We start from the raw sequence: 72,089 nt of genomic DNA on the forward strand, positions 1-72,089 counted from the left end.
GACAGGGAGTACAGTAGGGGGCTGAGGGCACAGCCATAGGTGGATAGGGAGTACAGTAGGGGTGGGTGTATAGTGAATGCAGTAGGATGCTGAGGGCACAGACGTAGTTGTACAGGGAGTAAAGTTGGGGGCTGAGGACACAGCCGTGTGTGTACAGATAGTACAGTTGGGGGCTGAGGGCACAGCCGTGTGTGTGCAGGGAGTACAGTAGGGGGCTGAGGACACAGCCATGCGTGTACAGAGAGTACAGTAGGGGGCTGAGGACACAGCCATGGGTGGACAGGGAGTACAGTAGGGGGCTGAGGACACAGCCGTGTGTGTGCAGGGAGTACAGTTGGGGGCTGAGGACACAGCTATGTGTGTACAGATAGTACAGTTGGGAGCTGAGGGCACAGCCGTGTGTGTACAGGGAGTACAGTATGGGGCTGAGGGCACTGCCATGGGAGTTCAGGGAGTACAGTAGGGGGCTGAGGGTCACAGCCGTGGGTGTATAGTGAATGCAGTAGGATGCTGAGGGCACAGACGTAGTTGTACAGGGAGTACAGTAGGGGGCTGAGGGACACAGCCGTGTGTGTACAGGGAGTGCAGTACGGGGCTGAGGACACAGCCGTGGGTGTAGAGGGAATGCAGTAGGGGGCTGAGGACACAGCCGTGGGTGTACAGGGAGTACAGTAGGGAGCTGAGGTCACTGCTGTGGGTGTACAGGGTGTACAGTAGGGAGCTGAGTGCACAGCCATGTGTGTACAGACAGTACAGTTGGGGGCTGAGGGCACAGCCGTGTGTGTGCAGGGAGTACTTTAGGGGCTGAGGACACAGCTGTGTGTGTACAGGGAGTACAGTAGGGGGCTGAGGACATAGCCATGTGTGTACAGAGAGTACAGTTGGGGGCTGAGGACACAGCTGTGTGTGTACAGGGAGTACAGTAGGGGGCTGAGGGCACAGCCATAGGTGGACAGGGAGTACAGTAGTGGGCTGAGGGCACAGCCATAGGTGGACCCGGAGTACAGTAGGGGGCTGAGGGCACAGCCATAGGTGGACCAAGAGTACAGTAGGGGGCTGAGGACACAGCTATGGGTGGACAGGGAGTACAGTAGGGGGCTGAGGGCACAGCCGTGTGTGTGCAGGGAGTACAGTTGAGGGGTGAGGACACAGCCGTGTGTGTACAGAGAGTACAGTGGGGGGCTGAGAGCACAGCCATGGGAGTTCAGGGAGTACAGTAGGGGGCTGAGGGTCACAGCCGTGGGTGTATAGGGAATGCAGTAGGAGGCTGAGGGCACAGACGTAGTTGTACAGGGAGTACAGTAGGGGGCTGAGGGACACAGCCGTGTGTGTACAGGGAGTGCAGTACGGGGCTGAGGACACAGCCGTGGGTGTAGAGGGAATGCAGTAGGGGGCTGAGGACACCGCGGTGGGTGTACAGGGAGTACAATAGGGGGCTGCGTGCACAGCCGTGAATATATGCAAGTGGAAAGTTGAAGTTTAGTTTGCCTTCATTTAAGAGAGTAAGAATATCGAAAAGACATTTTGAAGCAGTTTCACCGCCCTTTGGTATGACTGTACGTGGAGTATTATGCACAGTATTGGTGACCGAATCTCAGAAATAATATAATGATCCCAGAGAAAGTACAATGGGCATTCTCCAGATTAATGCCTCAGATGCCGAGATTTCGTGATGAGGAAACTCGGCCTGCGTTCTCTAGAGTTTCAAAGATCGAGAGGTGGGTCACAGTCAAACTTAGAAAATTCACAAAACATGTGACAATTTGGAAATTAACAGAACGCTTCCCTCGCCGTCTATTCCACATTCAAGGCAAATAATGGCAGAAAAAGGGACAGGCCATTTAATAATGCAATAAGGAAGAAATTCATCACTTGGAGGGGACTGACTAACACAGGGATATGGAAACCTACTGGCAGGGGAAGAGTAGGGAGACTCTACAGATATTCTACAAGTGTGGTATTTGGACCAGAATAACCAGGGAACAGGTAGGACCCATTATTGTCTTGGCAAGTTGCATCCAAATCAACTTAGGGGCAGGATACTGAGGGTGGAGGTAGAAGCCTGTTTGTGTGAGCGGAGGCCAGTGTCCAATGGTGTACCACGGGGATCAGTGCTGTGTCCCTTATTACCATTCTGAGATGCTGCTGTTGGACTGGGGTGGACAAAGTTAAAAACCACATAACGCCAGGATATAGTCCAACATGTTTATTTAGAGGCACGAGGTTTCGAAGCTTACAACCTCCTGATGAAGACGCAGTGCTTCGAAAGCTCATGCCTCCGAATAGAGCTGTTGGACTATAACCTGGCTTTCTGTGGTTTTTAACTTTGCCCACCTCAGTCCAACACCAGCACTTCCAATTCTCGCTAATCTTGCCTGCTAGCAGGTTTCTATGCCCCTGTGTTAGTCAGCCCTCACCGAGTGTTGAATTTCTGCCTTATTGCAGTCTTAAATGGCCTGTCCCATAACCTGCCATTATTTGCCTTGAATGTGGATTAGACAGCCAGGCAACCATTCTGCTAATTTCCAAATTGTCGTATGTTTCGTGAATTTTCTAAGTTTCACTGTGGCCTATCTCTTATTCTTTGAAATTCGAGAGAACACAGGCCGAGTTTCCTCATCACTCAATCTTGCACACTAATGTCCAGTGGTGTATCCCTTATTATTTGTGATTCGGAGGTGCCGATGTTGGACTAGGGGTGACAAAGTTAAAAATCACACAAAACCAGGTTATAGTCCAACAGACTTATTCGGAGGCATGAGCTTTCAAAGCGCACAACCACCTGATGAAGAAGCAGCGCTTCGAAAGCTAGTGCCTCCGAATAAATCTGTTGGACTATAACCTGGCGTTCTGTGATTTTTAACATTATCATTTGTGATATTCATAAATGATGAAGATGTGTATATGGAGGAGGGTGGTGACGAGTGTGACAAATAAGTTTATGTTGGACACAAAGATTGCAGGAAGATATAGATGGAATGGTCAGATGGGCAAATCAATGGTGGATGGAATGTAACCCTGATAAATATGAGGTAATGCAGTGTGGAATACGGAAAGATACACGGGAGTACTCAATAAATGACAGCACACGAGGAAGCTCAGAGGGTGTTTCTCCACACATCACTGAATGTGAATGGAGAGGGAAATACACACGCTGAGAATGCATAGCGGACCGTAAAATGGCCTTTATTCATCTTTGCATAGATTATAAGAGCTATGCGGAAATTTGGTTCGGCCAAGATGGAATACTGTGTGTAGTTCTGGGAACCACATTACAGCAAGAATGTGATTGTACTGAAGAGGGTGCAGAGGAGATTCACCAGAATGTTCCCTGGGATGGAGCATATCAGCTATGGAGAGAGGCTGGGTAAGCTCGGGTTGATTAGTTTGGAGGAGAGAAGGCTGAGGGGGACGTAATTCAGTAGGGTAAGATTACGAGCGGCATGGTCAGGGTGGATAGGCAGCACTGTTCCTTTTAGTCAGTGGGCCAAGAACGGGGGAGCACACTGTTAAATTGAAGGGATTGGGGTTTAGTGAGTACTGGAGGATTGCTTTTTTTTAACCCAGTGGGTCGTGGGGTCTAGAATCTCCTGAGAGGATGCTTGTCACGGGTATCCTCACAATCGTTAAAGAATACATAGTTGTGCACTTGAAATACTATGACAATCACGGCTATGGGTCTTCTGTCGGAAAGTGAAATTAATATTGACCGTGCTCTATTTCTGATGGTACAGAGACTGTGCTCCTGTGAGTGTCTGGCTGTGGAAGGTTAATCACTGAGCAGCTTAAGAGAGGAATTGATGTGTTTCTGAAGAGTATATTTACAAGGGTTATAAGAGTGAACTCTTAGCTTCTAAAAATATGTCAACCGCAAAATTAAGGGAAAAAAAGCTGTAGCTTTCTAACAGTCTGATGCCAGAGAATTGAAGACAGGGAAATAGCAGAACTGCGGAACAAATAATTCAGTTATGTCTTCACAGAAGAAAATAAAACAAAAAAGACATATTCCCAACAATACTAGGAAACTTTGGTCTGCTGAGAAAAAGTGAATAGAATGAAATTAGCATGAAAACAGTTTAGAGAAAGTATTGGGACTAATAGTAATCGGCATAGACAAAGTCAACAGATATTTATGAAATGGGAACCATATTTGTGAAAGTGAATTTAACAAAGTTATGTAGACGCAATCAATGCAATACGATTGGATTTTCAGAAAGAGTTTAGATCAGCCCCAAGCCTATTGCGCAAATTCGAATCCTACAGGACTGGGGCTAATATATGGTCATGGTTTTAGAATGGGAGAGCAGACAGGAAACAGTGAGTAAGAATAAAGCAATGTGTTTTTTTAGAGTCGAAGGCATGGATGATATAACAGGGATCGGGGCTAGGCTCCATCTATACACAATATGCATCATACATTTGATTGAGGAGATCAAATGCAATATTCCCAGGTCTGCTGATGGCACTAAACGATGTGGGATTGCGAGTGGGTGAGGAGGATGTAGAAATGCTCCAAAGTGATTGAGACAAGTGGAGTGAATGGGCAAATACGTGATAGATGCTGAGGAATATGGGTAGATGTGAGGTTGTGTACTTTGCGTGGAAAAATAGAACTATAGCTTATTATTTGAAAAGGGATTAGTTGAAAAATGTTGATGTGTAAAGGAACTTTAGCTGCATTTTTCTTCCTTCTGCGCAGACCTGCGAAAACCATGCTGGGCAGTGAGTTCCGAAGCCATAAGTCAATGTTGGGAATGGCATTGGCACGCTGACCAGTGTACATAGACACACCAAACGGGTGACTGTAACATTGAAAAGGATTTGGATCTCCCTGTACACCAGTTACTGAAAGCAATATTACAGGAACAGAAAGCAGTTAGGAAGGGAAATGATGTGTTGACATACATTTGAAGGGAATTTGAGCCCTGGAGTAAAGTTGTCTTACTGTAGCTGCACAGGGCCTTGGTGAGACCCCATCTCGAACATTGTGCAGTATTGTGTGCAGTTTTGGTCTGCTTACCTCATTAAGGACAAACCTGGCATTCAGGGACTGCAGTGGAGGAAGACCAGACTGATCTCTGGGATGACAGATTTGTTGTGGGAAGCAGAGTTTATGTAGCCTGGGCCTGTATTCCATGGGTTTTAGGAAAATGAGTGGAGATCACAGTGAGATATATAGAACTCTGACAGGGTGAGAGATATTGGAATCTGGGATGATAATTCCCCTGGCTGGGACATCTAAAACTAGGGGTCACAGTATTAGATACAGACAGGCCACTCAGCATTGAGATGAAAATAAATGCCTGTACTCAAAGACTGGTGAACCTAGGTAATTGTCCCCCAGATCAGTCTGCGGAAACAAAGACAATGAATATAAATGAGGATTTCCAGAGACTAAAGTAATGGAGAGAGAGCAGGAGAACGGTGTGAAAATTGGACAGCCATCATTATAAACTGTTCTCTGATAACGCGGTAGCTGTGTTTCTGTGCAATACTGTGTGATAAATAATATAAAGAAAAATAATAGGGCCTATGTGAAACACGGGATAAGGGTGACACCCCATCACCAAAATATCAGTAAAACACACACACTCACCCATTCTATGTAAATCTGTAAACCATATATTGTAATGAATTAATACAGTAAATGTAACACTTTAATACTACAGTCATTGACTACAGCCTTGTACCTTTCACCAAGATCCTCAACAGAAACCGCGTGAGCTGACTGACCACACGTTGCCGACGCAGAATTCCAGTTCTCCCCAAGATTCTGTCCCTGGTTGGAAATAAAGTTCCTGCTAAGTGTCAACTACAATTCCCAGTTTCAGGCTCAGTTTCAAGGCTTGCAGAGCGGATTGCATTCCTGTTTTAGCTGACCACATTGAGAGTGCATTTTGGGTACCGAGGATCCTGAGGCCGAGTTTTGCTCTTCAGCTGGTGCCTGAGATGGAATCACGTCACAGTGAACAGGAGCTTGGTTTATAAAAGAAAAGTTCGCAATTCACTAATCACATTACAGCCAAATAGTATTTAATAAACACGTGCTAAAGGAGAACTGCCTGTATATTGAATGGAGAAGCGATTTTTATGGACTGAAGAGACTACAGCAGTTCCTATTTTATATTTCCAGATGTTCAAACATATGATGGAAAATGAATACTTGGTGAGGAAAACCGCATTTCTCCATGAGTTAGATTAAGTGAGGCTCAATGTTTTGAACGGCCTACTCTTTTCCCGATGTTTCTCTGCAGTCTGTGGGAAAGCTCTGTAAATGTTGTCACAAACTCTCAGATGTTAGGAAGGAGGCCTCTGCAGTGTCGTCAAGACTGTGTTCCCAGTTCCCTTTTCAAATACCGATGCTGGTGCTGGATGTACTGTCCGTGTTAATCCTTAAAGACCCCGGCGCAGTTTGATATAACTGAGTATCTTGCTTGGCCGTTTCAGAGACAATTGAAGAATTTATCACATGTCTGTGTGTCTGGAGTCACTTTTCGGTCAGACTAGGAAAGCAGTGTCCATTCACTTCCTGAAAGTGCATTGAGGACGCAAATTGGTATTTATAATTGACAGTGACTTCAAGGTCACTATTACTGACTCCAGATTTTAGATCTCGTTGTTTTATTAATTGTTATTAATTTACAACAATGCCAGAGCGTGAGGCTTGTCAGGATTAGTAATCCAGTGACATTTCCACAACAGCACCATTTCCAGCTCTCGGAAACTACAATGAGCAGGTTATTTCTGTGCTGCTTGACAGTTCGTCAAAAAGAACTCCCACCAATTTGTGATGGGACTGAGGGCGTGGTAATTGGTCAGATTCTAATTATGCTCCTCTTAGGATAATGGATACGGTTGAGTCATTTTCCACATTGCCAGGGAGATGTCAGAATTGGAGCTGGAAGGAAACAGCTTCCCCACCGACACAGATTGTTGTACAGCAGAAGTCTTCAGCCCTATTGCAGGAATGGTGTCAGGGACCATTGCCTTTGTCGTATCTACTGTGTTCAGGTGTTTCTTCATATCACGTGCAGCGAATCGAATTGGTTGATGTCGGGCATCTGTGATGCTGTGGGCATCATGATGAGTGTAAGGTGGATCATCCACTCAACACTTCTGGCTGAGGATTGTTTGGATGATACATTCTTGACTTTTGCGCTGATGTGCAGAGCTTTTCCGTTATTTAGGATGGGGATAGTTCTGGAGTCCACTGCTCCAGTAAGTTGCTTCATAGTCCATTGACGTTTGTGACTGGTTGTGGCAGAAATGCAAATCTTAGATCTGATCTCCTAGTCTTGGGATAGTATCTCTCTCTCGATCAGACGTTTGTCCTGCTGTTTGGTATCCAACCAGTCAAGTGTTCAAAGTTTGTGCGAAGATTTGTAGCTCCTGTGAAGCGCTTCTTTGATGTTTTATAGTGGTCTGTCCCTGCCGCTTCTGGTTGTCAGTTTCAGCTGTCCGCTGTAGTGGTTGGTATATTGTGTCCAGGTCGATGTGTTTGTTGATGGAGTTTGTGGATGAATGCCATGCCTCTAGGAATTCCCTGGTTGTTCTCTGTCTGGCTTGCCCTATGATAGTAGTGTTGTCCCAGTTGAATTCATGTTGCTTGTTGTCTGCGTTTGTGGCTACTAAGGATAGCTGGTCGTGTCTTTTCGTGGCTAGTTGATGTTCATGTATGCGGGTTGTTAGCTGTCTTCCTGTTTGTCCTATCTAGTGTTTTGTGCAGTCCTTGCATGGTATTTTGTACACTACATTAGCTTTGCTCATGTTGGGTATCGGGTCCTTCGTTCTGGTGAGTTGTCTGAGCGTGGCTGTTGTTTGTGTGCCGTTGTGAGTCCTAGGGGTCGCAGTAGTGTGGCTGTCAGTTCTGAGATGCTCCTGATGTATGGTCGTGTAGCTAGTCCTTTTGGTTGTGGTATGTCCTCGTTCCGTGGTCTTGCAAGGACTGCACAAAACACTGTATAGGACAAACAGGAAGACAGCTAACAATCTGCATGCATGAACATCAACTAGCCACAAACGACACGACCAGCTATCCTTAGTAGCCACACACGCAGAAAACAAGCAACATGAATTCGACTGGGACAACACTATTATCATAGGGCAAGCCAGACAGAGAACAGCCAGGGAATTTCTAGAGGCATGGCATTCATCCACAAACTCCATCAACAAACACATCAACCTGGACCCAATATACCAACCACTACAGCGGACAGCTGAAACTGACAACCGGAAGCGGCAGGGACAGACCACTTTCAACACCGGAGGAAACATCAGAGAAGCGCTTCGCAGGAGGCTCCCAAGCACTGATGATGTCGCCTAGCCAGGGGACGAAACGTTTGCAACAAAAACTTCCAGCTCGGCGAACAGAACCACAGCAGTCAAGTGTGGTAGCTTTAATGAGTTATCATTACGTTTAGATGCGCATGTTTCTGACTCTGGCACCTTCACCGCACATTCATCACTGAACCATAGATCAGCTTGATGCTCATTGTAGACTGGTGGAATATTTTGGGTAAAAAGTTACAGATTGTGATTGAATACAATTCCGCTTTTACTGATGTTATCTACAGCATCACATCATAACCCAGTTTGAGCTGCAATATCTGCAATTCAATTCTACTGTCTGTCCCCCAGTTCACACCGAGACCCATTCACCCATCAGAACTGTACTCAATGACCTAACCTGGTTTCTGATGTGGGAACACTTCCATTTCCATTTTCTCATTCTGCTGAGTTCTCTGCCTGGTGTCATGCCTCCAATATGTTACATTACACAAACAGTTTAACATATTCTCTGAATATTTTCTGTTCCCGCATTGCCATCTTCTGTGATTGAAGTGAATGTGTTTCCCTCGGTTTCTCTCCCTGACCATGATTCAGATTTCCATCGTGTCAGTGATGCCAGCCTTATGTACTTTCCGAGCTAATGAATTTGTGTACCATGCGTTTTCGTTCACTTCATGTTGTAAGACGCTCCATGCTGGACAAGACGTTTGAGCAGCTTTGACACACGTCTTTGGAACTTGTTCAGAATTAGAAATTGCTGAAGAAACTGAGCAGGTCTGGCAGCATCTTGTGGAGTGAAAGTAGAGTTGATCTTTCAGGTCCATTCACCCTTCTACAAAGCTCCCGGTTTCTCCACCAATTTTTGTATTTTTATTTCCAGAATCCGTAGTTATTTGTCGATTTGAAAAATTGTGCTATGGCTATTCATTTATGGAGAAATTCAACAGGTCTGGCAGCATCTGCAGAGACAGAGAAACAGAGTTAGTGTTTCAAGCCCAGTGTGACACTTCTTCAGAATGGAAAAGGATTGGAAACTGGGCGTTTTAATCTCTTGACAGACGTGGGGGGTGGATGACAGGGAAAAGAGGGTGTGGCAAAGATAAACGGGATTTTAGCAGTGGTGAAGTGAAGATAATGTAAAATGCGTTTAAATAAGGTGTGAGTGGGGGAAAGGGTTCTCTCTATTGTGTGCAAGATAAAGACACAACCACACAAGGGGTTAGGGAGGCCAGGAGGGAGAATGTTGACCATGTTATATTTCACAGATCAGGCCACAGATACGTTTTCAATATTGAGATCGTCACCCACTTCAGGCAAAAGATTTCAGGTGTTTGCCTTCATATTGGCACTAGTAAGAGTTTCATGCTGCCTTAGTATTATAAGATGGAGAAAAACAAATCACAGTATGAAGTTTGGGGCTGAGCGCTGTTTATCTGCCATTTTAATATGTTTCAAACTTGCAGTGTTTATTTTTAAATGCTTGTTCTTGAACGTAGTACCAGATGGAGTGTAGGAGGTTGAATGGTGACATTATAGAAGTTTATAAAATCATGAGAAGCATGGATAGGGTCAATAGCCAAGCGCTTTTCCACAGGATAGGGGTGTTCAAATATAGAGGACATAGTTTTCAAGTGAAAGGGGGAAGATTTAAATGGGACAAATGGGCAACCTTTTCACGGAGAGGGTGATGTGCGTATGGAATGAGATGCCAGGTGTAGAACATAGGACATAGAACATTACATCGCGGTACAGGCCCTTCGGCCCTCGATGTTGCGCCGACCAATCTGAAGCCCATTTAAACCTACACTTTTCCATGTACGTCCATATGCTTGTCCAATGGTGACCTAAATGTACTTTAAATTGGCGAATCTACTACCGTTGCAGGCAACGCATTCCATTCCCTTACTATTCTCTGGGTAAAGAAACTACCTCTGACATCTGTCTTATACCTATCTCCCCTCACTTTAAAGTTGCGTCCCCTCGTGTTTGCCGTCCCCTTTCTTGGAAAAAGGCTCTCTTTGTCCAGCCTATCTAACCCTCTGATTATCTTGTGTGTCTCTATTAAGTCACCTCTCAAACCTCTTCTCTCTAATGAGAACAGCCTTAAGACCCTCAGCCTTTCCTCGTAAGACATTCCTTCCACACCAGGCAACATCCTAGTAAATCTCCTCTGTACCCTTTCCAAAGCTTCTGCATCCTTTTTATAATGCGGTGACCAGAACTGTACACAATTCTTCAAGTGTGGCCGTACCAGAGCTTTTTACAGTTGCAGCATAACATCCTGGTTCCGGAACTCAATCCCTCTATTAATAACGGCCGAAGACACTGTATGCCTTCTTAACTACCCTGTCAATCTGGGTGGCAACTTTCAGCAATCTGTGTACATGGACACCGAGATCTCTCTACTCATCTGCACTCCCAAGAATCTTACCATTAGCCCAGTAATTTGCATTCAGATTACTCCTTCCAAGTGTCGCACCTCACACTTGTACACATTAAACTCCATTTGCCACATCTCAGCTAAGCTCTGCATCCTATCTATGTCTCTCTGCAACCGACTACATGCTTCGTCACTATCCACAACTCCATCGACCTTAGTGTTGTCCGCAAATTTACTAACCCACCCTTCTAAGCCTTCATACAAGTCATTTATAAAAATGACGAACAGCAGTGGACCCAACACCGACCCTTGCGGTACGCCGCTACTAACTGGACACCAAGTTCTATCAACGACAACTCTGTTTTCTTTCAGCAAGCCAATTACTGATCCAAACTGCTATGTCTCCCACAATCCCATTCCTCTGCATTTTGTATAATAACCTACTGTGGGGAAACCTTATCGAATGCCTTGCTGAACAACACTCAGCCCCAAACTTCATACTGTGATTTGTTTTTCTCCATCTTATAATACTAAGGCAGCATGAAACTCTTAATGGTGCCAATATGAAGGCAAACACCTTAAATCCATATACATCACAGCAACCGGTTTACTCTCATCTACCTGTTTGATCACTTTGTCAAAAAATCTCAATTAGATTCGTTAGGCATGACCTACCCTTCACAAACCTGTGCTGACTGTCCCTGATCAGATTCTTCTTTTCTAGAAGGTTATAACTCCTATCTCTTATAACCTTTTCCAATACTTTACCAACAACTGAAATGAGACTCACTGGTCTGTAATTACCAGGGTTGTCTCTACTGCCCTTTTTGAATAAGGGAACCATATTTGCTATCCTCCAGTCCTCAGGCACTATTCCTGTTGACAAGGATGATTTGAAGATGAATGCGACAGGCTCGGCAATCTCTTCCCTTGCTTCCCAGAGTATCCTAGGATAGACCCCATCCGGCCTAGGGGACTTGTCTAGTTTCACACTCTGCAGTATTTCTAATACCTCTTCCTTGTGAACCTCAATCAATTCTAGTCGAGATGCAAGTATCTCAGTATCGTCCTCGCCAACATTTTTAGTTTCTAAGTGAACACTGTCGAACAATATTTATTTAGTGCTTCCCCTATCTCCTCTGGCTCCACACACAACTTCCCACTATTATCCTTTATTGGCCCTAATTTAACTCTCGTCATTCTTTTATTCCTGACATACCTATGGAAAGCCTAAGGGTTAACCCTGATCCTATCCGCCAACAACTCCTCATGTCTCCTCCTGGCTCTTCTGAGCTCGCTTCTTAGGTCTTTCCTGACTTCCTTGTAACTCTCAAGCGCCCTAACTGAGTTTTCACATTTTGTCCTAACATACGCCTTCTTCTTCTTGACCAGGGATTCCACTTCCTTAGTAAACCATGGCTCACGCTTTCTACATCTTCCTCCCTTCCTGACAGAGTGCATACTTATCTAGGACACGCAGGAGCTTTTCCTTGAATAAGCTCCACATTTTTATTGTGCTCATTTCCTGCAGTTTCTTTCCCCATTCTACGCTTCCTAAATCTTTCCTAATTGCATCGCAATTTCCCTTCCCCCAGCTGTAACTCTTGCTCAGTGGAGGACACCTATCCCTTTCCATCACTAAAGTAAACCTGACAGAATTGTGATTGCTGTCTTCAAAGTGTTGACCTACATCCACATCTAACACCTGGACAGGCTCGTTACCCAGTAGTAAATCTAAAGTGGCTTCGCCCCTTTTAGGCCTGTCTACATACTGTGTCAGGAAGCCCTCCTGCACACACTGGACAAAAACTGACCCATCTATAGTACTCGTAATGCAGCGATCCCAGTCAATATTTGGAGAGTTGAAGTCCCCCATGACAACTACCTTGCCTCTCTCACTTCTATCGACAATCATCTATGCTATCCTTTCCTCTACAAATCTGAGACTATTCTGAGGCCTATAGAAAACTCCCAGCATGGCGACTTCTCCTTTCCTGTTTCTAACCTCAGCCCATACTACCTCAGTTAACGAGTCCCCAAACATCCTTTCTACAACTGTAATATTGTCCCTGATCAACAATGACACACCTCCCCCTCTTTTACCATCTCCTCTGTTCTTACTGAAACATCTGAATCGCAGAACCTGCAGCAGCCATCTCTGTTCCTGCTCTATCCATGTCTCCGTAATGGCCACACATCGAGGTCCCGGGTACCAACCCACGCTGCCAGTTGACCCACTTTATTTCGGATGCTCCTCACGTTGAAGTACACACACTTAAATCAGATTCTCGCTTGCCAGTGTCAGATACTTGATTTTGGAACTCCCTACTCTCATCCACTTCTGTACCTGTCCTACAATTTTGGTTCTCATCCCCCTGCTGTATTAGTTTAAACCCACATTAATAGCTGTAGCGAATTTCCCACCCAGGATATTGGTACCCCTCTGGTTTAGATGAAGACCATCCTGCATGTAGACGTCCCACCTATCCCAGAAAGAACTCCAATTATCCAAAAACCCGAAACCCTCCCTCCTGCACCATCCCTGTAGCCACGTGTTCAACTCCTTTCTCTCCCTATTCCTCTCCTCACTAGCACGTGGCATGGGCAGCAAACCAGATAAAACAACTCTATTTGTCCTCGCTCTAAGCTTCCATCCGAGCTCCCTGAATTTCTGCCTCAAGTCCCCATCTCTCTTCCAACCTATGTCGTTGGTGCCAATGTGGACCACGACTTGGGTTTGCTCTCAATCACGCAAATATAAACTATTCTATTTACCCTTCCCAGAAGTCCTTTGCTCGTTCCTCCCTTGCAGGTCTGAAGGTAAGAAGTTTAAATATACTTACCAGTCTTCCCACAATCACCTCGCATAAACGTCACCTCCTCCAGGCTCCTGCCTCTCGCTGCTCCGAAATGAACAGTTGGCCTGAAGATAAGAAGTTTAAATATACTTACTAGCCTTCCTGACAATCACCTCACATCCGCCCGTCTCCCACCTCTCGCTGCTCCGAAGTGAGCATCTTTGCAATCGTAGCAATAACTGGATTTTTGTGTGGAACTGGGGCAGGTGGATGTTTGGAGGCAGATCCACCTCAGACATAGGGATTTTCCTTTCTTCTTTAACCCACAGAAATACCACACGGTTGATCTCTTCCTCACCTTGCATCAATCTTTGATTCGATGGTGTTCTGTACAATTGGGAATATTACCATTTCTGACCATGCAGCAGTATACTTATTGGTTAAGATTAAGGGCAACATAGCAGGTTCGAGACACTGGCGAATGGATCCCTTTATTCTTAAGGAGAGTAAGTTCATTGACTATCTCTGTAATGAATTCAGAGCTTTCTTAGCCATTAATTCAGAAATAACCCGTAACCCATCCATCCTATGGAAAATTGCGAAGGCTTATGCCAAAGGAATAATTATTCCTTAGGATGCGGAGAAGATTAGATTACTTACAGTGTGGAAACAGGCCCTTCGGCTCAACAAGTCCACACCGACCCGCCGAAGCGTATACCATCCAGACCCATACTCCTACATTTACCCCTTCACCTAACACTACGGGCAACTTAGCATGGCCAATTCACCTAGCCTGCACATTTTTGGATTGTGGGAGGAAACCGGAGCACCCGGAGGAAACCCACGCAGACACGGGGAGAATGTACAAACCCCACACAGAGAGTCGCCTGAGGCGGAAGTTGAACCCGGGTCTCTGGCGCTGTGAGGCAGCAGTGCTAACTGCTGTGCCACCGTGCCGCCCACTAGTTCCAGGCACGGTTGAATGCAGCCGAGAGGGCTAGGCTGCAGAGGATCACAACGCTTTGGTCGGCAGGGAATTCTATGCTCACACAGACAGCCGAGGAGGAACTTACTTACAAAAGGTGTTTGAGCATGGTGATAAGCCAGGCAAGTATTTAGCCTATCTTGTGAGGACAAAGAGCGCTCCCAAGCCATTACCTGAATTAAGGTAGGTACTGGGATCCTTGCCTGCGATCCCATAAAGATAAAAGCAGCATTTCGGAGATTTTACTCCGAACTATATCAGACTGAACATTTTGAGAATAGATGGATTAAGATGGAATCTTTGTTCAAGAACTTGAATGTTCCAGGGGTAACCCCCAAATAAGCGTCTTGCCTTAACGCACCATTGTCAGTGCTGGAGGGTGTAAAGCAGCTTCAGGGCGGAAAGGCACCCAGTCCTGACGGATTTCCAAGTGATTTTTATGAGGAATTTATAAACCTATTGTCAGGGCCGATGCTTACCATGTTCGTCACTCACACAGTCACGAATGCCTCCCACCATCCTTAAGAGAGGCTCGTGTCTCTCTTATTCCTAAGCAAATGTGATAATGTGATTTTTATCTCACTTTTAAATGTTGATTTCAAAATCCTGGCTGAGATCCTTACATGACGGCTGGAAACTGTGAATGATTCTATAGTCAAACTGGACCACAGCAGCTTATAAAGGGCTGCAGATATTCCAGCAATATAAGGAGATTACTCAATATGATCCAAGCATGTCAACAACAAATTATACAGTTATTAGTCATCCCTTTAGATGCAGAGAAGGTATTTGATTGGGTTGAGTGGCGGTATCTCTTCTATACGTTAGAATGGCTTGGTCGAGGCAAAGTTTTTATCAAGTGGGTGAGTGTCTTTGAAAGCGATCCTCTTGCCACGTTTCTCACCAATGGTGTGCGATCCTATAACATTAATACTCCGAGAGGCAGACGATAAGGTAGACCCCTTTCGCCAGTGTTGTTTAAGTTGGTGATCGAGCCACTGGTGAAGGCCATCTGTAGGGACCACAACATATCTGCCCCAGAAGTGGGATAGAAGTCACGCAAGATTACATTGTCTGCAGATGATGGTCTTATATTTTTCTTAATTCCCACAGTTTTGGTACCTCACCTCATGCAATGCATCAGTTCGAATGGTGCCTTTTCCGGCTCTACCATTGACTTTACAAAGTCAGAAACCATGCCTATGGGCGACCTTAGGGAAATACCTGATGCTGTGGCAGAATCCTGGTTTCCTTTTCAATGGTCCCGAGGTTTATGGGGATATTCCCTATTTAGGTATATTCATTAATCCTATCTTTGAACTTATATTTAACGTGGAATTTGTCCATTTATTTGACAAAATTATACACGGCATTCGAAGATAGGAGGCACTTCCAAGATCCTGGCTGGGTCAGATAGCTTATTAACATGAATTCCCTCCCTTGTTTGCTCTACCCTGTGTGAATGCTTTCTTTGATGTTCCCCAGACAGACATTTAGAAGACTAAATGTATGATGTAGCTCTTTGATTTGTCACCATAAGCGACCCCTTATCAAGTTAACCAAATTACAACGACCCCACAGTTTGTGGTGTGGGGAGTAGTTCTCCCAGATATTAAAAGGTATCAATTAAGCTCTTCTTTACCCGATGTTAGTGAGACCTCGGCCTCAATATGGTTCGATATTGAAGCTTCTCAGGCAAAGTGCTCCCTTATAAGTCTGCTATTCATAGACAAAATGAGGACAGTTACGGAGTATTGCCATTTCCCAATGAGTATCAATAGTTTTAAAGCATGGAGGACAATGCGTCCGATCGAGGGCAATATAGCCATGCCTCATTTTCTAACCCCAAAACTTCGTGCAGCGTGTTTCCGACCGGGGATATTGGATTCCACGTTTACACTATGGGCAACTCGTGAGTATATCTTGCTTTGATGATTTATCAGAGGGAGAAACAAGGATGTCCTTTGATCAAATAAGTCATAACTATAGACTACCGAGTAGAGATCTCTTCTGTTATCTTTTTATCAGATCAGAGATGTTATTCAAAAAAGAACCACGCTTTTAACAGACTCGTACAGATCCGATACAGAGAAGAGGGTGCTTAATGCTAAGAACACACTCTCTGTCAGTACCGTTTATCATTTGTTGGAGAGTGGCCCCTCAGACGAGACTCTGTGCCTTTCTGAGGTCTGTAAAGAGAGTCGGGCATTCAGATCTCTTCGGAAACAGGGGAGAACATTTGTGAAAATGCAAGAAGGATTTCAATCTGTAAGAAGACTCTTGCCATGTAGTTGAAGATTCTTCATAGAGTCCACCTGACCCCAGATCCTCTCTCAAAATTCAAAATGGTTGTATGTTTTGAATACAGAATGACTATGGGCACTCTTACTCATTGCTTGTTGACCTTCCACCAGCGCTAGCAGTGTGTTATGGAGAGGATCTCGGGGACCGAATTGGAGATGGATCTGGTTTCCCTTTTACTGGGCCTGCCCGGTGTTTCCTTACTCAGTTGTGCATAGGAAAAAAACACTTCAATACACTCACTCTCTGTTTTCAGAAATAAATTCTGTTGTGTTGGGTGCCCGAAGAACCCCGGGTCTGTTGGATTTTCGCAAGCTAGTCATGGAGGATAGCCTTCTGGACGTTTTTAAAGGTATGGTGCAACAGAAGATTGAGGATTTTAATAAGACATGGCAGCCCTTTTTGAATTGCCAAGCTACAGGCTAATCTGCCACTCTAATAAGGACTTTTATATAGCTATGACGAACTTGAATAATGAATCTAATGTCCAGACAGGAAGAATTACGAGCAAATGAACGTGTATTAGTTAATGGTCATGTAGGTTGAGAGCCAAAGTTTTGTCACACAGAGTTGTATTATTCATTTGTTTTTATCTTTATTTTACTTCTGTCCGTTTATTTAACTTTTTGTTTTGTATGTACATGCACATGAGTGTAATTTTGTTGTATTTTCATTGTTTTTTGAGTTGGGTACTTATTGGTTCATTATAGCATTAAGAAGATTTTCTCTCAATAAAAATATTTTTGAAAAAATTAACATGTTATCCTGGATACAATAGAGTCCCAAAGGACCACTTTTTCATTCCTGAGACCACAAATTGCGGTTTATCCTCAGGGTCATCACATCTCGGGTGACAGGGTAAGGTTGAGAGGGCGTCCCCTTCATGGTAACCTCTGTCAGAGTGGGGAATTGAACCTGCGTTGTTGGCGTTCCTCTGCATCACAAGCCACCCATCCAGCCAACAGAGTGGGAGACTGCATAACTGATATAGACAGAAATAGCCAAACTCAAACTAAAATATAAACTTTGATAAGAAGGAAAAAGGTAGAATTCAGATGATGGCCAAGATAACGGCTGAGGATAAAAAAGCCGCTGGAAATTGTATTTTATAACGAGACAGATGATTAGATGCTATCTTTGGTTGAATGTAATAAGGTGACACAAGCAGAATAACCAGAATTACCAATTGTGATTAGATATTGATAACCATAAATTAAGAGTATATTTTTGATTGGTCTGTGTGAAGAATGCTAAGCACTGCATGAAAGTAAAATGCTGATGGAGCATATTTTTTGGAGGGTCCATCCCCATGGGAAATGCCTCCCGAACATATGCTTGAAGAAACTCGTGGTAAAAAGCGCCTGAGTGTCGTTTGGTCAGTGACAGTAAACCAGGGGGCTGAATGATTGAAAGTTCCTGCAACGTGAAGCTCAGGAGGCAGTCAGATCGCCCCCGATCGTATTAAATGGTACAGCACATTTGAAGGGCTGAATGGCCTCATTATGGATTTTAATTGAAAGTGATTAAAAAAACACTGTATTCCTTCCCCTAATGTTTTACACAAAGAGGCACTGCTATTTTCCGGAAACTGGGAATTATTTGGAATATTATCTGGAACATGCCATAATCAGCATTCTCCAGAGCATTCTACAATCTGTGGGGGTATTACAGAGAGAGAGAGAGAGAGAGAGAGAGAGAGAGAGAGAGAGAGAGAGAGAGAGAGAGAGGGGGAGGGAGGTGCTGCTTGCAGGAGTGAGAGCGGTGGAGCATGAGCCTTGTTCGGGATCGGTGCTGTAACAGATATACAGTGAGTGTAAGGGAGCAGAGATAATATGGTGACACTTATCCTGACAGAGTGGGGAAGGTTATTGATGCTTGTCGTGTGTTACTAGACATTCTTCAGACTGCAGATACTGCACTGAGCTAGGTGGTGAGCTCACACCATGCTCGGTGGGTCTGGTGGTGTGGCCCACTCTGGGAAGAGACATACTAACACATCCACCAGGACATCCGTGACCCTGTTGAAAAAGCGTGGTGTAATTGGCCTTAATCTGCCATGCTCTGGGTAAACAGTACAGCCAGTTCCAAACTGAGGAAAACTCAGTCGTGTGCCCATTGTCCTTTTACAGATGCCACCAGTGCTGGGGATCATGTGATATCCAGGGGCATATGGGCGATGGTGGGTACCTTCAGCTTATATGGATGGGAGAATCGAGCTGGATTGAATGAGAGGGATACCATGGGGTAGGGTGGGTAGTTAATGAATTGAGTTCTATAAGATTGCACCAGGAAACTAGCTCGGCTTAGTGCAGACAATCCCTCTGTCACACTCAATGAAAATCACACAAAGATGAATTATTGTTGGATTCAGCCCAATGAGTTGAAGACTCTGCTGACTCCATTCACAGTTATAGAGACGCAGAGCAAATCCTCATTCAAAACTCTCCATCATCTGAACTCACACCGATATCCTGTTCATCATCATCCTGGTAAGACTGGCTTATATTGCTGGATGCTATTGAAATGTCTATAGTTCAGCATTCTGAAACCTATGAACACATCCTTCCATGACATTGTTTCTCAATCTCACCCTCTTTGTCTAAACCCAAAACCACTTTCATTTACAGTCAGGCATAGAGACAAGCCATCCAGCCAAAACTGGTCCTTTGCAACCAAAATGTCGGTCCACATTCACCCATTTCCCTGCACATGGTCCATATCCATCTCTACCTTTCCTATTCATACATTTTTCGAATGAAATGCAGCGAGATTTTGTGACATCAAGAAAGGCCTCAGGAAAGATCTCGCTGAATCTACCATTCATCTCACCCCGGCAATCAGATTACACAGAAACAATTTGACTGGACCATATAAGCAAGACATAGAAGCAAACTCTGGTGGGAGATGTGCATGGAAGTAAATACTGCAAGGAAAAAGAATGATTACGTAATAAACAATAAATTAGAGAGACAAGCGTTTGCAGGCAAAACTCAACTGGTCTGGCACCATCTGAAGGAAGAAAGTAGAAAGTGTGGCCCTCGAAGAGCACAGCAGGTCAGACAGCATCCGAGAAGCAGGAAAGTCTATGTTTCGGTCATAAGCCCTTCATCAGGAAAAATAAGTTCAGAATTCACTTTTTCCTAATCCTCTGTAGGAAGAGAGTGAGTCAACATTTTTAATCTGGGGACTCTTAATCAGAATAGTTTTTGTTTCCGATCTCCAGTATATGCAGCTCTTTGTTTTATTTTAAATCAGCAATTAACTTGCCTGCTGCAGTATTAATGGACAACTTGATCTGGGAAGAAGTGGAAGTGGTGAGGGCAAAAGAGCAGACAATGTGTCAGTCACAGCCTAAGGCCCTGTCTACCAGAATGTGTATCCTGGGGTGAAGGTAAAGGTGGGCTTGGCAGAAGCACTGCACTGAAAGTTGAACAGATGTGACAGATCCGGAGAAAGTGGGAGGATTCAGTCTCTCTCGCAGTTGGTCATCGAGTGGCACAGTGGCTAGCAATACTGCCTTACAGCATCAATGACTTGGGTTCAATTCCACCCTTTGGTGACTCTCTCTGTGGTGTTTGCACCTTCTCCCTGTGTTTGTGTAGGTTTCCTCTGGGTGCTTGGTTTTCCTCTCACAGTTCAAAAATGTCCAGGTTAGGTTCAGTGACCTCACTAAGTTGATCTGCAGTATCCAGGGATGTGCAAGTTCGGTGGATTGTCTATGGGAAATGTAGAGTTATCCGGGTAACGTATGGTGTATTGGTCAGGATGTTATCTGAAGGGTCGGTGTTGACTCGATCGGCCAAATGGTTTGGTTCCACACTGCAGGGTTTCTATAATTTCTATGTAGCTGTCTGTGTTTGAAAACACTTCCCAGGATCCTACCTATAAGTGCTGACACAATTTTCCTCAATAAAATGTTACACCTTCTGTTGGTCTAACGTGAACTCCATCAGCCACACCTCAGCCGTTAGCTCAATCTGATAAGAGACCCGTTTTACTCTGAGTTAACCATCTTCACTGTCTACTACCTCACCAATTTTGGTGTTATCTGCAAACTCACTAACCATTCCTATTATATTCAAATCCAAATCATTTATATATAATGACAAAATCCTTTGATGCTTGTGATACACTGCTGGTCACAGGCCTCCAGTCCAAAATAATATAACCGTCCACAAACTTTTCTTCGTCTATTACCTTCGAGCCAATTACCTCCAACTCTCCCTGTATTCCATGTGATCTCACCATGCTAACCAGTTCACCATGTAAAAACTTTTTGAATGTTTTACTAAAGTCCATATTCCATTCCACAGTTCTATTTCCGTGCCTCCATTAACCTTATTCATCACGTCTTCAAAACGCGAAATCAAATTAGTCAGACACGATTTCCCACACGCAAAGTTATGTTGACTATCGCTAATCGGAATTTACGTTTCCAAACACAAGTAAATCCTGTCCCTCAGAATCCCCTCCAACAAGTTACCCACCAATTATGTCAGTCCCAACTGTCTACAGTTTCCTGGCTTTTCCTTACCAACTTTTCTTAAACAATGCCACAAACTTCCCTGTGACTGTCCATGATAAAATTATCTCAGCCACAGACCAAACAATTAATTCTCTAGCTTCCCAACAGATTCTGGGGTACACCTGTTGCGTTCATGGATCATCGAATAGTGCAGCACAGTATAGGCTCTTTAGCTGTTGATGTTATGTCGGCACTTTATCCTACTCTAAAGTCAGACTAACCTTCATGCCCTTCATTGTTCTAAAATCCATGTGCCTAACCAAGACTAACGTAAAAGGTCCGAGGGAGTTATCCACCTTAATGCATTTAAAATATACAGCTCCTCATCTTCGGTAATGTGGATAATTTTAAAGCTATCACCATTCATTTCCCCAAGTTCTCTATCTTCCAGATCCTACTCCACAGTAAATACTGATGCAAAATATTTATTTAGTATCTCACCGATTCACAGCAGTTCGTCGTATAGGTCATTTTGTTGATCATTAAGGGTTCCTGTTCTCTCCCGAGTTACTCTTTTGATCTTAAAGTATTTGTACAATCTCTTTGGATTGTCCCTTACCCTATTTTCGAAAGATATCTTATGTCCCCATTTTGCCCTCATTGTTTCCCTTTTGAGTATTAGCTTACATCCCTGGTACTCCACTATGGATTCACTCGATCTCTACTGCCTGTATCTATCATATGCTTGCTCCTTTTTCTTGAACAGAGCCTCAATTCCGCTCGCCATTCAACATTCCCTACACCTACCAGCCTTACCCTGCTCATAGACAGGAACACGCTGTCTCTAGATTCTGTAACGCATTTGTGAAGGCCTCCCACTTTCCTGCCAATAGCTTCTCCAAAGCAGCTTTTCAAAGTGCCAACATAAAACGTTCAAAGTTGGCCTGACTCAACTTAGAACTTTAAAATTTATATCAGGCCTATTCTTCTCCATAAGTATTTTACAAATAATAGTTATTGCATAACAGGCTCAATAAGCAGAATGGCCTCCTCTTGTCCCTCTGTAAGAGACTTGAGAGTTTGTATGGCCTCTCCGTCCCTTTGTAACAGGCACATGGGGATAGAATTACTTCCTCCTGTTCATGCGCATCAATATCGATGCTCTGAATGAAGTCTCAAGGTTATGGAAGAATTTGACAACAGTGCACATAAAACCAGGAGCAGCATTACACAAAGTCAATGGACAAATATACATACACTGGTTTAATGGCTCTGGAAATTAATGCAATCACTTAATGCAGTTGGTCTGTTACTTTTTCACGGTCTCCCTTTATAAACACAGTAATATACACAGTCCTGCAGTGTTCTTGTACTACTCCCACCTACACGGAAGAAAGAATAAGAAGATTGAAAGATTTATGGTCCATCCCTAAACAATGCCCATCCATTCCACCCACACCCAGTAAATGTCTCCTTTTATTGGGATATGAAAAGTGATATCAGGAAGGGGTTAACTGGACCTGTTTGTTCAGTGACTGTGATTAATGTTAGTCTCCATGGGTTGCAATTAACCCAGTAGAAGGTTTCCATCTTTTAATGATAAGTGGGCTCCGTTCAATGTGTTATCCCACAGGATGGTGGGAGCATCACCAACAGTGTTAACTGAGATCAGCAGCTCCAGAGACAGGGGGGAGAGATCGGAGTCTGAGCACAAGAGTCTGGAATGTTTCAACAATGAATCAGAATCTGCGAACATTAAACTGGAATGTCTCAAGAATGGACAGGAGTTTAAACTGGGATGTTTAGTTTCTTTCTACATATTATCATGGCGGATCAAATATGCACTTTACATTTTGCAATATTTTTATTATCCAATCCTGGTTTTCGTTGGTGAACCTGGTAAGCCTCACTGTTCAGTCATTAATTCTAAAAATCATGTTTGACAGTCATACTGTTTTTTCATTCACTCTACCCTCCTTGCCACTGTATTTGTTCCTGCTAAGACTCTAAATCCAGATATTCACTTGACAAACCACTACTAAATTGTTAATTCACTCTCTCCCTCCTTGCTTCTGGCAGTGTTACTCATGGGATGCTATGTTGACTTGCTCAGTTACAGCTGTGAACCATGATTCGTTGTATCACTGAACTTGCTATCTAAATGTTGAAAGCATTGAGGTCACTATCTTCTGTTCTGGTTACAAACTACATTTCCTCCGCTGACTCCATCTCATCCCCGGCCAATATCTGAAGCTGAAATAGACAAATGACAACAGTGGTGATCCCTTTGGCCATGAGCCAATTCCTGACACTATACCCTGACCACTCCTAATTGTAACTACTGATAAATCCTGCATATACTCACTGGCTCATCCCATTGGCTATTTAAACCATGAGCTGTGAAATACAGTCTTAAAGCTTAATACACTCACAGCTGCAAACCTGCAGAAAACAAATCTGAGTCAATATTCCACAGCTCATATCTAATATCACACAGAACTCCCCATCCATCCATCATTCCTGTGCGTACAGACCTGTAATGCTATTGGATCCGGAATTGCCTTTACTTTAATATTCTCAAGCACGTCATTAAGAGCTTTCCATGAACGACCTCTCTCTGTCCATCATACCAAGTCCTAACAGTTGTTCACATTTAAACTGATTTCCTCCATGTTTGCTCTCTCTTAGACAATGATTTTCACATCTAGCACTGCCCCAGAACCACACACACATGCACACATAAAACGCTAGTCACAGGAGACTCTTTAGTGAGAGGGACGGACAGGCGGTTCTGTGCACATGGGCGAGACCCTCGGATGGTTTATTGCATCCCGGGTGCCAGGGTCCGGACCGTGTCTTCAGAATCCTTAAGGGGGAGGGTGTGCAGCCAGAAGTCGTGGTGCACGTTGGCACCAACGACATAGGTAGGAAGAGGGGTGGGGAGGTCATTCAGGAGCTCAGGGAGTTAGGCTGGAAGCTAAAAGCTAGGACGGACAGAGTTGTCATCTCTGGGTTGTTACCGGTGCCACGTGACATTAAGGCAAGGAATAGGAAGAGAGCGCAGTTGAACACGTGGCTGCAAGGATGGTGTCAGAGGGAGGGCTTCAGGTATTTGGACAATTGGACTGCATTCTGGGGAAGGTGGGACCTGTACAAGCAGGACGGGTTGCACCTGAAACAGAAGGGCACCAATATCCTGGGGGGTAGGTTTGCTAGCACTCTTCGGGGGGGCGGTTTAAACTAATTTGGCAGGGGGATGGGATCCGGACCTGTAGTCCAGCAAGTAGGCTAGCTGTTTGTCAGGATGTCCAAGAATGTAGGGAGGCTGTGGAGAAGGTAGCACTGACAAAGAATACTTGTGGACACAGAGGTTGTTTCAAGTGTGTATACTTCAACGCAAGGAGTATGAGAAATAAGATGGGTGAACTTAAGGCGTGGATCGGTACCTGGGACTACGATGTTGTGGCCATCACGGAAACGTGGATAGAAGAGGGACAGGAATGGTTGTTGGAGGTTCCTGGTTACAGATGTTTCAGTAAGATTAGGGAGGGTGGTAAAAAAGGAGGAGGGGTAGCGTTGCTAATTAGAAATGGTATAACAGCTGCAGAAAGGCAGTTCGAGGGGGATCTGCCTTTGGAGGTAGAATGGGCTGGAGTCAGAAATAGGAAAGGTGCAGTCACCTTGTTGGGTGTTTACTATAGGCCCCCCAACAGCAGCAGAGGTGTGGAGAAACAGATTGGGTAACAGATTTTGGAAAGGTGCAGAAGCCACAGGGTAGTAGACATGGGCGATTTCCCAAATATTGATTGGAAGCTCGTTAGATCAAGTAGATTAGATGGAGCGGTGTTTGTGCAGTGTGTCCAGGAAGCTTTTCTAAATCAGTATGTAGATTGTCCGACCAGATGGGAGGCCATATTGGATTTGGTACTTGGTACGAACCGGGAAAAGTGATGGGCTTGTTAGTGGGTGAACATTTTGATGATGGTGACCACAATTCTGTGACTTTCACCTCGGTTATGGAGAGAGATAGGTGCGTGCAACAGGGTAGGTTTACAATTGGGGGAAGGGCAAATACGATATTGTAAGACAGGATCTGAGGAGCATAAGTTGGGAGCATAGGCTGTCAGGGAAGGATGTCGTGGAAATGTGGAACTTTTTCAAGGAACAGACACGACGTGTTCTTGATATGTATGTAGCTGTCAGGCAGGAAAGAGATGGTCGTGTGAGGGAATCTTGGTTGATGAGGGAGGTTGAATGTCTTGTAAGGAGGAAGGCTTGCATAAGGTTGAGGAAACAGGGTTCAGACAGGGCGTTGAAAGGATACAGGCTGGCCAGGAGCGAGCTGAAGAAAGGGATTAGGAGAGTTAAGAGAGGGCATGAAATGTCTTTGACGGATAGGATCAAGGATAACCCCAAGGCATTTTCTGTGTATGTGAGAAACATGAGAATGACGAGAACGAGGGTAGGTCCGATCAAGGACAGTAGTGGGAGATTGTGTAATGAGTCGGAAAAGATAGGAGAGGTCTTGAATGAGTACTTTTCTTCAGTATTTACGAACGAGAGGACCGTATTGTTGAAGAGGAGAGTGTGAAATGGACTTGTAAGCTCGAAAAATACTTGTTAGGAAGGAAGATGTGTTGGACATTTTGAATAACTTGATGACAGCCATGTCCCCCGGCCCTGACGGTATATATCCTAGGATTATGTGGGAAGCAAGAAATGAAATTGCAGTACTGTTGCCAATGATCTTTTCGTATTCACTGTCAACGGGGGTGGTACCATGGGACTGGAGAGTGGCGAATGTTGTGCCCCTGTTCAAAAAAGGGAATAGGGATAACCCCGGGAATTGCAGGCCAGTTAGTCTTACTTCGGTGGTAGGCAATTTAATGGAAAGGGTACTGAGGGATAGGATTTATGAGTATCTGGAAAAACACTGCTTGATTAGGGACAGCCAGCACGGATTTGTGAAGGGTAGGTCTTGCCTTACAAGTCTTGTTGAATTCTTTGAGGCGGTGACCAAGCATGCGGATGAGGGTAGAGCTGTGGATGTAGTATACATGGATTTTAGTAAGGCATTTGATAAGGTTCCCCATGGTAGGCTTCTGCGGAAAGTCAGGAGGCATGGGATAGAGGGAAATTTAGCCAGTTGGATAGAAAACTGGCTAACCGGTGGAAGTCAGAGAGTGGTGGTAGATGGTAAATATTCAGCCTGGATCCAAGTTACAAGTGGAGTTCCGCAGGGATCAGTTCTGGGTCCTCTGCTGTTTGTAATTTTTATTAATGACTTGGAAGAGGGAGTCGAAGGGTGGGTAAGTAAATTTGCAGATGATACGAAGATTGTTGGAGTTGTGGATAGTGAGGAGGGCTGTTGTCGGCTGCAAAGGGATTTAAATATGATGCAGAGCTGGGCTGAGGAGTGGCAGATGGAGTTCAACTCTGCCAAGTGTCCATTTTGGAAAGACAAATAAGAATGCGGAATACAGGGATAACGGTAGGGTTCTTAGTAAGGTGGAGGAGCAGAGGGATCTTGGGGTCTATGTTCATAGATCTTTGAAAGTTGCTACTCAGGTGGATAGAGCTTGTAAGAAGGCCTTTGGTGTATTAGCGTTCATTAGCAGAGGGATTGAATTCAAGAGTCGTGAAGTGATGTTGCAGCTGTACAGGACTTTGGTTAGGCCACATTTGGAGTACTGTGTGCAGTTCTGGTCGCCTCACTTTAGGAAAAATGTGGAAGCTTTGGAGAGGGTGCAGAGAAGATTTACCAGGATGTTGCCTGGAATGGAGAATAAGTCGTACGAGGATAGGTGGAGAGTGCTCGGCCTTTTCTCGTTGGAACGTCGAAGTATGTGGGGTGACTTGATAGAGGTTTATAAGTTGATTAGAGGAATAGATAGGGTAGACAGTCAGAAACTTTTTCCCCGGGTACAACAGAGTGTTACAGGGGGACATAAATTTAAGATGAAGGTTGGAAGGTATAGGGGAGATGTCAGGGGTTGGTTCTTTACCCAGAGAGTTGTGGGAGCATGGAATGCGTTGCCTGTGGGAGTGGCAGAGTCAGAATAATTGGCAACCTTTAAGTGGCAATTCGATAGGTACATGGATGGGTGCTTAAGCTAGGACAAATGTTCTGCACAACATCGTGGACCGAAGGGCCTGTTCTGTGCTGTATTGTTCTATGTTCTATGTTCTATGTTCTAAAACCCCTTGCCTTGAACTGATGCATGAAGATACAGAGACATTAATTTGTGGGAGCCCATTTATTGTCACTCGCAGTATGGGGGGGCTAATTGTTCCGTGTTAGTCAGTTAGGTAGTGCAAATGTAGCAGCAAGATACCGGAAAGGTTTGCAATACTACCGTGCTGGGCAGCTGGTCCAGATTACTGAACAATACACTAGCATAGTCTGCACAGCTCCCCATGCTAGGCAGATAGTCCACCTTACCGAGCAATACACTAGCATAGCCTGCACAAATCCCCATGCTGGGCAGATAGTCCACCTTGTTGAGCAATACACTAGCATCGTCTGCACAGCTCCCCATGCTGGGCAGATAGTCCAGTTTATTGATCAATGCACTGGCACAGTTTGCACAGCTCTCCATGCTGGGCAGATAGTCCAGTTTACTGAGCAAAACATTGGCATACACTACACATCTCCCCAATGCTGGGTAGATAGTCCAGTTTAGTGAGGCATACACTGATATAGTCTGTACAGCTCTCCATGCTGGCCCGATAGTCCAGCGAACTGAGCAAAACACTGGGATAGTCTGCACAGCTCTCCATGCTTGGCAGATAGTCCGGTTTACTGAGCAATGAACTGGCATAGTCTGCACAGCTCTCCATTCTGGCCGGATAGTCCAGTTTTCTGAGCAATACTCTGGCATAAGCTGCGCTGCTCTCCATGCTGTGTTGTTTACTTGTCCCAGTTTATACTTTCTGCGTTTGTTCTGTGAGGCAAATTCAGAATTTAGGGGAACAAATTTTTTTCAGCTGATCTGGCAATGCCTTTATTCAATGTTCTCATTCTTAATACTTGAGCCGCCAAGGTCGCACTGCTCCAGATAGACTCAATCCCTTGTTTTTTTCTCATATTTCAACAACATGCTCTGTTTCTGTCTTAGTTGTCCGTTTCTATCTTTCATGTGAATGTCTCTGTATCTTTCACTGGCCTTGGCTTTTGGTTGTGTATTGTATCGAATACTGGCATTATGAAGTTCAGAAATAATGTAATGGTGTGTGTCTGGCTATTGTTCATTTCACGCAGTGTCCCATGTGTTACTCCATGGACAGGGGAGTGTGTGCTGGGCTATTATTCACTTCCTGGTGTGTCCCTTGAGGTGTTTCATGAACAGGTTATGTGGGTGCAGGGCAGCTGTTCACTTCTTGGTGTGTCCCACGTCGTGCTACCTGTTGGACAGCAGTGTGTTTGCTGGGCTGTTGTTCACTCTGCTGGTGTGTCCCATGTGGTGTTCCATGGACAGGGGGTTGTGTTTCGGGCTGTTGCTCACTTCCCGGTGTGCTCCAAGTTGTGCTCCATGTTGGACAGGGATTTTCAGCATCTTTGCCTCATGTCTTTAAAACTTGGTCTGTGCTGTCTACTGAACGCCTGTGCCAGTCCCTCTCAGCTGATCACGTGGTCAGAAACACGAGGAGGCCCCTGAAGTATAATTATAAAGGAGGAGATATCTCACTTTTAGTGGATGGACGTCTGATTGTCTCCTGTTATTGAAAAGTTAGTGGAGGGGATGGGGATGGTTTGCTGGAGCTTGTGCTGTGAGCTACTTCAGACATTCAGGGAGACAAGAGGATTTGGTGACTCAACTCTGGATGAAGCATGGGGACTGTAGTTACAACATCTGAGTCTGCGACATGAACAATAAATGGAGCAGAGGCTGCAGGCATGGATGCTCTGAAACCACGGACTGGGTGTCTGTGGGGAAAGGGATTTGCCAAATCTGTCTGCGTCTTAACGTGAGCACAGGCTCTCACTCTCATCCTTAAACATACACACAAACACACACACACACACACACACACACATACGCACACACACACACACACACACACTCTTTCTCTCAGTCATATGGAAACAAACATACACATCCTCTCTCTCACACTCGCACGCCACCCCACCCTCCCCCCCACCCCATACATACACACTCCGCATCTCTCGCACAGACACAGCTATAAATCTGGGGCGCTAACTCGCGTTTGCAGATTTATATTTGTGGATAGATTGTATTTTGTTCAAAACAACATTCAATTTGTACGCAGCCAATAATTGTGGCATTTTATAAAGTCCTGCTTTGGAAATAAAACTAGTATGACACCAGGGTAAAACAAGTCTGACTCCACACAAGACCTTCCATGATTTGTTCAGGGAATTTCACATCTTAGCAAACATAATAGAATTATTTGCGGAATGACAAAGATGATAGTGGAGAAAGGGCTGTAGGTGTCATATACATGGACTTCAGTAAGGCGTTTAATGAGATAGACTGATGGAGAAGGTGAAGTCACAGGGGTCCATGGTGTACTAGCTAGATGGATTAGAGAAATGGCTGGGCAACAGGAGACAGAGAATAGCAATGGAAGGGAGTTTCTCAAAATTGACAACCGTTCTGTGTGGTGTTTCACAGGGATCGTGCTGGGACCACTGTTTGTTGTGATGTACTTGCATGATCTGAAGGAAGGTATAGATGGTCTGATTAGCAAGTTTGCAGATGACACTAAGATTGGTAGACTATTGTCTAAGATTCCTGATGAAGGGCTTTTGCCCGAAACGTCGATTTTGCCTGTCCTCGGATGCTGCCTGAATTGCTGTGCTCTTCCAGCACCACTAATCCAGAATATTGTCTAAGATTGGTGAACTAGCAGAAAGTTGAGGGGACTGTTAGAGAACACAGCTGAATGTAGATAGATTGGAGAGTTGGGTGGAGAAAGGGCAGATGTGAGGTGATGCATTTTGGAAGATCCAATTCGACAAGGAATTATACAGTAACTGGAAAAAAGCCCTGGGGAATATTGATGTACAGAGAGATCTGGGTGTTCAGGTCCATTGCTCGCTGAAAGTGGCAGGTCGATAGAAAGATCAAGAAGGCATACAGCATACTTTCCTTCCTGCATTCTATCAATTTAAGAAGTGGAGAACCACAGAGCAGTTAACTCGTCACCCACAGGAAGGGATCTGTTGGAATCTATTCCGTACAAGAGTAGGCAGACCATATTACAGTTGTATTGGACTTTGATTCGGCCACATTCAGAATACTGTGGACAGTTCTAGTTGCCACATTACGAAAAGGATCTGGATGTTTTGGCAAGAGGACAGAGGATTTTCACCAGAATGTTGCCTAGTATGGAGAGAATGACATATAAAGGGAGGTTTGATAGATTAGGATTATTTTCATTAGAAAGACGGAAGTTGAGGGAGGACTTGATTGAGGTTTGCAAAATCATTAGAGGTGTAAACAGGGTAGCAAGAAGCTTATTCCCAGAATGGGGGAGTCAGTTACTAGGGGTCAAGAATTCATGATGAAAGGGGCAAAGTATATTGGGGATATGCTCGAAAAGTTCTTTGCGCAGAGGGTTATGGGTGCTGGGATGCGTTCCCAGCGGAGGTGGTAGAGGCGGGAACGGAAGCATCATTTAATATGTATCAAGTCAGATACGTGAATGGGCAGGGAGCAGAGAGATACAAAACCTTAGAAAATAGGCGACAGGTGTAGGTAGAGGATCTGGATTGACACAGGCTTGCAGGGCAGAAGGGCCTGTTCCTGTGCTGTGATTTTCTTTGTTATTTGTAAATGCTAGCGGATAGCGTCTATTGTTACTTGAAACGAAAATAAAACCAACATCAAATGTGGCACAGCGAATGTGTTTATTGTGGAGAACAGAAAAATGACAAGGTGACGAAACAGTGATATTGCGTCTGTCTTCAAAGAGATAGATCCAGAAAATCTCCCAGAAATACAAAGTCACCATGGGACCATTGTAACTAAAGTCTAAAATCATTCATATACAGTTATGAGGTAGTATATGGAAACAGAACTGGGGTGAGGATTGATAAATCTGACAGACCAGATATAATTCAAACTGAAGTTTCAGAGAAAACAGCAAACACATATTGATTGCAATAAGGACCACTGTATTTTTCTGTATTCACTTCAGAAGGTTCAAAGATTAATGAAGGGAAGAAATAGGAGAGTGGAGGACTACAGGCCAGTTAGTTATCATCCACAGTAGGGAATCTGTTGCAACCTATTGTACACTGAGTAAGCAATAGCGAATTTCAAGAGAGTTGTTCTGCATTTATGAAAAGGAAGTTATAATTTGCATTTTTTTCTTGAAGATATCTCTTGTAGATATAAACAATGGCGAATCAGTGAATGTGGTACAGTCAGATATTCAGGAGAAGGTGTAATCAGCACACACAGTAAGTTATCAGAAAACAAGAAAGCAAAGTGTATTGGGAGGAACATATGCAAACAGGGGAAGCTAACCATTAGAGAAACTATTGGAAAACATAGGTGACTGTAGAAGGCTGTTTGTGTGACTGCAGACCGGTGTACGCTGGTGTGCCACAGGTGTCAGTGCTGTGCCCCTTTAAACGCCTTCATTTAAAGGGAATCCGAATACAGACGATGAAGAATCAACTAGACTCAAAGTGTCAGCTTGCTTTCTCTTTACGATGGTGTCTGACTAACTGCGATCTCTAGCATGTGTTGGTTTCAGTACAGATTCTGCTTCTGCAGTAATTTGCTCCTCCTAGAAGTAATGATATTCTGCACTAGTAACACAGAGAGTTGTGGAGACTGTACCTGGACTGGATCTGTACAATTTTGATGTCTTGATCTCAGTAAAATATACTGATCACATATACTGAATGGGCATTCTTCTGATTAATCTCTCAGATGGCACAATGGTCTGCTGAGGAGACTTGGTCTGAGATCAAGGCGGGAATCTCTGTTTGAAACTGGAGAACTTTGATTGATTGTGATATGAGAACTTCACGTCTGTTTACTTGGGTAAAGAAAGAGGCAGGTACAGAATTCAAGAAGATGCACAGGGAAGTTCTTGAACAGATTGATGTAAGATGTGAACAGGGACTGATGATTTTGGTTCGTATAAAACTGTACCAACCCCCATGTCTAGATCAGTTACATCTCAGGCTGCTGTTAGCGAAAAGGGATGAAAGGCACTGATGCAAATGTTTAAATAGAATCTGGTCACAGGTGAGGTGCCTGAGGACTGGAGAATACCCTTTATAGGAAGGGTTGTAGAGATAGAGCAGAGAACTATAGACCAGTGTGTTTCATGTCAGTGTTAGAGAAAATTTTGCAAAAAATAGGTGGTGGTAGAAGGCTGTTTGTGTGACTGGAGACCGGTGTCCCCTGATGTACCATAATGACCAGCACTGTGTCCCTTATTATTTGCGGTAGTTATAAATGATGTGGGCATGAATGTGGAGGGGGAGTGGCAGCGTGATAAGTAAGTCTGTGTTTGTCACAAACATTGGCTGGATGTTTGGCAGTGAGGAGGAAGTTCTTATGTTATAGGAAGATACAGATCGAATGGTCAGATGGGCAGATCAATGGCAGATGGGATGTAACCCTGATAAATATGAGCTGATGCATTTTGAAGGAAGGAACCAGACAGGAGAGTACACAATGAATGGCAGCACACCAGGAAGCTCAGAGGGTGCTTCTCCATACATCCGTGAATGTAACGGGGGGAAGATCAAAGGTTATGTAAGAAATCATTGGAAACAGTATGCATAGCCTTTAGTCATCGAGCCATAGATTGCAAGAACTATGTAGCACTTTGGTTAGGCCAAGATGGAATACTCTTTGGGGCTCTGGGAGTCCCATTACAGTAAAGATGTGATTGCACTGAAAATGGAGCAGAGGAGGTTCACCTGGATGTTCCCTGTAATGGAGCATATCAGCTATGGAGAGAGGCTGGGTAAGCTCGGGTTGGTTACTTTGGAGCAGAGAGGACTGAGGGGAAAGTGATTTAGAAGGGTAAGACTACGAAGGGCATGGACAGGGTGGATTGACAGCAGCGGTTCCTTTAAGTCAGAGGGTCAAGAACAAAGAAACACACTTTTAAAGTGAAGGGTTTGAGGTTTAGAGAGGATTTCAGGATGGTTTTTCACCCAGAGGATGTTGGTGTCTGGAGTACACTTTTTTGAGGGAAGTTATTGTGGGTCATCTCACAGCCGTTAAAAGGTACGTGGACAAGCACTTGAAGTGTCATAACACTCACGTCTTAGGGCCTGATGTATGAAAGTGGGACTAATGAAGATTGTATTGTATTTCTGACTCTACAGAGTATGCTTCTGTGATTGTATGGCTATGGAAGGTCAATCACTGATCAGCCTAAGACAGGAACTGATGGGTTTATGAAGGGAACATTAACAAGAATGAAATGTAAAAGCTTCTCAACATACAGTATACCAAGGAGAAATGTTAGAAAAGATCATTGTATCTTCCTTACAGGCTGAAACCAGTGAACAGAGAACAGGAAAACGGCAGGACTATGAAGCATCCACTTCTGTTCTGCCTTCACAGAAGAAAACTTTTCAAAAAGTACATTTCAAGCACTTCTCAGTCTACTGGGAAAAAGTAAATAGAATCAAATCTGTGCATAAACAGTTTTGGAGAAATTATATTGACTGAAATCTGATAAATCTCCATGACCTCTTAATCTTCTCGTTGATTACTAAGGGAGGTGGCCAAGGTAATAATGAATACTCTGTTTATCCTCTTCCAAATGCGTGACTATTCTGGAACTGAATTCATCGATTTAACAGGAGCAAATGTAACCCCAGTATTTCTAAAGGAGGCAGGGAATCACAGTCTGCTTAGCACCAAAAAAGCAATTCGGACAATACAAGAGTCTAGTAGAAAGGACGCATTGCCAGGGTACTTTGAAAATTACATTAATGTAAAAGTAATGAACATAGATAAAGTCATTACCGATTTATAAAAGGGCAATCATATTTTAGAAAATGATTGGGAAATAAATTATGTCGTAGCAATGGATGCAGTGAATTTTAATTATCAGAAACATTTTTGATGAAGTCCCAAGTCTAGTGTTGTGACAATGCTACTCCTTTAACACGTTTATTCCGTCCTTGTTTTATTTTTCATGGATGTCCTAAAGCAGCGAATCCAAAACGTCTGGGTTTGACTACCTGGGAATACTTTCAAGTCTAAAATAAAATCACATACAAAGGAGCAAGGTATCGTAAGTCTGGTCATGTACAATGAGACAAGAATAATTATTCACATCAGAGTTAAGGAGTGATCACAGTATGGTTGAATTTAGAATACAGATGGAGAGTGTGAAGGTAAAATCCAATAACAGGTTCCCGTGCTTCAGCAAAGGAGACTACAATAGAATGGGAGATGAGTTGGCTAAAATCGCCTCGAAACAAATACTTCATGATGGGAGAGTTAACAAGCAGTCGAAATTTTTCAGAGGAGATTTTGAATTTCTGTGGCAAAAGCATATTCCAGTGAAAAGGAAAGACTGAAAAAATGAGTAATCTGTCAATTGTGTCTAAGAAAATAAGGGACGCTATCAAATTAAAAGAGAAGGCATGCGAAGAGGCCAAGAACAGGAGAAACCTAGAAGATTGGGAAAAACTGTAAAGGTCAATATAAAGCCACAAAATGAACTATAAGGAAAAGTACGATAGAACACAAGAGAAAAAAAAAACAAGTGCAGAATATAAAGATAGATAGATGATGGTATATACCTTAGAATATAAAATGAAAAAGCATGACTCAAGAAAATGTTGGTCCTTCAGAGGATGGGAAGGGACATTTAGTTATAGGATATGACGAAATGGCCGAGCATTGAACAGGTGTTTTGTATCTGTCAGCATAGTGGAGGACACTAATAGCATGCTAGTAATTGCCAAAGAGACGGAGGTAGGTGAGAACCTTGGAAACAATCATTATTATGGAAGAGATAAAGTTGGGCAAGCTAACGGAGCTAAGGGTAAGCAAGTCTTCTGGCTCTGATGGAATGCATCCCAAGGTTCTAGAAGAGGTAGCGGGAGAAATAGAAAATGCAATTGTGGCAATTTGATAAAATTTGCTGAACTCCAGGGCAGTCCCAGCAGGTTGGAAAACAGCAAATGTGACGCCACTGTTTAAAAAGGGAGGTAAACAAAATATGGGGAATTATAGACCAGTTAGCTTTTTCTGTGCAGTGGGGAAATTGCTTGAGTGTATCATCAAGGAAGAAATAACAAGGCATTTCGATAGAATCGTCCTATTGCGCAGACGCAGCATGGGTTCATGAAGAACAGGTCATGTTTAACAAGTCGTTTGGAAATCTATGGAGACAATACGAGCAAGGTGGACAACGAGGCCCCGGTGGCTATGGTATACCTGGATTTCCAAAAGGTCTTCAACAAGTTGCCGCACAAGAAGCTGCTGAATAAGAAAAAGGTGCATGGTGTTACGGGTAAAGTATCAGCATAGATAGAGGATTGTTTGACTAACAGGAAGCAGATTGTGAGTGTAAGTGAATGATATTCTGGCTGACAATCAATACCTAGTGGTGTGCCTCACGGATCGGTGTTGGGGCCACAATTATTCACAATTTATACAGATGATTTGGAGTTGGGGAGAACGTGTAGCGTGTCAAGGTTTGCAGATGTCACGAAGATGCGTTCCATAGCAAAGCATGCAGAGGACTGTGAGACTTCGTGGATGAACATAGATACTTTGAGTGAGTGGGTAAACGTCTGGCAGATGGAATAAAATGTTGATAAATGTGATGTCATTCTTTTTGTTGGGAGTGCCAGTTAAAAGGATTATTACTTGAATGGTAAAACATTGCAGCATGCTGTTATACAGAGGGACCTGCGTGTCCATGTGCATGAATCACAGAAGATTGGAGTGCAGGTACAGCAATTACTGAGGAAAGCAAATAGAATATCGCCCTTCATTGCTAAAGGGATTGAGGTTATAAGCAGGGAGGTTATGATGCAGCTTTCCAGGGTGCTGGTGAGGCTACACCTGGAGTACTGCTTGCAGGTTTATTCGGGTGATTCCAGAAGTGAGGGGGTTGGCTTATGAGGTGTGACTGAGCAGACTGGAACTATATTCATTGGAATTTAGAAGAATGAGGGGTTAATCTCATGGAAACATATAACATTATGCAGGGAGTATATAAGATAGAAGTAGAGAGAATATTTTCACTGGCAGGTGAAGCTAGGGCAAGAGGAAATGGCATCAATATTAGAGGGAGTAGATTTAGGATTGAATTGAGAAGGAACCTCTTCACCCAGAGGTTTGTAATCTTTGGAATTCCCTGCCCAGTTAAGTAATTGGTACTACTTCAGTAAACGTTTTTAAAACGAAGGTAGATACTGTTTGAACAATAAAGTAAATAAGGGATACGGTGAGAGCGGGGGAAAGTAGATCAGATTCCACGAGTAGATCAGTCATGATCTTATTGAATGGCAGAGGACCAGACTGCCTACTCCTGCTCCTAGTTCTTCTGTTCGTCTGTTCTTATGAAAGGGGTGTGGCCAATTATCCCAGTTCAGCTCCTCTGCTTTGGTTAGTTTGGTCTTATTTTCCACAGTCTGGCTGTTTACTTAAAGCAGGCAGCCAGTTCTGAAGCCACCAGACCCAAAGAAGCGGGTCCACGTTGTTCCTCCCTCTTTCTGACATCTCTCCTGTTAGAAACTGGGTTTGATTTTTTATTTTCCTTTCGGTTTTGTCAGGGGGTGTTCTTGGGGATTATATCAAGTACTTGGAACACAATCATTAAGTTGGGATAATCTGTTGGGTTTTCGGATAGGTTAAGTTATTCTGCATTGTATCCTCTTGTATTTACGTCTCACTCTGTAATCTTGCAAAGATATTCTGTTTTGTTTAAAGCTAAGTGATTTGACCAGCTGCATCACTCCTGGGATATCCGCCTTACACTTGCTTAAGTCACCGAGCAAAAGTTGGAACTGTGCTACTCCCTTGAAATGATTTGAGGGGGTCTGTCCTGGCCCATAACAGTGTGTAACAGCTAGCTCTAATATACTGGCATGGGTTGAGAATAGGAGAGCTGACAGGAAAAAGTGAATCAACACAAAACCGTTCTATTTTGCAGTAGAAAGCAATGACTAGCGGGATAATCCAGGAATTGATGTGTGGGCCCAATCTATTCAGAAAGCAGATCAAACATTTGTTCATGGGTATTAAATGTAATCTTTCCAAATCTTCTGATGGCACCAAACTGAGATTGTGAGGGGGTGAGGAGGATATAAAAAAGTTTCAAGGTGTTTGAGACAACTGGACGAATTGGTAAAATACGTGGCAGATGAAGGACAATGTGGATAGACGTAACATTGAGCAATTTGGTTGGAAAAATAGACGAGCAGGCTAGCATTTCAAAAGGAATTAATCTAAAAATGTTGCTGCATGAAGATACTTATGTGTATACTTTTGTTGGTTTCTTCACCACCAAACTCCAAGGTCCATGCAGGGCAGTGAGTTCTGAAGCCACAAGTCAATACTGGGATTGATATTGGCACTCTGACCAGTATACATAGACCCACCAAGTGGGGAGCTCTATCATTGAAAAGGATCTCAATCTCCTTGTACACCAGTCACAGAAAGCAATACTGCTGCAACAGAAAGCAGGTAGAAAGATAAATGATGATTTGACCTTCATTTCTGGGGGATTTGAGCCCAGGTGTGTCTTACTGCAGCTGCACAGGGTCTTGGTGAGACCCCATCTCGAACATTGTGCTGTATTGTGTGGAGTTTTGGTCTCCTTACCTAGTAAAGACAAACCTGACATTGAGGGAGAGCAGTGAAGGATGACCGGACTGATATCTGGGATTACAGCCTTGTTGTGGGAGCAGAGTTTGGGGCGACTGGGTCTGTATTCCATGGAGTTCAGGAAAATGGGTGGAGATCGCAGTGAAATATATAAAACACTGACAGGGTGAAACAGATTGTCAGCTGGGATGATAATTCCACTGGCTGGGACGTCTAAAACAAGGGTCACAGTATTCGGTACAGGCAAGCCATTCTGCATTGAGATGTGAATAAATGTCTGCACTCGCCGACTGGTGAACCTGGGGAATTCTGTCCCACATAAGACTGTGGAAACTAAGGCACTGAATATAAATAAGGATTTCTAGACACTAAACGGGTGAATTTGCAGCAGGAGTTTGGTGTGGAGATGCAGGGTCAGCCATTGTTACATTGAATGGGACTGCAAAATTGACAAACCAAAGTTCCTACTTCATATTTTTTCTGATATATGAACATTTCGAAGTATATACAGTGTTAGGACAAAGTTAATTGAAGAGTTGTTTGGCCAAAACCTAGAGTGGAAAAGGCTCAATGTGTTGAAAGGCCTACTTATTTCGCGCTGTTAATGTTGTCATAAGCTCTCAGATGTAAGGAAGGAGGTCTCTGCAGTGTCGACAGGACTGTGCTTCATAGAACATAGAACATAGAACAGTACAGCACAGAACAGGCCCTTCAGTGCACAATGTTGTGCCGGCCACTGATCCTCATGTATGCACCCTCAAATTTCTGTGACTCATATGCATGTCCAGTAGTCTCTTAAATGTCCCCAATGACCTTGCGTCCACAACTGCTGTTGGCAACACATTCCATGCTCTCACAACTCACTGTGTAAAGAACCCGCCTCTGACATCCCCTCTATACTTTCCTCCAACCAGCTTAAAACTATGACCCCTCGTGTTAGTTATTTCTGTCCTAGGAAATAGTCTCTGGCTATCGACTCTATCTATGCCTCTCATTTTCTTGTATACGTCAATTAGGTCCCCTCTCCTCCATCTTTTCTCCAATGAAAAAAGTCCGAGATCAGTCAACCTCTCTTCATAAGATAAGCCGTTCAGTCCAGGCAGCTTCCTGGTAAATCTCCTCTGAACCCTCTCCAAAGCATCCACATCTTTCCTATAATAGGGCGACCAGAACTGGACGCAGTATTCCAAGTGCGGTCTTACTAAAGTTTTGTAGAGCTGCAACAAGATCTCATGACTCTTAAACTCAATCCCCCTGTTAATGAAAGTCTAAACACCATATGCTTTCTTAACAACCCTGTCCACTTGGGTGGCCATTATATCTATGTACCTGCACACCAAGATCCCTCTGATCCTCCACACTGCCAAAAATCCTATCCTTAATCCTATACTCAGCTTTCAAATTCGACCTCCCAAAATGCATCACCTCGCATTTATCCAGGTTGAACTCCATCTGTCACCTCTCAGCCCATCTCTGCATCCTGTCAATGTCCCGTTGCAGCCTACAATAGCCCTCCTTACTGTCAACGACACCTCCAAACTTTGTGTCGTCTCACACTTGCTGACCCATCCTTCAAACCCCTTATCCAAGTCATTAATAAACATTACAAACAGTAGAGGCCCAAGAACAGAGCCCTGTGGAACACCACTCACCACAGACTTCCAGGCAGAATATTTTCCTTCTACTAACCACTCGCTGTCTTCTGTTGGCCAGCCAATTCTGTGTCCAGACAGCTAAGTTCCCCTGTATCCCATTCCTCCTGACCTTCTGAATGAGCCTACCACGGGGAACCTTATCAAATGCCTTGCTGAAGTCCATATACACCACATCCACAGCTCGACCTTTATCAACTTTTCTAGTCACATCCGCAAATAACTCGATAAGGTTTCTATTCCCTTTTCTGATACAGAGTCTGGTGCCGGGTGTTATTTCATTTTTTTCTCCTTTATGACCGCGGAGAAGTTTGATATAACGGCCTTGCATGGCCGCTTCAGAGACCATTGAAGAGTTTACCACATGTCTGTGTGTCTGGAGTCACTTTTTGGTTCGACCAGGAAAGCACGGGCGATTCACTTCCTGAATGTACATGGGGGAAGGAAATTTACTATGACAATGGACATGCGCATCAAGGTTAATATTACTGGCACCAGATTTTAGATGTCGATATTTTATTAATTGTTTCTAACTTCCAGCAGCTGCCAGAGCATTATTCTGGTCTGGATTAGTAATCAGTGACATTTCCACAGCAACAGCGTCTCCACATGGGGGCCTATCGGAAACAGCACTGTGCACGTTATTTCTGTGCTTGTCGACAGTTCCGTCAAAGGAATTCCCACCAATTTGATTATCGTGATGGGACTGAGCGGGTGGTAATTGATCAGATTGTAATTATTCTCCTCTTAGGGGACGGGACACTTTTGTGTAATTTTCGGCATTGCCAGTGAGATGTCAGAGTTGGAGCTAGAATGAAACAGCTTCCCCAGGGACACGGTTTGTTGTGCAGCACAAGTCTTTAGTTCTATTGCAGGAATGGTGTCAGGGTTCATTCCCTTTGTCGTATCTACTGTGTTCAGCTGTTTCTTCATGTTACGTGCAGCGAATCGAATTGTTTGAAGTCTGGCATCTGTGCTTCTGTGCGGATCATCCAAGCAACACTTCTGGCGGAGGATGGTGTATACACTGCATCCTTGTCTTTTACACTGATGTGTAGGAAGTTTCCATTTTTTGCGGAATGGTAAAGCAATAGCCAAGTGGTGTTACTGCTGATGTGTTAGTCTAACAACCCCAATAATGTTCTGCTGACCTGAATTCGAATCCTGTTACGGTACATGATGGAATTCAAATCCAATAAATGTTTGGGATTAAGAGTCTAATGATGATCATGAATCAATTGCTGATTGTGGGAGAAATCGATTTGGTTCACTGATGTCCTTTAGGGAAGGGAACTGCCACCCATACCTGCTCTGGCCCACATGTGACTCCAGACACATAGCAATGTCATCGACTCTTAACAGTCCTCTGGGCAATACATGCTGACCTAGTCAGCGACGCCATAATCCCAATGAACATTGTTTTCAAATAATATTTGTGGAGTTCTTTTCTCTCGTCAGTTGTTCCATGGTTCAACTCCATTTCTGGATGTGCCAGGACTGCAGAGTTTCGATATGATCTGTTTGCTTTGTAATCATGTTGCCCTCTCTGTCAGATATTAGTCCTGCTGTTTGGAATGTAAATACAGTAGTCGGTGTGATAGCTTTAAATGGTTTGTCATCAGTTTGAGGTACACATGGTTCTGACCCTGGTATATTCACTCACAATCGTCAATGAAACATCGATCCGATAATGGGAACAAGAGACTGAAAGATTAGACTGGGCAAAACGTTACAGGTTTTAACTGAATATAATTCTCCTTCTGTCCAGCTGTGATCTATAGTACCACATGAATTTCCAGGTCTGAGCTGCAATTTCTGCAATGTAATTCAGCTGTCTGTCCACAGTTCACACAGAGACCCATTCACCCATCACCCCGTGAACTACCCTGTTAACTGATGTGGTAATACTTCCCTTTTAATATTCTCATTCCTCTGAGTGTCTGTCCAGGGTGTCACAGCACTTACTTGTCATGTTTCTGAACACACCTAAATATTTTCCGTGGGGCAGCACCGTGGCTCAGTGGTTAGCGATGCGCCCTCACAGCGCTGGGGACCCAGGTCCGAATCCATCCTCTGGCAACTGTTTTACACATTTTCCCTGTGTCTGTGTGAGTTTTTTCTGCATGCTCCGGTTCCCACCCACAATCCAAAAATGTGCATGTTATTGACCTTGCTGAACTGCCTATAGTGTTCAGGAATGTGCAGGTTAGGTCCATTAGTCAGGGGTAAATATAGGATAGGGCAATGGGTCTGGTTGGTTTATTCTTCACAGGATCGGTGTGGACTTGTTGGGCCGAAGGGGCTGCTTCCACACTGTAACGATTCCAATTCTGATATTCATTTGAATCCTTTCCGTCCAATCGTGTCACTTTCGGTTTTAACATTGTAACTGTTTCTCTCTGTTTCTCTCCATGGCCTTGATTAAGAACATTGTAGTGTGAATGATGCCAATCTTATGTAATTTCAGAATCAAAGAATTTGGACATCTTGCGTTATTGTTCACTTCCCAGTTTATGGTGCTCCATGTTAGACAGGGCTTTTGAGCAACTTTGATACACGTCTTTCAAGCTGTACAAAACCAGAAATTGCTGGAGAAACTCAGCAGGTCTGACAGCATCTGTGGAGACAATGAAACAGAGGTAGTATTTCAAGTCCAGCTTGACCCTTGTCAGAACTGAAAAGGATGTTTAATCCCTTGACAGAAGTGGACAAGGGATGATGGGAAACAGAGCATGTGGAGGTGCAATATCACAGAGGAGGGGCGTTTGATTGTGGTGAAAGACAAACAGAAGTAAATCCGGTGTATATTAAAATGTGAATGGGAGAAATGGTTTCTCTCTACTGAGTGCAAGGTAAACAAGACATAGACAAGGTCATAGGGAAACCAGGAAGCAGAATTATGTAAAATGGAGAACAGCCATAATGGGTTCAGACTGTGAAGTTATGGAAATGAATGTTAGCTCCTACGGGCTGTAACGTACAATCCGTAAAGTGAGGTGTTACTCGAGCTTGGGTTGTGCTTCATTGGAACATTGCAGCAGCTCAGCACCGAAAAGTCAGCATGAGACCAAGGAAGGTTATTGAAATGGGAGCTGAAAATGTGTTGCTGGAAAAGCGCAGCAGGTCATGCAGCATCCAGGGAACAGGAGACTCGACGTTTCGGGCATAAGCCCTTCTGCAGGAATGAGGAAAGTGTGTCCAGCAGGCTAAGATAAAAGGTAGGGAGGAGGGACTTGGGGGAGGGGCGTTGGAAATGCGATAGGTGGAAGGAGGTCAAGGTGAGGGTGATAGGCTGGAGTGGGTGGGGCGAAGAGGTAAGGAAGAAGATTGCAGGATAGGAAGGCGGTGCTGAGATCGAGGGATTTGACTGAGACAAGGGGGGGAGGGGAAATGAGGAAACTGGAGAAATCTGAGTTCATCCCTTATGGTTGGAGGGTTCCTAGGCGGAAGATGAGGGGCTCTTCCTCCAACCGTGTGTTGCTATGGTCTGGCGATGGAGGAGTCCAAGGACCTGCATGTCCTTGGTGGAGTAGGAGGGGGAGTTGAAGTGTTGAGCCACGGGGTGGTTGGGTTGGTTGGTCCGGGTGTCCCAGAGGTGTTCTCTGAAACGTTCAGTAAGTAGGCGGCCTGTCTCCCCAATATAGAGGACGCCACATCGGGTGCAGCGGATGCAATAGATGATGTGTGTGGAGGTGCAGGTGAATTTGTGGCGGATATGGAAGTATCCCTTGGGGCCTTGGAGGGAAGTGAGGGGGGAGGTGTGGGCGCAAGTTTTGCATTTCTTGCGTTTGCAAGGGAAGGTGCCGGGAGTGGTGGTTGGGTTGGTGGGTGGTGTGGACTTGACGAGGGAGTCGCGGAGGGAGTGGTATTTTCGGAACGCTTATAAGGGTGGGGAGGGAAATATATCCCTGGTGGTGGGGTCCGTTTGGAGGTGGCGGAAATGACGGCAGATGATACGCTGTACATGGATGTTAGTGGGGTGGTAAGTGAGGACCAGTGAAATGGGAAGCAGTGAGAAGGTAAAGATTATTCTTCCAGACGGAGTGAGAATATTCCTCAGTGCAGTCTCTGTTTGGTCTCCCCAGTGTAAAGGAGACTGCATTATGAGGAGCAGACAGGAAGACTGGAAGACTGGATTGAACGAGTACAAATGAAATATTGCTTCATCGAGGAATGGTGATTGAGTCAATCTCCGCTGATCATATGTTCAGCCATATGCTGAAGTTCCACTGAATGATTGAATAGAACTAGACATCTAACTTGAGGATTTCTGTCTCACATCTGGTCTGAGTCGTGATGTGGAATTACACCGAGAGTAAGGTCAGTGGGTACATGGGCAGACATTCTAGCAGATATCACATACTGCTCAGAAATTATTCTTTCTATTTGAAAAGAAGGACTCGAAAGAAGATGAATCACCTGTGGTTCACACAGTCTCGCAAGGATACTATTTAATGACAAATTAACGAGCATTAGAGTGTGACCAGATTTAAGACATTTATTTCAGGGACCAGACGCAGATGCGAGGCAAGGATTTCAATTGTGCTTCCGAAATTACACATTGAAATCCCTGCCATTGCTGCTCCATCCTCGTTCCTGCTTGTCTACCCTTTCTGATTCCAGGTTCTCCCTTTCCAATTACTGAGCACATTGTGTCACATTATGGTCCCTTCCCACTACAACTGAAGTTCTTTGATCAAGTTTACCTTCCTTGCAGTAGCATCAAGCTATGTTTGTGCTGCCACTTTGCCTCTGGCCTCAGTGTGGTTCGGCCTCTCCATTCATGCTGCTTTACACCTCCCACTCAAACCTCACTCTGGAAAGTTTCCTTCTTAGAGTAAACTTTAGTGAAAACCCCTCTTCCCCTTTGCACTGAATAATCCAAATTTAATCTCAGCCTTTATCTCACTGTGCTAAAGGCAACTGCACGCTGACCGTGTGGTATAACAATTCCCTTTCTTACATAGCTCTGGCCAGAGAAACGTTTTCGCTGTAGAAATCATCACCCCCTTTAGACAAAGGAATTTGTTTTCTTGACATCTTATTGGCACCAGTAAGAGTTTCACACTGCCTTAGTATTGTAACATGGAGAAGAACAAATCACAGTATGAAGTTTGGACTGAGTGTTGTTTACCTGTTATTTTTAAAAATATTGTTTCAAATTTGCAATGCTGATTATTAAATGCTTTTACTTGAAGTTAGTATCAAATCGAACGGAAGACGTTGAGAGGTGACATTCTGGAAGTTAATAAAATCGTGGGAGGCATGGATAGGGTGAATTGCCAAGATCTTTTCCACACGCTGGGCGAGACCATCCATATAGAATGCAGCTTTAGGGTGAAAAGGGGAAGATTTAACATTGACAAAACGGCAACTTTATCACGCAGAGGAGGTGTATGTATGGAATGAGCTGCCAGATGAACTGGTAGATGCAAGCACAGCGACAACATTTAAAAGACATTTGAACAAACATATGAATGGGAAGCGTTTAGAGGCATGTGGACCAAATGCAATCAGATGAGACTAGTTTAGTTTGGAAAATCTGGTCAGCATGGACATTTTGTTTGAAATGTTTGTGTGTAATGTGACTGTATGAATCTAGAAAGCGAGGGTAAAAGCAAGACATAGACGGAAAAAGGATGAAAAGATATGATGTAAATAAATTGGCAAGAGATATAAAAATGGGCATCACCAGTTTTTCTCTGTGTATATAAAAATTTGAAGAAGAGTGTGTGACCTTTGATGGAATGAAAGTCAGGAAAGTATATTGAGGACATTCGGTGGGTATGACTGGGGAAGTGGCTACAGGGAACAGGCAGATAATTTACACCAGTATTTGGCATCAATCCTCACAGGGAAGGCACTGTAAGTAATTCAAAATCATCAAGAAAATGGTAATAGGAGGGTTCTCAAACTGTCTCTAACAAAATTTACAAGGTTTTTTAACAAAGGTTAAAACTAAGGATAGGCAGGTCAGCAGTAATTCATAACTGGTTTTAAAAGAAGTGGCTACAGAGTGACTGGTGCCACTCTGTGAAATATTCCATAACTCTCTGGCTTACAGAAGTGTTCCAGTAAAACTCGTGAAGCTCCAATATGGCGCCTGTCTTCAAGGATGGAGCGACACAGAAAGCAGGAACCATTTAGCCTGACCATTATTGCTGGGAATCTGCGATAGTATGTTATTAAGGAAGGAATTTCAGTGTGTTTAGAAAAGCATTAGGCAGAGTCCGCATGGTTTTGTGAAAGGGAAACTATACTTTGCCTCGTAAAATCATGCAAAGTTTTTCTGGACATCCCATGAGAATGTAACAAGAGGACTTAATAAAGGGGAACTGGTAGACATGAGGCTTTCCAGAGGTAATCCACAAGGTATCACAAAGTAAAGGTTCTTCCACCAGACAGAAACTCTGGGATGAATGACACAGGATGATGGATGGTTATCACAAAGAAATTGAGGAGTCAGGATTCATCGATCTTTATGGGCTACGTGGAGAATGCAGGTAAGTGGAGTTGAACTGCCCATCAGCCATGACTGAATGGCGGAGTAGACTCGATGGGCCGAATAGCCTTACTTCCGCTCCGATATCTTATGGTCTTATGGACAGGAACAACTCAGGCAGATTTCTTTAGTCAGCCACATATAACTAATAGAAATAACGGGGCAGCATGGTGGATCTGTGGTTAGCACTGCTGCCTCATATCACAAAGGAGCTGGGTTCAATTGCAACCTTCAATTCTCACCGTATCTGTGTGTGTTTCCTCCGGTGATTCAGTTTCCTCCCACAGTCCAAAGATGTGCATGTTAATTGGCCATGTTCAATTGCCCATAGTGCTCAGGGATGTGTAGATTAGCTGTTTTAGTCATGGAAAATGCAGGATTACATGGTTAGGGTAGGGGGAATATGTCTGGGTGGGATGCCGTTCGGTGGGCCAGTGTGTATTCAATGGACAGAATGTCCTGCTTCGACACTGTAGAGGTTCTATGACAATGGCAAGTTTGGTCTAGACAAACACGCAGTGGTTATTTCCCTGATCCATGCTCCTCACTGTCTTGCATATTTCAATATGATTATCTCTCATTCCAAGAATAAACTATTAAAGCCTCCATAATGTAAGTCCTTCATTTCTGGAATACGTGAAATGAAACAATCTGAACTGCTTCCAATGTAATTATATCTTTTCTCAGATAAGGAGACAAAAATAAAAAAACCTCACACCCCAGATGACGTTATTTATTATTTTCTCAGTGTTATGAGACTTTGGAAATCTCTTCCCGCAGAGCATTGGAGGCAGAGATATCGAATAATTTTGAGGCACAGACAGAGGTTCGTAGATAACAATGGAGTCAAGGATTATAGGGCAGGAAGGTGCAATGTGGGGGAAATGCTGGCAGTAGTACAAAATGACATTGATCCAAAACACCCAGGAACATAATACAAAACAAATGGTAAGGTAGATACAAAAAAAAATGCAAAAGTGTTAGAATAGAGTTCCAAAGGACCACGGGGCTGCTCTGTCATGGTGGTTTAACCTGAGGGTGACCACACCTAAGGTGTTGGGGTGAGGCTGAGAGAGCGTCCACTTCATGGTCACCTCTTCTCAGTGTGGGAAATTGAACCTGGTGTCCTCCCTCTGCATCACAAACCAGCCATCCAACCAAATGTGTGGGAGACTGTGTAACTGTTACAGACAGAAACAGCCACAGACAAAGGGCAATATAAACTTTCAGAACATGGGAAAAAGATACAAATCAGATAACGGTCAAGGTAACGGCTGAGGATAAAAATGTTTTCGGCTAGAAATTGTATTTTATAACGAGATAAGTGTTTAGAAGCTGTCTTTTGGCTGAATAAAATAATTTGAGACAAGTGAAATAACCAGAATACTAATTGTTATTGCTTATCAATAACAATAAAATAAATGTAGATTTTGGTCAGTCTGTGTAAAATGAGCTTATCATTACATAACAGTATACAACTGATGGAATATATTGTTTGGAGTGTCCGTCCCTGTGGGAATGCCCTCGAACAGGCGCTTGAAGAAAACCAGGGTAAAAGTGCCTGAGTGTCGGCTGGTCAGTGACAGGAACCCAGGGGGTTGGATTACTGAAAATTCCTGCAACATGGAGCTGAGAAAACCATCAAATAAGCCGCAATCTTATTATATGCTAGAGCACATTTGAAGGGTTGATTGGCTTCGTGATGGATTTTAATTGTATGTGATTTGAATAACATACATCTCTACACCTTCCCTTTTTATGATACATACTGGTGCATTGACATTTTCCTGAAAACGGAAATTACTTGGAACATTTTCTGGAACATCCCATAATCGGCATTCACAAGAATAGTCTATCACCGTGTGAAGGCATTTGAAAGGTGAGCGAGAAAGAGAGAACGGGAAAAGCGTTGTGTGCAGCAGTGAGAGATATGGAGCATGAGCCTTGTTTGGATAGGTGCTATAACAGATATACAGTGTTTATAGCGTGGCCGTAAAGTGGCGAGAGAGAGAGAGAGAGAGGAGGTGCTGCATGCAGCAGTGAGAGTGGTGGAGCATGAGCCTTGTTCTGGGGTAGATGCTGTAACAGATTTTAATGAGTGTGCAGGAGCAGAGAGAAGACGGTAACCCTTATCGAGGCAGAATGGGGAAGGTTATTGATGCCTGTCCTGTACTGTTGGACATTTCTTCAGATCACAGATCCTGCATTGAGCTGGTCGGTGAGCTGCCACCACTGTGCAGGGCAGCTCCAAACTGAGAAACTCAACTGTTTGCCAATTGGCCTTTTAAAGATTGTACCAGTGCCAGGGATCACAGAATATCCATGGGGCATCCAAGCGATGGTGTTTACCTCCAGCCATGAAGGGTGGGAGAATTTGGCGCGTGGGGTGGGGTGGGTATTTAATGAGGTAAGTTCGATGAGATAGCACCAGGAAACTAACTCAACCTTGTATAGATAATCCCTCAGTCACACTCAATGAAAATAGCAATGAAAATGAGATAAATTATTGTTAGTTTCTGCCCAATGAGTTGAAGAATCTGCTGACCCTACTCCCAGTTACAAAGCTGAAGAACAAATGCTCACCCAAAACTCTCCATCATCCGAACTCACACCAATATCCCATTCACCCATCATTCCTGGGAATACTGGCTCACGTTGCAGGATGCTGTAAAAATATCTTCGTTTCAGCATTTTGAAACCTGTGATCTTCCATGAAATTGTCTCTCAATCTCCCTTTCCTTTTTTTCCCCAAAATTATTTTGTTTGTTGATATTTAAACTGATCCCCACGCCATCCCTCTCTGGCAGTGACGTTCACACCAACATCACCCCCTTGTCATGGCACAATGGACGTATGGGATTGTAAATGGATGGGAGCTGCACATCCTATCACTTCCAGCATGGGCTGCAAGTTTCTTCACTATGGACAATGATCTACCACAGTGTTACTGAGCAATATACTGGAGTTGTGAAAACACATGCTTTGACGGTAACTGCTCCAGTTCACAGATCCATTCACTGCACAGTTCCCCATACTGTACAGATGCCTTGTCTACGTCTATAGAGTAAGACACTGGTGTGGGCTGCATATCACCCCATGCTGGACAGAACGTTTCGTCAGTGTTTCTGAATCAGTGCATCGGTGTGCACTGTACTGCTCCACGTGTTGGACAGATAGCTCTGGAACTGGAGAGACCTGTGCTATGTTACATCCTGGACTGATTGCTGGGTTGCACTGAACCTGGTCTGCACAGTGCTCCATGTTGAGCAGATACCTCACCTGGGCTTATACGGTCTGGGCTGGAACTGTGAAGTGGATTAACTATGTGATATAATATCGCTCATCCAGCATGGTGCATTCCGCTGTCAAATCCTGCTTCTGTAACATGATGTTCATTAAGTAATTCGCTAATTAAAACGTGAATATCTGTTCATTTTGTGATGGAACTGAGCAGATACATCTCAAAATATATGATGAAGGTGATATTGACCGGAACATTTTCTTATTTATAAGGTAAATGTGAAGTGCTGTGTTTCAGAAGCAATTCGCTTGGTCAAAATATTCGACATTAAGCAAAACACAATTCATTCAACCATTGTCGACAAAAACAAAAAATGCAGAATAATAGATTGTCTAACTATAAACAATAACTTTTCCAATATGGTAACACCGAAAACACACACACTTGTCAAAAAAACTAATTCAGCAAACAGATTGTCTCACATGCAGTTATCCAATCCAGGAGGAAAGAACATCAAAAGACAATTCTGAGAGAAACCTAAGAGAGAGTGTAGCAGCTGGGAGAGATTTCCAGCCTTCCAATCCTGCTGAGAACCCAGCAATACCTGGGGAAAGGTAAAACGAAGAATCCTGGTTCTGTGACAACTTGACCGTCACTGCACAGGACCAGGCCGCAGCTGCAAGGATCACAAGGAGTGGACTGTATGTACACTATTTTTGATACTGTAGGAGCCTTTCAGGAATGCCTAAATCCACTTAAGCATTTAAATGATGGTAAGATAAATGTCAAAGCTAAACATAAATAAATAAAACGAAAGGATGCAGCAGGACTGGTTTTCAGACACAACCAGCCTTGAGAGCACAGCAATGCCAAAACATAGTAACTCTTAAGCTGAGGTTCCTGTGTTCGAGTCCCCACTCGGGCGTCTGATTGTGGGCGGCACGGTGGCACAGTGGTTAGCACTGCTGCCTCACAGCGGCGGAGACCAGTGTTCAATTCCCGCCTCAGGCGACTGACTGTGTGGAGTTTGCACGTTCTCCCTGTGTCTGCGTGGGTTTCCTCCGGGTGCTCCGGTTTCCTCCCACAGTCCAAAAATGTGCAGGTCAGGTGAATTGGCCATGCTAAATTGCCATAGTGTTAGGTAAGGGGTAAATACAGGGGTATGGGTGGGTTACGCTTTGGCGGGTCGGTGTGGACTTGTTGGGCGGAAGGGCCTGTTTCCACACTGTAATGTAATCTAATCTAATCATCCAGCGAGTGAATAGAAAGCATCATCTCTCTGCCTCACCTCTAACTTTACAAATGGAGATGATGCTATTTGGCCAATAGTCAGCGATGTCAAAATCCCAACCAGACCAAGCATTATTATGACTTATAAGGATTGTAGTGAAAGGGTTAACTGGAGCTGTTTGTACATTGACTCCGATTGATGTCAGCCTCCATGGATACTAACTGTCATGATTCAGAGATGCCGGTATTGGACTGGGGTGTACAAAGTTAAAAAATCACGCAACACCAGGTTATAGTCCAACAGGTTTAATTGGAAGCACACTAGCTTTCGGAGCGAAGCTCCTTCCTCACCTGATGAAGGAACGTCGCTCCGAAAGTTAGTGTGCTTCCAATTAAACCTGTTGAACTATAACCTGGTGTTGCGTGATTTTTAACTTGATACTAACTGTGTCATTGAAGTGTTTCCATCTTCTACTAGTCAGGGGCTTCCTTCAGCCTGTTATTCCATAGTATCAGCGGCAGCGTCATCCTCAAGATGATTGGATCCTCAAGATGATTGGACTCAGCAGCTACAGGAACAGGGAGAGGAAGAGAATCTTAGAACAACACACTGGAATGTTCCAACAATGGATTAGAATCTGTGAGCATTAGACTGGAATGTAACAACAATGGACTGTAGTTTGTCCTTGGTTCTATACTTGCTTTCTCAGGATTGGGCATGGTTAGAGTTGCGGATACGAGCCATACTGATGATTATTCAGGCTGGTTACTATCCTATCATCGCTATTATTGGTGTTCCTGGTAAGCCTATTTCTGTCCATTCTATTAGTGACGGTGAAGGTTATTGCTATTTCTGTTATTTATATTTAACAAATACACAACCTGTTATCTTCAGTTTCAGTCACAAATTCCACATCATTTCTATCAATTTTCGAATCCTCACTCATACACATCTAAGAAGGAACAAGACTGTTCAGACCCTTGATTTTTCCTATCGCCCTGAACTGTTTTATGTCTCTATATTCTCTCTGTTATCAACCCTGCCTACGCCCACCACTATAGTATCCCCAGTCTCCAGCTCTGCCTCAAGGCTATTGCACAATAGGCCATCATCTGCCCCCTTGTTAACTTCAGAGTTTAGGGCTCCAGTTCTTTTCTGACCACTCTTTCAGTTACAAATATATTGACTACAAACTTGTACCTGTCTCTCCAGTTATTTCATAATAGTGACCTCATATCAGAATAATCATGTCACTAGCCGTGTTATGACTCTCAAGGCATTGTTTCAAATTCTACCAGAACCAATGATAGAACTTAAATTCAAATGGCAACAATCGGAAAGAAACCTCAAAACAGTAACCATAAACTATCGTGATTTATTTCATTATTTCACTAATAATCTTTGGTAAAGAAACCCAGTATGACAAAAAAAAGGTTGGCTCCATATTGTCTTGACAAATGGTCTCGCAGTCAACGGCAATTAGTGATGGATGACAAATGCTGCCCTTGCCAGTGATGCGGACATCTCTTGAAACAACAGAACTAAAGGTGAAATAAACCAAGGAACTGTGGATGGTGGAGATCTGAAATAAAATGCCCCAGCGTCTGAAAACATTGGAGAATCTCAGAAAGTATCGCAACCTCTGTCAGCAGAAAAAAAGTTTGAATCTAGTGACCCTATATCACAACTGAAAGCAACTGGGAAGTAATGCTATTTATATCAGTGATGGTCTGATACGTGAGGGGGAGGTTAGTTGAATGGATGTAGAAATGCCCAGCGAGAAAGAGAGAGAGAGATAGAGAGAGAGAAAAATGAAAAGCAAACATAGGAATTGCTGATGATGAACCAGAAGGAAAATAACATGGGAGCTTACTCTAAAATTTCTCCTTTTTCCATATTCCTGAATATCATGTGAATTATAGATTTGTCCCTGTTTACATTGAGTTATATTCCCTCTGTCTTTCTTCTCTGAGTGTAATGATGAACTCCATCGATAATACTGGTGGCGCCCTTATAGTTGCTGAGATACAAAGAAACGGAAGTCACATTGTTTACTGATTTTTTTTTGAAGAAGGGAGCAGTAACTGTAGGGCTGTGCAGAGATGTAACTGCTTTTTTCTGCTAAGAACAGAAACATTTTCAGCACTGAATGGGTGCACCGTTTGCGGGGATTTGACTTGCTCCAGTAATTACAGTGTAAAGAGACGTTCTGAGGACGCTTTTGACGGGTTTGTGTTATCAGCTGCTGCGTCTATTCAGAGAGACCTAAGGGTATGGTGACCCCACTCTGGACGATATATGAGCACTATGTTTACAGAGTGTTCTGGGTTCATGGTAAACACATGGAGTCGTGGCTGCACAGAAAGGAAGCTCTGTGCACAGGGAGGGCCAGGCACTGCATGTTCCTACCAGGAATTTCCAGGAATATTTGTCAAAGCTGGACACATTCTAAGTGTAAAATGTGAAACCAGCGTCTTTCAAAAATGAGGTGGTCACTGAGCTGTGTTCCCTCCTTCAAAGTCACACCAGGACTGTGCTGACACTCACCATGAAGTGAACTGGATGGATTCTGGAATTTCGAGGAGAAAGTGAGGTCTTCAGATGCTGGAGATCAGAGCTGAAAATGTGTTGCTGGAACAGCGCAGCAGGTCAGACAGCATCCAGGGAACAGGAGAATCGACGTGTCGGGCATAAGCTTCCTGAAGACGTTTCCTGAAGAAGGGCTTATGCCCGAAACGTCGATTCTCCTGTTACCTGGATGCTGCCTGACCTGCTGCGCTTTTCCAGCAACACATTTTCAGCTCTGATTCTGGAACTTTCCAGGCAGAGTGGATGACATATCCATCACCATGAAGTATATTGGATTGAGTCTGGAACTTTCCAGGCAGGATTTAGCGACATATCCGGAGTGCAGGCCTCCGATATATCACTAGCTAATAGAAGCCACCTGCCTGCTGAGAGGAATACATTGGTTCTGTCTCCACAGAAGAAGGTACAGAAACTAACTTCCAGAAATTTTAGGGAAAATGGGCCATGGTGAAGTGAGGGACTGCACGAAATTGGAATTAATGAAGAGTATGTCGTTTAAAATCTAATCGAATTGAAGCTTGGTATGTTGTTGGATCTGATGAGCTACATCCATGAGTATTGAGGAGGTGGCAATAGGGCTAGTGAAAGAATTACTGATTATTCGTCCAAGCTGGTTAGATTCTGGAAAGGATCCTGCAGACTGGAACTCAGCCATTGTAAACCTAAACATTTAAAACAATATGAAGAGGACAAACAGAAAACTAAATAGCTTGATGACAGCTGTGAGAAAAAAAACATTGTAACCTTTTATGAATAATGTGACAACTAGACACGTGGAAAATAATGTTATCATTTGGTAGCGTCAGCCTAGATTCAGGAAAGATCTTTGATAAACCTGCTGTAGTTTGTGGAGATTGTCCGTTGTGACATGGAAAATTGATAACCGGTGTGAGTAGAGGATTTGATTGTTCAGAAAACGTTTGACATGGTTGAATACTGGTGAGTGGTGAGAGTCCATGCGTAAGTAGGGTGGAACACGCAGAATGGATCAAAATTTGAATAATGGGCAAAATGAAGAGAGTATTCTTTTTCTTTGGGTGGAAGACTTGTGGGGTATCAGAAGGATCAGTGCTTGGGCAATAGCTGTTCGCAAGGTATAACATGATTCAAGTGGGAACAACAAATATAATAATTCTCTTTTAAGTTTATGAAATGGTGAGAGGTTGGGAAGTGCTGTTGTTGAAAAGGACCTGGATGTCCTTGGTTATAAGTCACTAACAGAATTCAGATGGGACAGTGAGGAATTATAACTGCAAATGATATCTGGACTTTCATGTAAAATACTTGAAGTACCACAGTAAATATATCTTACTCAATGGTAGTATTTTGTTGAAAGAGAATTTGGGGTATTATGTACAGACTGAGTCTGCTTCATAAATAATGATCGCCACGTCACCAAGCCAGTGCAAAGGAGTTTCACCAGACTGAACCCTGCCATGATGGTACCATGTGCAACAAGAATGAGACAGCGTGATGGTAACTATGTGGTTAACCTGTAGCACTGTGAGAGAATACGAAGGTGAAACTTGACGGTTATGGACGGACACACATGTTGTCCCACACAAACATTGATAAGGTGAGCAATTTCGTACTTTCCATAGGTTGCTCGATTCCCAGTAGTTTACGTGTCAGTTCATAGAAATCATTTCGCTTAACAGAGAGGTACAGGCTCCGAATGAACTCTGAACATTGTAATTCACAGTTGCCGTGTGACCTTCCAATCAACGTTACAATTTCCATAATCCTGTCAGCACCAAGGGTACCTTTATTCTGAAACAGTTAGCCATTCACCACCAGCTTCTGAATTCCAGAGAGAACATAGGTCTGCTCTCTCAGCTACGGAAGATACCTTTGAGACTGGTTAAGAAAAGGTTTCATTCCCACTGCCAGAAAAGCATGCTAACATAACCGTGATGCACTACGAATAATGAAGCCAGGAGGATTACCATGGAACAGTCCATCTGTGCAGTTCCTGTTCCAATTGTTTGTTATGCTGAAGCATTTCTGACACTCTCCTATTCCTGTGTTAGTGACTTGAGAAGCTGAATGTCCTCTTCCTGTTCCATTGTAAGCGACTCCAGATGTGAAATGGTCACTTTCCGATGCCGTGTAAATGATGCGTGGGAGTGAGCAGATTCCTTGTCTTCCTGTCTAATGGCAGGAGAGATTGAATGGGTTATCCCTCTTCTCGTCCAGTAGACTTCCTGGGCCGAATGACTTTCCCATATTCCTGTGAAGCCAGATTGAGGTACTGAGTGACCTCCTCCGTTTACTGTGGAAATGTGCAGTGCTGTTTCATGAATGTAACCGACAGTTTAATAGCTTGAACGCTGTCTCAGTCTTGTTCCACATGGACATAGACTGCATTAGGAGGTCAAAGATGACGACGTTTTCTGAATATTGTGCATCATACAGTAAATATCCCCATTTCTGATCGATGTGGACTCAAAGGGATGAATGGCCTGCTTCCTCCCAGCAGGGATTCCCTGCTGACAAACTGGGGATGCCTGGACTGATGTAGCTACCCTGAGGATTTCCTGCAGAGATGTCCCATGGCTGAGATGATTGATGCCCACTGATGATAATCATGTTCCATTGTGCTGTGGATGACTCCAAACACTGGAGAGTTTGCAATGGATTCTGATAAAGTGCAACCCTCCCATGTCTGTTTCCCATTGCAGACACTGTGTCTCCAATTGACATCTTATTAAATGAGTATCCTGTCCAACCCATTTGGTCCCATAATCGAAATCATTATTCGAGATTGTAAACCGTTGATAAACTCACACTGATCCCTGAGGAATTTCACTAGTGACAGCTTTCTAATCTGAAAATAAGTAATTATCTCTATTCTGTGTTTCCTAGTAGCTGACCAGGACTCCCTGTTCCTGTGTAGCAGCCTAGAAATGTAGCATTGCCTCCTAGTTGTCGATTGTTATAGCTGGTTGTCGATTTACTTCTCCTCTCAGTGATCCTCCTTCCGGCCATTTGTTGTCAGATAATCAGGTGGAGTTCGTACTATAAATGTTCCTGATCCCTGAGAGTTTACAAGATGACCAAAGAAGATAGACTAACATTTGGCTGATCAGGTTATGTTCTCAGCCCCACTTCCCTGTCTATGTCCCATTATCTGTGACTCAATTCTCTGTCAAATATTTATCTAACTCGGCTTAGGATAAATGTGAACAAAGAAGCACCACATACCTCTGGAGAAGAGAATTCCAACTGAAATGGTCCTTTTAGAATTTCTCCTCATCTCCCTTACAGTGTGTCATCAGCACGAAGACCTGTCCACATAACTCAGACATTCTAATCTGATCTAGTCGTATTTGCCAGCATTAGGCACATATTCCTCTAAAGCCTTCCAATTAGTATGCATCTCCAAATGCCTTTTAAATCTTGTAACTGTACCAGCCTCCATTATTTTCTCTGAGAGCTCATTCCATAAACACTACACAACCTGCGTGAAAACATTGACCCTTTGCTATCTTTCTCCTCTCACCTTAAGCCTTTGTCCTGTAGCTTTGGAGTCCCCTAACGTGGGAAAAAAGGAGCTTGGCTATTCAGATTATCCATGTTCCTCATGATTTTATAAACCTCTATAATGTTATGCCTCAGCCTCCAATTCTCCAGAGTAAACAAGCTCCAGTCTGTCCAGCCTCTCCCTGTAGCCTAATCCCTCCATGCCCCAGAAATATTCTTGTACATCTTTTCTGCACCCTCTCACGTTTAACAACATTCTACCTGAAGCAGAGTGAAATGAATTAACACAGTATTCTAAATCTGGCCTCACCAACATCCTGCCCAGTCGCAACGTGATCTCCCAGTTCACATACTCAATGTACTGATCAATAAAGGCAAGCATACCAAACCCCACCTTCACCACCCTGTCTCCCCCTTGACTCCAATTTCAAGGATCTATGATCCTGCGCCCTTTTGTTCAATAACAATCCCCAGGACCTCACCATTAATTGTATATGTCCTACCCTATTTTACCTTACCAAATGCAGTACTTCACATTTATCTAAATTTAACTCCATCTGTCACTCCTTGGCCCATTGCCCTATCTGATCTAGGTCTCATTGTACACTGAAGGTAAAACGTGCTGGCCACTGCACCTCCAATTTTAATGTCATGTGTAAACATAATAAACAGGCAAATATTCATATTCAAATCATTTACATAAATCATGAAAAGCAGCGGATTCAGCACGGCTCCTTGTGGCACATCACTGGTCAAAGACCTCCAGTCTGAAAAGCAGTCCTTTGCCACTCTCTGTCTCCTACCTTCACTCTAATTTTGTCGTCAATTGCTAGCTTATCTTGGATATATTTATGACCTAAACTTACTAACTTGTCTGCCATGTGGAATCCTGTCGAATGCCTTGCTGAATCTATATGGACAGCGTCTACCACACTGCCATCATCAATCGTCTTTGTCACCTCTTCACAAAATGCAATCAACTTTTTTAGAAATGATTCTCCATGCACAAGGCCATGTTGACTGTCCTTCATCAGTTGTTGCATTTGCAAATGCATGCAAATACTGCCCCTCTCAATGCTGTCCAACAACATGCCAAAAATGACGTCAGGCTCACTGATCTATTGTTCAGGTCACTATTCCCTTTCCTCGTCCAACGCTTCCGCTGCTCAGTGCAAATGTTAATGTAACCGGGTTGGTGATATGATCAATAATATAGGTCTCAGACTGGATAAGGAACGAGTCAGGCAGGATTATTTAATCCACTAAAATTAATAAATTTATGACCGAAACAAAGTTACTCAAACTAGGATGGAAAGATGAATGACAAATACTTTGAATATTGCAAATCTGTGCGCCGATGTTTCCCTCTCTAAAAATACTGACACATGCACACGTCTGATGAAAAACTGAAAAATATAATCTCCGCAGAACATTAACTTGAAAGAACTGGTCCCAAATATTAATTGAACTCATGACGAAAGGAAACATTAGTGATAGTTCCAAACATCATTCAGCTTATTAAGCTATTCTGTTCTTACAGGCTACTGGTAATGGGATCACTTCCTGGAACAGGTGGATTTAGTTGGATTGCCTATACTTCAGGCAGTGGGGTGATTCCAATCATTCCTCGACAGGAATCCTCTATGAGTGGTAAAGACGACTGAGGAATTTTCAGAGTTTGTGAGAAGATTTGTTGCTCGGGTGCTCATTGTTGTGGTTCTGTTCGCCGAGCTGGGAATTTGTGTTGCAGACGTTTCGTCCCCTGTCTAGCTGACATCCTCAGTGCTTGGGAGCTTCCTGTGAAGCTCTTCTGTGATGTTTCCTCCAGCATTTATAGTGGTTTGTCTCTGCCACTTCCGGTTGTCAGTTCCAGCTGTCCACTGCAGTGGGTCCATGTCGATGTCCTTATTGATTGAATCTGTGGATGAGTGCCAAGCCACGAGGAATTCCCTGGCTGTTCTCTGTTTGACTTGTCCTATAATAGTAATGTTGCCCCTGTCGAATTCATGTTGCTTGTCATCCGCGTGTGTGGCTACTAAGGATTGCTGGCCCTGTCGTTTCGTGACTAGTTGGTGTTCATGGAGGCGGATAGTTAGCTGTCTTCCTGTTTGTTCTATGTAGTATTTTGTGCAGTCCTTGCATGGAACTTTGTACACTACATTGGTTTTCCTCATGCTGGGTATTGGATCCTTCGTTCTGGTGAGTTGCTGTCTGAGAGTGGCCGTTAGTTTGTGTGCTGTTATGACTCCTAGTGATCGCAGTACTCTGGCTGTCAGTTCGGAAATGCTATTGATGAATGGTTTTCAGCTCACACACATTGCTGGGATGTGGAACAGAGAGAGAGAGGGAGCAACAGGCTGTTCCTTCTGAGGAAGGAAGAATTTTCTCCCTTTCTGAGTTGATTCACACAATAACGTTGTCCGACCCAAACATGACCAAATGAAGTCTGTTTGAAGAGTGTCTGAACTGTACGACTCCACCACATTTCCTGCTCCATGTAGGTACATCATTGCTGCTGTTGGACACACAGCCATTTCTTTTGGAACAAATAACGCCACTAGTTTCGAAGGTATGTTCATATGTTCCCGTATACTTTTATAATACAACTTGTAATATCTTCACAATGTCTGCATTTCAATGAATGCATCGTATTCTTAAATTACCTCTCCAGTCTTGTTCTCCCATAGAGATAAAATTTTCATCAGGTATTCATCAGCTCAAAATCTATGTGGTTAATAAGTACGTTTCTCATTCTCAGTCATAAAATTTTAATCGTACATAACATAATGCTTTCATCGCAAGAATGAACAAAGAAAAACGCCTTCGAAACATTTCAAAAGCAATTTATTTTTCACTTCAGTGGAATTACAACCATGGACTGTACGTCAGATGTGGTCTCAGCAAAGGCTGTACAGCCGCAGTAAAACATCCTTAAGATCAGCACCAATACTCTTTGCAAGGAAATGTATCATTTCATTTAATTTTCAAATCACATGCTGCCTGTACAGACTAACTTCATGTGATTTATGTAAGACGACACACGAATCCCTTTGTCCACAGAGTTCTGCAATCTGCCTCCAGTTATATAATTTATGGTTGTTTTATGCTTCCTCCCAAACAGAAACTTCTCACCACTCATATTATACTGCTATTTTTTTGGCGAAGATTTACTCACTGCCCTCCCCTGTCTGTATTCCATTGCAGACGTTCTGCCTCCACATGAAATCTTGTTGAATGACTATCCTGGTGTGTGAGAAAACTGAGCTCCAATCTTTCAGCCCCTTCTTCCAAATCATTAACCTAGATTGTAAACTGTTGATGACCTCACACTGATTCCTGAGGAATTCCACTAGTCGTAGCTTTCCAACCTGAAAATAAGTAATTATCTCGAATCGGTATTTCTTGGTAGCGGACCAGGGCTCTCCTGTTCCTGTTTAACAGCCTAGAAAGATTGCGTGGCCTCCTGCTATACTGTGGAGCTGATTGTCGATTTGTGTCTGACCTCAGCGATCCTCCACTCGGGCCATTTGTTGTCAGATGATCAGGTGGAGTTCGTACCGTCAATGATCCTGATCCCTGAGATTTTAAAAGATGAGCACAGAATATAGACTAATATTTGGGGGGAATCGCTATCTTTCTGATGAAACGAAAGAACCATCTGCAATGTCAATCATGTGCGCAATTTTGATCTTCAGACACTGAGGAGGGGGCAGAGTTCCTATTAGCCTGATGAACATGCGCCCCCTTAACAACACAACCAATAATGTCCATCATTAATTTCATTTTTGGCTGTTGTGTTGAAAGATTTATGCATTCACTACACATTAAAATAAGCGATTGTCTTTGAGAGGTGACCTTATAGGGATTTATAAAATCATGAGGGGCATGCATAGGGTATATAGACAAGATATCTTCCCTGTCATAAGGGAGTCCCGAACTAGACAAAATAGGTTTAGGGTGAGAGGAGGAAGATATAAAAGAGACCTAACGGGCAACTTTTCCATGCAGAGAGTGGTACGTGTATGGAATGATTCACCAGAGGAAATGGTGGAGGCTGGTACAACTACAACATTTGAAAGGCATCTGCATGTGTATATGAATAGGGGGTGTTTGGACGGATATGGCAATATGGGACTAATTTGGGTTGGGATATATGGTCAGTATGGAGTTAGACCGAAAGATCTGTTTCCATGCTGTACATCTCTAGGACTCTAGGACTCTATGGCCCAGTCTTCACTGTTCCCTGGGGAAGAGAATATCACAGACAGTTCAACTCTAAGGAGATCGGAACATCCTTACTTCAATCTTAAATAGGGAAACGTTAAAATGCAAAATTGTATGAACCTCACAGCAAGTCAGCTTCACCTTTTTAAAAATGAGGGTACAACCAATAGGAAAGGCATAGAGCATTCAGCCCCTCAAACCTATTAACATTACCATTGGCTCCGTTCAGTGAAGTATTTTTCAAACTCAGCCTCTGCTGCCCCCTCGGTTAGACATTTCAGACAGCGTAAACCATAGAGCGTATGAAATTGGTGCAGAACTAGACTATTTAGTCCACCAAGTCTGATCTGCTGTTCAATCATGGCTGACATATTACTCAACAAAATTATCCCCCCTTCTCACTGTTATCTTGATCCTCGTATCATTCAGAATATATCTATCTCTCTCTTAAAGACAGAACTGTTTCTGTGCTCTATGTCTGTATGCATATGTGTGTTTCAGCTTATTGGCAAGAGGCAGAGGGTGGTGAAGGAAAGTTGACTTTTGGACTAGAGGCCTGTGACCATGGGTGTTCCACAGGGATTGGTGCTGGATCCACTTTTATATCAATGATTTAGATGAGAATTGTACAAAGTATGGCGAGCATGTTTACAGATGACAACAAGATTCGTTTTATAGTGGAAGGTGAAAAAGGTAACATAAGATTACAACGAGATCATATTTAATTGGGTAAATGAATCATAGAAATGTACAGCACAGTAATGGACGCTTTGGTCAAACTCATTCGTGCCAACCAGATGTCGTAAGTTAACTTACACATGAGAACAATGTTGCAGCTTCAGGGGTTATTACCAAATGGTGTTAGAATGTCTACCTCTGAGCCCAAAAGTTCAGATTCAAATCCCACGGAGGAGTTTCATAGCATTGGTACCATAGCCCTCCTAACGCTTCCAATTCATGTCCCCATCCAGATGCGTTTTAAATGCTGTAATTGTACCAACCTCCACCACTTCATCTTGCAGCTCGTTGCATACACATACCACCTTTTGTGTGAAAATGGTCCCCTTAGGTACCTTTTATATCTTGTCCATCTCATCTTAAATCTATGTCCCCTAGTTTTGGACTTCCTTACGCTGGGGTAAAGACCCTGACTATTCACCCTATCTATGGCCTTCATGATTTTATGAACCTCTAGAATGTGCAATTTTGACCCCAGTCAACACGAATGGCTGTGTTTTCAGTAGACCTGGGTCTAAGTTCTGAAATTCAATACTGCCTCCACTTGCTTCTTCATCACATCACAATTGTAAAATCATTTTAACAACTTGATCAGCCACATTATGAAACACCTCCGTGGGATTTGAATCTGAACTTTTGGGCTCAGAGGTAGATATTCTAACACCATTTGGTAATAATCCCTGAAGCTGCAACATTGTTCTCATGTGTGTTTGTTCATCATGCAGTTTTGAAATACGGTGACATACTTCCGTGACAGGCAGGACTTGAATCCATACATTCAAGAGTGAGATACATTACCATGCAAGTTCAGGTATTGGAATACAACCCAGAGCTCTGGCTCAGAGGCATAGGCGTTACCCACTGTACAAGACCGAAGCCATGCCCAGATTTTTGGTCACATTTTAAATGTCAGCTTGCAGCTCGGTGTGGATTCATTAAAATTTGGTTAACTTTACTGAATTGCACAGGTAAAAGAATTACATTTTTATACAGGTGAAACATACTCACTTCAACTCTAGGATGTTGAGTTTATGTGCACTGCCTTCGAGATAAACTATGATGATATTTAATTGCTGGGCTATGATTTCTACCTTAAGTGGCTATTATCTGACATCTGCAATATCAGGGGGAAAGCATCCTGCAGACACACACTGCACTATAAAGGATCTGGAATAGATATTTATTACTGAACACCAGAGACGAAGAAAGAGAATACTTTCTGGATCAAAAACACCAATCACTCTTTCCCGCCTCTAACGTGCGACTGCTCTCTTCTTAAAACCATGAAGGAATCCAAGGCAGATGATTACTGTCCAGCCTTTCTTCCCCAATACTATCAATCACTGGGCGGAGGAGTGTCAGCTGGAGTTAAATTTCAATAAATACAATGTTCACAATTTGAGGAAACAAACAAGGAGAGGACACCTACAATTAAATGTCGGGCCATTGTTGTATTGTAGAACAGAGAGATCGAGGGTTCTGTTTTTTTTTTAATTTGCACCATGTGTCGGCAGGGTGGTTATGAAGGCGTTTGGTTTGCTAGCCTTCATTGCTCAGACCTTTGAGTACAGGAGCTGGAACATTATCTTCCGGTTGCACTGGACATTCTTGAGGTCTCTCCTGAAGTACTGTGTAGTTCTGGTCACCCAGTTACATTGAAGATGTTATTAAACCGGAGAGGGTTCAGAAACAATTTATCAGTCTGTTGCTGGGAATACAGTGTTTAAGGACAGACTCGATGGACTGGGACCTTTGCCACTGCAGTGAAGAAGGTTGAGGCATAATCAACATTATAGAGGTTTATAAAACATTTAGGGGTATCGATAATGTTGAATGGAAGGGACACTTTCCTTACAGTGGTGAATTTCAAGACTAGGGGGCAATTTTAAGATGACAGGACAAAGGTTTACCGTAGACGTAGTGTCATAGAGCTACCCAGCTCTACCCAACTTGTCCCTGTCAAACAGATGTCCTACATCAAAGTAGTTCCATTTGCCAGCATTTGGCCCATATACCCCTAAACACTTCCTATTCATGTGTCTGTCCAGATGTCTTTTACATGTTGTAATTGTCCCAGCCTGCACAGCTTCCTCTGGCAGCTCGTTACGTACAAAGCACCCTCTCTTTGAAAACGTTGCCCCTTAGATCCCTTTTAAGTATTGCCCCTCTGACCTTCAACCTATCTCCTCTACATTTGGAACTTGCTACCCTGGGTTAAAGACCTTGGCTATTCACATTACCCATTACACTTGTAAGTATATAAACATCTATTATCACAATTCAATCACTGATGTTTCAGGGAAAATAACTCAGGCATATTCAGCCTCTCCATAAGTCTCAAAACATCCAACCCTGGCAATAACTTTGTAAATCTTTTCTGAATTCTTTCACATTTCACACATCCTTCATCGAAGAGCGAGACCATTATTGCACAAAGTATTCAATAGTGGCCTAAACAATGTCCTGCACAGCCGCAATATGACCTTCCAACTTCTACATTTAATGAATTGTCCAACAACGACAAGGATATCAAACACCTTCTTCACTATCCTGTATAACTGCGACTCCATTTTCAAAGTATTATGAAACTGCACTCCAAGATCTCTTTGTTTAGCAACACTCCTCAGGGAATTAACATTAAATGTATAAGCCTGGCCTTGATTTTCCTTTCCAAAATGCAGCACTTCACATTAATCTAAATTAAACTCCATCTCTAACTCGTCACCCCATTGTTCGATCTGCTCAAGACCCCGTTATACTCTAAGGTAATCATTTTCTCTGTCCACTGCACCTTCAATTTTCGTGTCAATTATGAACTTACTAACCATATCTCTGGTGGTCACATTCAAATCATTTATGTAAATAATGAACAGTAGTGGACCCTGCACCAATATTTGTGGCACACCACTGGTCACGGGCCTCCAGTCTGTAAAACGATCCTCCACCAACACCCTCAAAGGTCTTCTACCTTTGAGCCAGGTCTGTATCCAAATGGCTAGTTCTCCCTGTATTCCATGAGATCTCACCGTGCTAACCAGTCTTCAATGGGGAAGCTTGTCGAATGCCTTGCTGAAGTCAACTGCTCTGCCTTCATCAATGTTTTTTGTTACTTCGTCAAGAAGAAGTAATCAAGTTCGTGAGACAGGTTTTCCCACGCACACAGCCATGTTGACTTTCCCTTATCAGTCCTTGCCTTTCCAAATACATGCAAATCCTGTCGTTAGGATTCTCTCCAACAACTTGCCCAACACCAATATCAGGCTCACTGGTCTATTGTTTCTTGGCATTTCCTTGCCAATTTGCTTAATAATGGCACCACGTTAGTCAGCCTCATGTCTTCCACTACCCCACCTGTAGATATTGATGATAAGGACATCTCATCAAGATTTCTTACAATCGCTTACGGAGCTTCCCACAGAGTTCGTGTGTATAGCTGATCAGGATCTATGAAGTCCATTGTGATTACACATCATTTGGTTCGTGTATGGTATGAACGTCCTCAGAAGTGATAGATGTGAGTAAAGTTAAATGTTTAAAATACATTTTATTAAGTACAAGAATAAGAGAAGGTTTGGAAAACTATGATCCAAGCGCAGGCACGAGGGAATAGTTTAGTTTGAGATTATCGTTAGCATTGAGTGTCTGGGACGATAGGTCTGTTTTCAAACCTCCTGTATAACTCTTTGTTTCCATGTGTCTTTTTATGTCCTAGTCTGTATCTGCATATTTCTGTCTGCACTTGTTTAGTTGTGTCTGTCTATATGTGTATCTATGTTTAACTATCTCTCTGTGTGTTCCTGTATTTGTGTATGTATGCATGTTTGTATCTCTATCTCTGCATCTATGTGCAATGTTTTGTTTTGGGGTGAATCATTGAATGGGGTTCAAAACCTCCCTACCTCCCTCTCCCTCTCCCTCTGCCTCTGCTTCTTTTGCGGAAAGTAATATAATGCCATGCTCTGCTGGTGTGTTTTAGGACTTTTCAATCCTTTCTTACATGTAAGATTTGTAAGGTTAAGTCACTAAACATTGCATTTTACAGGATGTGTGTATGTGTGTGTGTGTGTCAAAGTGCGCATGCCTCTGTATGGTGTTTGCATTTGTATGTCTGTGTGTGCAGCCGTGTGTATGTGTGTGTGCATGTCTTTGTGTGTTTTTGTGTTAGTGTGTGTCCACGATCTGTGTGTGCGCATGCCTGTGTGTCTGTGTATATCTGTGTGCGTGCATGTTGTGGGGAATCTGGATGTCTGTGTATGGGTGGTTGTGATATCTGCCTATTTGAGTGTCTGTGTGTGTGTGTCTATGTGTGTGTGCGTGCCTGTGCGATGTTTTGTATGTGTGTCTTTTCTGTGTGTTGTATGTCAATGCGTGTGTGCCTCTGTCTGTGTGCCTGTGTGTATATGTCTGTCTCTGTGTGTCTGTGTGTGCCTGTATGTGTGATTGCGTATGCGTTTCTCTGTGTCTATGTGTATGTATGTGTGCATGTGTGCTTTTTGTGTGTATCTGAATCTGTGATAGTGTATTTCTGCTTGAGTGCATATATCTGTTTGTGTGTGTCAGTGTTAACATACGTGTGTGGAGAGTGTGGGCATGTATGTGACTGTTTCAGTATGTCTGTTTGTGTGTGTGTGTGTGTTTCTGTGCGTGCCTGGAGACAAACCACCACACAGGCACGCACACAGAGTCATACACACACACAAACAGATACAACAATCACCCATACACAGACACCCTCCATTTTGCCAGAGCGGCGAAGAGAGAAGAAGGAGTAAAGCGAAGGCTGTCAGGAGGGTAAGAGCTTAATATATATTTGGGCATTGTACAATCCCGAGATACTGCACGTGCTATATCTCTCTCCCGCCCCGTCCCTTCCTCTAACCGGAAGAAAAAAGAGCCTGTAAGGTAAGGCTTTTATTTCTTATTTTCCCTTTTCATTTATTTAAGTGCATTGTCTAGTTTCAGTTAGATCATATAAAGCTAAGGTAGTAATGGCTGGGGACCTCAGACCCGTTGCGTGTGCTTCTTGCTTGATGTGGGAGCTTAGAAACGTGTCTGACATTCCTGACTCTTCTACCTGCAGCAAGTGTGTCCAGCTGCAGCTGTTGTTTGACCGCATGACGGCTCTGGAGCTGTGGATGGACTCACTGTGGAGCATCCGCGATGCTGAGGAAGTCGGGGATAGCACGTTTCGTGAACTGGTCACACCGCAGTTAGAGTTACTGATGGAGAGAGTGAATGGGTGGCCAAAAGACAGAAAAAAAGTAGGAAGGCAGTGCAGGTGTCCCCTGCGACTATCTCCTTCCAAAACAGGTGTACCGTTTTGGATACTGTTGGAGGAGATGGCTCACCAGGGGAAGGCAGCAGTTGCCAGGCTCATGGCACCATGGCCGGCACTGCTATTCAGAAGGGCGGGGAAAATACTCGTTGGACCATAGTCATAGGGGATTCTTATGTGAGGGGAGTAGATCGGCGGTTCTGTGGCCAAAAACTGGATTCCCGGATGGTGTGTTGCCTTCCAGGCGCTCGGGTCAGGGATGTCAACGATTGGCTGCAGAGCATTCTAAAAGGTGAGGGTGAACAGCCAGTTGCCTTTGTGCATGTCGGCACCAACGATATAAGTAGAAAGTGAGATGAGGTCCTGAAAGAAGATTTCAGAGAGCTAGGAGAGAAGTTAAAGAGGAGAACTTCAAAGCGAGTGATCTCGGGATTGCTACAATTGCCACGTGCTAACCAGTGTACAAATGAAAAATTAGGCAGGATGAACACGTGGCTTGAGAGATGGTGTAGGAGGGAGCGGTTCAGATTTGTTGGATATCGGGTCCAGTTCTGGGAAAGGTGGGACTAATAAAAAAGGGACGGTCTACATCTGAACAAGACTGGAACCAATGTCCTTGGGGGAGATTTTGCTCCTACTGTTGGGGAGTTTTTAAACTAATGCGGCAGGGGACTGGGAACCAGAAGAGAAAACAAGTAGGCAGCGAGGTGGAGACTGGAGACTGTAAAAATTATGAAGATAACATTAATAAAGGGAAGAGTAGGCAGAGAGCAGGTGAGTGCAAAAGAATTGGTGACCTGAAATGCATCTACTTTAATGCAAGGAGTATAGTATGTAAGATAGATGAACTTAGGGGGTAGGATTGGTGCCTGGGAGTATGACATTATTACTATCACAGAGATTTGGTTGAAGGAAGGGCAAGATGATTGGCGATTAAGTGTTCCAGGATATAGACGCTTCAGACAGAACAGGGAGGAATGTAAAAGAGGAAGTAGATTTGCATTACTGGTCAAGGACGATACCACGGCTGTGCTAAAGGAGGACACTATGGCGGTCTTGGATAGTAAGGCATTATGGGTCGAGCTGAGAAATAAGAAGGGTGCAATAACACTGTTGGGACTGTATTACAGACCTCCCACCAGTGAGCGTGAGGTAGAAGAACAAAAAGAACAAATTGCTGTAGAGGCAATAGGGTAGTGGTGATGGGATATTTTAATTTTCCCAACATTGACCGGGATACACTTAGAGTCAGCGGTCTGGATGGAGTACAATTTGTACGAAACGTCCAGTAGACTTGTCTAGAGCAGTTTTTCAATAGTCCGACGAGGGAAGGGGCCATATTGGATCTGATACTGGAAGCGAGCCAGGACAAGTGGTAGATTTCTTGTCTACCACTTGTAGACGGTGGGGGAATTCTTTGGGAACAGTGACCACAATTCTGTAAGTTTTAGAATACTTGTAGATAAAGAAGAGAGTGGTCCTCAGGGAAGAGTACTAAACTGGACCAAAGCCAATTGTATCAAAATTAGGCAGGAGCTGGGAAATGTGGAATGGGGGCAGCTATTTGAAGCCTATTCCACATTTGAGATGTAGGAAGCTTTCAAAGATAGGCTAAAGATAGTGCAGGATAGGCATGTCCCGTTGAAGTCAAAGGATAGGAAGGGCAAATTCGTGAACCGTGGAATAATAAAGCAGAAATTGTACGATGATCCAAGAGGAAAAGGGAAGCGTACATAAGATTTCGGAAGCTGAGAACAGAACAGATCCTGGAGGAATATTGGAAGAGTAGGACAAGTCTTAAAGAAGGAATCAAGCGGCGAAAAGGGGTAATGAAATAGCTTTAGCCAGCAGAATTATGGAAAATCTCAAAGCATTTTATTCTTATATAAGAAGCAAATGGATACCTAACGAAAGGATTGGTCCACTAAACGACAATGAAGGAAAGCTGTGTGCCGAAACTGAGAGTGTTTACTGAGGAGAGGAACATGATGAATCTTGAGATTAGAAATAGACTTTTGATTAGTCTGGATCAAGTTGGCATAAATAGGGAAGATGTGTTGGGTATGCTGGAGGCTATTAAGGTGGAAAATTCCCCAGGACCGGATGGAATCTGTCCCAAGTTGTTGAGGGAGGCGAGAGAGGAAATAGCTGGGGTCCAGAAAGATATCTTTGTGGCATCCTTAAATACTGGCGAGGTGCCAGAGGACGGGAGGGTAGCTTATGTTGTCCCCCTGTTTAAAAAGGGTAGTGGGGATATTCGGCGTAACTACAGACCAGTGAGCCTGACGTCAGTGGTGGGGAATGTGCTGGAGAGAGAACTAAGAGATATGATCTATTTATATTTCGTAAAGAATGAGCTTATCAGTGATAGGCAACATGGTTTTGTGCGGGGGACATCGTGCCCTACCAACTTAATCGATTTCTTCGAGTAAGTAACCAAGTTGTTAGATGAAGGAAGCACTGTTGATGTCATATACGTAGACTTTAGTAAGGCGTTTGATAAAGTTCCCCATTGTAGACTAATGGAGAAAGTGAAGTCACATGGTGTGCAGCTAGGTGGATAAAGAACTGGTTGAGCAACAGGAGATAGAGAGTAGTAGTTGAAGGGAGTTTCTCGAAATGGAGAAAGGTGACCAGCGGTGTTCCACGTGGGGTCAGTGCTGGGACCCTGTTGTTTGTAATATACATAAATGATCTAGAAGAGGGCACCGTTGGTATGATCAGCAAGTTTGCAGATGACACAAAGATTCGTGGAGTAGCAGAAAGAATAAGGGAATGTCAGAGAATATAGGAGGATATAAATAGACTGGAGAGTTGGGCGGAAAAGTGGCAGATAAAGTTCAATCCAGATAAATGTGAAATGATGCATTTAGGCAAGTCTAATTCTAGAGCAAATTATACAATGAATGGAAGAGCCATGGAACAGGTTGATGGGCAGAGAGATCAGGGAGTGCAAATCCATTGTACCCTGAAGGTTGCTGCTTAGGCGAATAGAGTGGTCAAGAAGGGATATAGTATGCTTACCTTGATTGGACCGGATGTTGAGTATAAGAGCTGGCAAGTCATGTCAAAATTGTACAAGACATTGGTTCGACCGCATTTAGAATATTGTGTCTGGTCGCCACATTACCAAAAGGATATGGACACTTTGAAGAGGTTGCAGAGAAGGTTTACGAGGGTGCTGCCTGTTGGGAGGTGTTAGCTATGAAGAGAGTTTGAGTAGGGTAGGTTTATTTTCACTAGAAAAAAAGGGTGAGGGGGGACCTCATTGAGGTTTACAAAATCGTCAAGGGGATAGACAGGCTGGATAGAGACAAGATTTTTTTCCAGGGTGAAGGATTCAATAAACAGAGATCATGCTTTCAGAATGAGAGGTGTAAAGTTTAAGGGGGATACACGCGGCAAGTACTTCACACAGAGGGTGGTGGGCGTTTGGAACGCATTTCCAGCAGAGATAGTAGAGACAGGCATGGTAGATTCAGTTAAGATGCATGATTAGGTGGGGAGCAGAGGGATACAAATGCTTAGGAATTGACCGACAGGTTTGGACAGTGCATTTGGATCGGCTCGGGTTTGAATGGCCGAAGAGACTGTTCCTGGGCTATGAATTTTCTTTGTTATTTGTATGTTTACATGTTTGGGGAGTGTGGGGGTCTGTGTGTGTGTGAAGGGGGAGGGTAGATGTCTTCGTAGGTGGGAAGTCTGTGCGTTTGTGCATATGTCCGTATGTGTGTTTGTCTTTCTGTCTGTCTATGTGTGTCTGTGTCTGGCTGTGTGTGTGTTTCTGCGTCTGTGTGTGTCTGTATTGAAAAAGTATGGTGCTGAAAAACTGCAACCATTCAGGCAGAATCCACGGAGTAGGAGAGTCGAAATATAGAGCATAATCCCTTAATTAGGAATGAGGTTTGTTGACCAAGAGGGCTGAGGGATAAATGTGAAGGGGTGGTGCTGGGGGGAACGTAGCTGGGAAGGTGATTGATAAATGAAGATGAAGATCACTTTTTTTCTAGTGATCGGTTGGAGTGGAGGGTGGCGTGGATAGGTGGGAAGGAAAATGGACAGGTAGTACAGGTCAAGAGGGAGGTGCCGAGTTGAAAGGTTGGATCTGGAATAAGGTGGGGGCGAGGGGAAGTGAGGAAACTGGTGAAAGCTGGCTATATGTATTGTGTGTGTGTGCGAGCACGCGTGTATGTGTATCGGTCGGCATGTGTACGTCCCTGTATGTCTGTTTGTGCGTCTGCGTGTCTCTCTGCATCTGGGTGTGTGTGGGTGTGTCTGTGTGGGAGTGGGATTCTGTCAGTATGTGTGTGTGTCTGTGTGCTGCATATGTGTGGATGCGTGTGTGTCTGTTTCTGTGAGTATGTATGCATCTGTATATGCATCTGTATATGCATCTGTGTTTGACTGCGTGTGTGTGTCTATATCTGTGTGTGCCTGTTTCTGAGTGTATATGCGTCAGTGTATGTGTGTGTGTGGGTGTGTCTGTGTTTGTATGCGTGTGACTGTTTGTGTTTGTGTGTCCGTGTATGTGCGTTTGTGTGTGTGTGTTTGTGTGCGTGTTTGTGTGTCTCTGTGTGTGGGTCTGTGTATCTGTGTGTGTGTGTGTGTGTCTGTGTGTCGGTGTGTGTGTCTGTGTCTGTGTATGTGTATGCGTGTGTCTGTCTGTCTGTGTGTGTGTGTTGATGGTGCTGTGAGCAGCTGCCCTCCCTCTGACCCTTCCAAACTGGATCCTTGAGGATTTTCACGCTCCATTCCCACCTGTACAGTGGTGTGGGGAGGCCAGCAGAGACTGACAGCAACAGAAAGTTCAGCAGGTCTGACAACATCTATGGACAGAAATGAAAGGATCTCGTTTCGGGGCTACTACGTCACTTTAAGCACCATAGAGACTGCAGACTCGCCTCACACTGATGCACACACACTAATACCGAGACGTAGACACTCACCAGTACAGAAAATCAATACAGACTTGGAGTGTCTGTCAGTATTTCTCTTGCTCCACGGTAACCTTGTCAATATTTCAATTATTCTGTCTGATGTGTCAATATTTAAGTCTGTCCTCAGGGAGTGTGTTAATATTGTCCTTGCTCACAATAGTGAGTGAGTCAGTACTTCTGAGTGGAGTGTGACTGAATGA

This window comes from Chiloscyllium plagiosum, chromosome 5, assembly GCF_004010195.1.
Source record: "Chiloscyllium plagiosum isolate BGI_BamShark_2017 chromosome 5, ASM401019v2, whole genome shotgun sequence".
In the NCBI taxonomy this organism is placed as follows: Eukaryota; Metazoa; Chordata; class Chondrichthyes; order Orectolobiformes; family Hemiscylliidae; genus Chiloscyllium; species Chiloscyllium plagiosum.